The 72089-nt window shown below is 37.8% G+C and overlaps 3 protein-coding genes across 5 annotated transcripts in view; 1 reads left to right on the forward strand and 2 right to left on the reverse strand.

Annotated features, from left to right (window-relative positions):
• The window catches only part of SELENOT (selenoprotein T), a 25726-nt gene extending 24579 nt beyond the window's left edge, over positions 1–1147 (reverse strand). Inside the window, exon 1 of the mRNA XM_082654671.1 lies at positions 883–1147. Coding sequence (XP_082510797.1) covers positions 883–1019 — 137 coding nt within the window. The 5' untranslated portion in view covers positions 1020–1147. The remainder of the gene's footprint in view (positions 1–882) is intronic.
• Positions 1148–14391: 13244 nt separating this feature from the next.
• On the reverse strand, positions 14392–52132 carry EIF2A (eukaryotic translation initiation factor 2A). 3 transcript variants are annotated; one of them, XM_082654667.1, is made up of 15 exons: positions 52058–52087; positions 42766–42876; positions 42355–42424; positions 37382–37456; positions 34252–34370; positions 33036–33135; positions 32594–32676; positions 29494–29567; positions 29206–29350; positions 28905–29021; positions 25379–25950; positions 21464–21577; positions 16288–16416; positions 15418–15483; positions 14392–14794 (listed from the first exon to the last, which is right to left on the reverse strand). In XM_082654667.1, the coding sequence occupies exons 3-15, from the start codon at positions 42399–42401 to the stop codon at positions 14729–14731; spliced, it is 1707 nt and encodes a 568-aa protein (XP_082510793.1). In that variant the 5' UTR covers positions 42402–42424; positions 42766–42876; positions 52058–52087; the 3' UTR covers positions 14392–14728. The 3 variants fall into 3 exon arrangements, with proteins under 3 accessions (XP_082510793.1, XP_082510792.1, XP_082510794.1); XM_082654666.1 differs by lacking the exon at positions 42766–42876 and having other exon boundaries at positions 52058–52132; XM_082654668.1 differs by lacking the exons at positions 16288–16416; positions 42766–42876 and having other exon boundaries at positions 52058–52132.
• A 274-nt stretch (positions 52133–52406) lies between these two features.
• SERP1 (stress associated endoplasmic reticulum protein 1) lies at positions 52407–56952 on the forward strand. The gene is made up of 3 exons (XM_082655637.1): positions 52407–52884; positions 53175–53250; positions 54430–56952. The coding sequence occupies exons 1-3, from the start codon at positions 52801–52803 to the stop codon at positions 54468–54470; spliced, it is 201 nt and encodes a 66-aa protein (XP_082511763.1). The 5' UTR covers positions 52407–52800; the 3' UTR covers positions 54471–56952.
• Positions 56953–72089: the final 15137 nt, after the last annotated feature.

The raw sequence follows: 72089 nt of genomic DNA on the forward strand, positions 1-72089 counted from the left end.
CCTTCCCCGACACCACTTACCTTATCACATGCATTACTGCTCTGCTTCTAATACTTAACTAGGTAACAACAAAATCACTTACAGAACATTGTCGAAAAATGCCGGGTGTGGGGGGAAAAGGGTTGTTTTTTTCTATTTCTCTGAATGCCCAAGAGATTTAAAAGGCAGAACTCACGGGAGTAAGGGGAGTGGGGGAGAAGATGCAGTTGTCTGGGAGCGAAAGGTTGTCAGAAGAGCAACGTGCTCCTTTACAAAAACACTTAAGAAATTGCAAACGGAGAATCAGCCTCCCCGTCCAAGCTTATCAGCTGTCAGAATCCCTACGCTCTCACCCAACAGTCAGCCCGGCGGATCCTGGAGAAAAAGGCGTCTGTCCCTCGCGGGTCTCCTTCAACGACCCGAGGTGACCTTCGCCTAGCGGGGCAGCGAGGCCGCCTGGCGTACCCCGCGAAAGCCGAGAGGAAGTTAACCGGAAAACAAACGCTGGAGCTCCTCCGCCGACCCTGCGCCGACTCATGCCCACCTCCGCAGGCAGCCGGGTGGCCATGGCGTGACGCCGCCGACCCGTCCTCCGTACTGACAAGTGTCCCCGCGTCTTCGCCTTTCAGTATTTAACCTTCTCGTGCCCTCCTTCCCCATTCCCTACATTATAGGAACCAAAAAAGAAGTGAGCGGTTGTGTTTGGAGGCAAAGAAGGCGGACTGGCCATCCCAGGGAAGAGCCCCGGAGAAGGTAGGCAGCGGAAGGCTGCTGGCACCGTTCTTCCGGGACAGGGAAGGTTCAGCTCTCTAGGCCGCGAAGCCGCGGCCTCGCGTAGTGAGAGGCGCCGAGCGAAGGCGCGGCGGGGCGGCGGGGCGGCGGGGCGCCGGCGCACATACTCACCAAATCTGGAACTTGAGCAGCGGCCCCGTGGCGTACTGCATCTTTAATCTCTTGCCAGGCACGCCACCCAGGTTGGCCGAGGCATCGCTCCGGACCACCGCTGACGCCGCCACCAGGAGAAGTAGCAGAAGCCTCATCTTAAACGAGCAAACCACTTCGGCCGCCCTCAGACTCAGACTGCAGCCGGCCCAAGGTAGAGCCGGAGCCGCGAGCTGCTCCCCACCGCGCAGGCGCGATCCGCCAAGGTCGTGAGGGAAGCTGGAATGCGCCTGCGTATCCCGGTCCCTGCGCGCGCTCTGGGAGGGAGAGCTGACCTGTTTCACGGTCCTGACCCACCATCTTGGATGTGCGCGGAGACTCTTGGGATGAAGTGAGATAGGTAGAGAACAAACAGCAGCTGATGGGATAGTAGAGGAGCCTGCTAATTAAAGCTTCTGGCACACCTGGGTTCTACATACAATTTCATGTAGTTCAGACTTTTATCTCCCCGAGACACTTAGGAACACCTGTTTAACAGCCTTGATTCAGGTGTGGGAGATAAAAGAGAAAGCCCCCGCCTTCCAAACCGGAATGCTTCACTCTTTCTGGGTGCATGCTATGGCCTTTCTTTGAACTTGGAATATTGCGCTCTCCTAAAGGAGTCTTTTTTAAAAAGACCTTTGGAAAACTTCGACATATACAAGAACAGAATAATTACCTAACTCATTAACGACCTTTAACAATTACTGGTATTTTGGCAATCTTAATTGTCTATAGTACAGCTCTAACCACTTCTCCCCCAAGGAAGCAAATACCAGACATATCACTTCATCTATGGATTTTTAAGCATGTATCTCTAAAACATAACTTTTCTTTGGGGAGAAGAAAACTGACCACAATACCATTATCCCACCTTGAAAAATAAATTATTGCTTAATACCAAAATATCCAGTGTTCAAATTTCTCCTATCTTAAAGAATATTTATTTATTTTTATTGTTAATTTGTTCAAATTGTTACGGAACCAAACTCGGGTCTGCTCACCTGTGGGCAGTAAACCAATTTACTGACACTGGACTGTAGTGAAGGAAAATGCAGCATTTACTGTAAAGGCGCCAATACAAGGAGGATGGGTGGCTTGTGCTCTAAAACCCTGAAACCCCTGGTGGTTTTGCCTATAAAAGTCTTTATAGGCAAAATTTGGCGTGAGGGATGCAGGGTGTGCAGCTTTCTTCTGGTTGGTTGGTGGTGAGGTGCTCAGCTTGAAGTTACCATCCTCCACCAGGGTAGGGGCCTTAGTTCCTGCAGAAGAACTCAAAGATATTGTTATGTATATTCCCAGGGCTGCACTATTGTTTCCTGACTGCTCCTCCCTTGTTTCTGTCCCTTCCCTGATTAGCAACTGTTTGAATCTGCCCTTTGGAATTCAGGGAAGGTCAAGGAGTCTGAATGAAGCCTATTTGCTACAAACAAGAAACCAGAGACACAGAAAGGATTTGTACCCAGGAGAGCCCCACAGGGGCCCCACAGTTCCATTTCAAAATCAGGACCAAAATAAAAAGTAATCCTTTGCCATTGGTTGATACGTCTTTTAGATCCCACCAAACAAAGCCTTTAAGGTCAAGATTACACCAGGAATTGAAAAAGTTTCATGTATTATTCATTACAGCAAAGGGAACACACACCACAGGGAATCAAGGGGAGTCTCAGTAAGAGGGTGTTAGGAAGATTATTATAGCATCTGGGCTTTGGATGATTTGGGAAGAGTATTGGGAGTGCCAATGGAAAATTTGGTCATATTTTTTAAATAAAGCCTCAGAATGAATAAACATCAATCATTTTGGATTATTTAGCCCAGGTATTGCAGTTATGAAATACATCAGGTATGAATTCAAGAAATAGTTGAATAGGAAGTTCTCAATAAATGTGTATGCCCATAATTTCTCATATCCAATAGTTTGAATGAAGCACATGATCAAAAATTGTTTCCTAATTTAAGGATGCAGTGAAAGTCTGAAAACATTTCACAATATTTGATTTCAACTCAAAGTGACTAAAACAAGTCTTATATATCTTAGTGAGATAGGAAGGGGGCAGGGCACAACCTTTAAAAGAATGACATAGCTGTTGAGGACATGACATAAACTGGTTAGAACCAACTAGGTCCAAGATCGTGGACGAGTAGACTTCCACTAGACCTTGAGCCTCAGTATATGCCCATCTACTGACAAACTCTGAGTACAGCAAGGTTGCTGGATATAAGCTCATTTTACAAAAATCAATAATTATCTTTCACCAACAATTTAAAAATGTATTTAAAAAAAAATGTATCCTTTACCAGTACTTCCTAGAATAAATCTAAAATGAAATGTGCAAAACTTTTATAAAGAAAAATATAAACCTTTCTACTTACTCTTCAAGGCCAATTCACTGTTTGTTCAGTGAAGTCTATCTTCAGCCCTTCGTGCACTATGCCCCTGAGGCACTCAGCACTGACCTCCTACCTAGTCATTATATAACACTGTAATCGGTTATTACTATGTCAGACTCTCCTGCTTTTAGCTGAGACTGGCAAGGTTAAGGACTGTCATTCTTCCTTGTAGTCCAGGTGACCATGGACTTCTTGAAATAACAATGAGAATGAGAACAAATAATTATCAGCTACTATCTATCGAGTGCCTACTATATACAAGGTGCTATTAAGGGCTTTACCTATATTATTTTTATTTATTAATTACTGACACAGAGCAAATAATGTTTGAATGTGTGCATGTCATGGATGGTTAAGATTTTAAACAGTGAAGAAGAAAAGAGAACGTAAGCAAAAGCCAGGAGAGGGGTCGTTGCAGGACTGCTGTGCTAGAGGGGGGTTCCACTAGGGGATGAATGGGAAACCAGATGGGGAATGTAGGTGGGGCAGATTGTGGAAGTCCTTGAATGCCAGGGTAAGCAGTTTAAATTTTTTTCCTATAGAAAATGGGAGCTATTGAAGATTGGCAGCATTATCAAAGCACTGTCTTAGGAAGACTGATGTAGTAACTGTGTGCATAGTGATTGAAGTAAGAAGTGTCTCAAGGTAGGAACTCAGATACAACAGGGAGTAGTTAATGCAGAACAATCATTATAAACAACTTTGACATAGCACAAAACCAGGGCACAAGGAATAACTAGACTTGCTGGGTTCTTGAGGAACGACTTCTTAAAGAAGATCACTATAGGGTAAGAAAATATTTCAACTGGGAACAATAAGATGTGCAAAAGTAGACAAGTGGAAAAATCTCATTAAGCCTATAAGGTTTCCACTGCTGGGGCCCAGACATGTGTGGTGTGGCTGGCAGGTAGACACATGTGTATGTGGGTTAGGGTGGGGGGACATGGAATGAATCCTTCTGGGAAACAATGCATTTTATGAGAAGGAACCAAACAACAAGAGCCCAGGCAGCGACAGAGCACAGGTCTTTGGGGGAGAGATGATTCCAAATCCAGCATAAGGACTGTTGCTCAGATTGTATCCCCATCCCAGCCCAACTCAATTCAAAAAAAAGTGACAAGTCTAAAGCCTAAAAATGCAGCACAACATTGGAACCCCAGAAGCACAACTTTTAACAACTCTCCCCCAAAAGAATATAATGTAAAGGGAAGAGAGACATTCTCCATCTTATCTAGGGACACAAGCTATGGCATGATGAAGCTCTAGCATATCAGGCTTATGATATGCTAAATATGCCCAGATGTTGAAAGAGACCCCAGGGCCCAGTGGAGCAACCTCAGGTGCCAGCAGAGGGTGGGGTATGCAGCAGTGCAGATGTAGCAGTTATCAGAAAGAAGTATGGTGCAATTAGGGGCAGTGGCAACACCTGATAAGAGTGAATTCATTTACTGACTATAAATCAGACATCCCCTGGAGCCTCCCAGACATACTTGGAAGTGGGGCAGGGGTGACAGGCATTAAATGGATTTGCATGTAGGACCAATGAGTCTGTGACATGTGAGCTGGTATTATTATTATTTTTTAAAATAAATTTATTTAATTTATTTTTGACTGCGTTGGGTGTTCGTTGCTGCGTGCAGGCTTTCTCTACTTGGGGCCAGCGGAGGCTGCTCTTCGTTGCAGTGCGCAGGCTTCTCACTGCAGTGGCTTCTCTTGTTGCAGAGCACGGGCTCTAGGTGCGTGGGCTTCAGTAGTTGTAGCACGCGGGCTCAGTAGTTGTGGCTCACAGACTCTAGAGCGCAGGCTCAGTAGTTGTGGCTCACGGGCTTAGTTGCTCCGCAGCATGTGGGATCTTCCCTGACCAGGGCTCAAACCTGTGTCCCCTGCACTGGCAGCCGTCTTCCAGCCAGGAAGAGGGCCCTCACCAAGAACCAAGCTGGCCAGCACCTTGATATTGCACTGCCCAGCCCCCAGACCTGTGCAAAATAAATGTCTCTTGTTCAAGCCACACAGTCTATGGTATTTTATTATAACAGCCTGAGTTAAGACAGTGAAGAAGCAATAATCATGTCTCTAGCTCAGGTGTTCTTCTGATTTAATTGGTCTAGGATGAGGCCTGGGCACCGATGTATTTAAGTTTCCCCGGACTATGAAGCCAAGTTTAGTGTACTAGACTTGAGGTCTCTTAGGGTATAGACTCAGGTCTTATTTGTCTTCAAATCTCCAGAGAACCCAGCAAATTACTATGAACATGGAAGTTACTTGAACTTTGATTGCAGTGAATGGTAATGGAAAATTTGGCAAGTGGTAAAAGAAGATAATTTGTCAACGTGTTAAATTTCAACTTTTGACTAGATAGTCAAGTAAACTTATGATGGAGATAACTAGTAATATGGTACTAGAAAGAGACAGAATGTACACATATGTATTTGGGGATAATTTAAGTGCACGTGGTAGCTAAAATTATGAAAGAACATCCATATGTAGTAAACACATAATAGTTTTGAGGCCTCAATTAAAAGCATTTGATACAAAGTAAATTAATATAATCATCTAGAATTGAACTTAAAAACAGTATCTAGAGAACATAGGCTGTATGGGAAAATATTATTTGAACCAAATGTATCCATTTCAAGATCGAAAGTAAGAAAGAAATAAAGAACGCTGTACAAAATTTAAGCAGCAAGTTACCTTGTGGGGGATTCTTCATAATATTAATAAGGTGCATATTGTAGGAAGGCTCCCCAGCATTGACTCCCCCTCTTCTGGTAATGGCACTTCAGTTTCTCTTTAGAGGACTGGCCGGAACCCATTGCACACAATCTTGTTGGGACTGTCAATTAAGATGCCCAGGGCTTCCCTGGTGGCGCAGTGGTTGAGAGTCCGCCTGCCGATGCAGGGGACACGGGTTCGTGCCCCGGTCCGGGAAGATCCCACATGCCGCGGAGCAGCTGGGCCCATGAGCCATGGCCGCTGAGCCTGCGCGTCCGGAGCCTGTGCTCCGCAACGGGAGAGACCGCAACAGTGAGAGGCCCGCGTACCGCCAAAAAAAAAAAAAAAAAAAAGATTCGCAGCTTTCCCAGCCAGAGCTGTGACCATGTCCCAAGCCAAAAACTATTGAAGCCAGTTAATTCTGGTAGGAGAACCCTGAGGAGCATTCTAGACCCCAAACTACTCTGGTTCCTGTCATCTCCTGGGCCTCATTGTTTTTCTTTTCACTTGAATCTGTGAGCTGTAACATATTCTGTTACTACTCTTTTCCTCTTAAGTTAGAGAGAGACCATTTCTGTTGCTTGCAAACTAAGAACCCTAGCCTAGAGCCATGTTAAGCTCTTTCTTTCCTTAAGCCTGGTTTCGGGTTTTAAACTCTTGCCACTCCCATCTCCAACTCTTAAACATAGAATTGTTGGCAGACAATACTTAGAAGTTCAGACAGTAGACTATCAGTGTCTAGGAGGCCATTACACAGATGGGATAACCTGGGCCCAGCAAGCTGTTCAGGCCAGCAAGCTCAGAATCAAGGCCAGACCTCAGTACCCGGAAGGGGCTGGAGCAAGAGGCCTAAGATTAAAGGCGTACAATAAAAACTATGTTCACACAAAAACCTGCACGTGGATGTTTATAGCAGTTGTATTCACATTGTCAAAACCTGGAAGCAACCAAGATGTCCTTCAGTAGGTGAATGGTTGAATGGTTAAATAAACTATGGTCCATCCAGACAATGGAACACTATTCAGCGCTGAAAAGAAATGAGCTATCAAGTCACGAAAATACATGGCGAAACATTAAATGCATTATTATTAAGTGTAAGAAGCCAATCTGAAAAGGCTGCATATTGTATGATTCCAACTACGTGACATTCTGGAAAAGGCAAAACTACAGAGACAGTAAGATCAGTGGTTGCCAGGGAGAGAGTAGGGAGATGAATAGGTGGAGAACAGAGGATTTTCCCATCAGTGAAATGACTCTGGACGCTACTATAATGGTGGATACACGTCATTGCACCTGAGACCAAACCCATAGAATGTGCAACACCAAGAGTGAAACTTAATGTAAACTATGGACTTTGGATGATTATGATGCATCAAGATAGGCTCACCAGTTGTAACCAATGCGGGAGGCTGTGCATAAGTGGAAGAAGGGGGTATACAGGTAATCTCTGTACCTTCACCTCAATTTTGCTGAGAACCTAAAAACTCATCTAAAAAAAAAAATCTGAAAAAAAACCCCACCACCTTCCCTTCCTCTGCAGCAGTCTTGCTAGGGTCAGCCACTACCTCTTTCTCCTCCAGGGAACAGGGGGATGTTCAGAAACAGTCAAGTCTCTTCATTTAGATTGGAGGGAGTTCAGATTCTCACAGCTTCTGTGTGACCTGTGTGGTTACACAGGGCCCAGGACTTAAAAACGCCCTGCACTTGGTTTAATGCTTTGCTGTCACTGCCATGAAATTCTTAGTTTTTGAACAGGAACTCCACATTTTCATTTTGCACTGGGCCCCTGCTACTTCTGTGCCCAAGGCTGATCACTTCTCTGTTCCGGTCAACATTACCAAACTCTCTAACTAAATTCCCAAGTCTTTCATTGCCAGTGTTTAAATGCAAATGCCTGCTTGAGTTTTGTGGTCCAGATGTATTATTTCAATCAGTAAGTATGCATGAATTGTCTCTATTATATGACTGGGGGCCTGGGAGAGGAAGCACAAGCCAAGGACTTTAGACTCCTCAAGAGGGTACCATGGGCACTTGCTGGGAAGAAGAGGGGGAGAGAACACAAAAGCAAAGCAGGCTGGGCGCAATAAAAGGTTCTCTCTGTTTAGCTTCAACTGAACATAGACAAATAAACAAAACTGTGCTCAGAAGTAATTTTGCCCAAGGATGTGAATGCAAGCAGCTCTGCTTTGCCATGTCTTTTAAGACTTTAAAAACATAGCTGGGGGCTTCCCTGGTGGCACAGTGGTTGAGAGTCTGCCTGCTAGTGCAGGGGACACGGGTTCGAGCCCTGGTCTGGGAGGATCCCACATGCCGCAGAGCGGCTGGGCCCGTGAGCCATGGCCGTTGAGCCTGCGCGTCCGGAACCTGCGCGTCTGGACCCTGTGCTCTGCAACGGGAGAGGCCACAACAGAGAGGCCCGCCACCGGAAAACAAAAACAACAACAACAACAACAAAAAAAACACAGCTGACTTTTGTTTGTTTTTTGACTTTTCTTTTGAAAGGAGCTTAATTCCTAAGAGATTTGTGGAGGTATTCCCAAGTCACACAGTTCCTGATTCGCAGCTATACCTGGGTTACACAGCACCTATTTCCTCTTCCAAGGGTGCTCACCATCACTCCCAGCTCAGAAAAGAACCAGAGATGGTGTCCTGGGTGTGATGGCTCTGACCCAATTCCAGGGTCTCTTCGCTTCACTTCTCCCTTGCTTTCTGTCTTTCTCTGTCCATCTCATGTATATCTTTTTCTCTGTAATGTCTTTTTCACTTTCCCTCCTGCTTCCATTTTTTGCTTAGTGATCTTGGGAAAAATCTCAATTGTGGTTGAATTTGGAAATAGTGAAAATTTAAATGAAGGAAAAGAGAACATAAATTTATATGTATGTAGCAAAGAACCAGTATCTAAAGCACACAAAAATGACCAAAAGCATCTATAGGAATCTCCTAAAAATTATTTTCTTCTTCTTTTTCCATTTAAATCTGCTTAAAAAAACAGTTAGCATTCAAACTTTCAAAAAGAATTCTCAATGGGCTTCCCTGGTGGCGCGGTGGTTGAGAGTCTGCCTGCTAGTGCAGGGGACACGGATTCGAGCCCTGGTCTGGGAGGATCCCACATGCCGCGGAGCAACTGGGCCCGTGAGCCACAACTACTGAGCCTGCGCGTCTGGAGCCTGTGCTCCGCAACGAGAGAGGCCACAACAGTGAGAGGCCCGCGCACCACGATGAAGAGTGGTCCCCGCTTGCCGCAACTGGAGGAAGCCCTCGCACAGAAACTAAGACCCAACGCAGCAAAAATAAATTAATAAACTCCTACCCCCAACATCTTCTTAAAAAAAAAAAAAGAATTCTCATTCTATTTTCTATTATTGGCCTTACATTTTAAAAATTTGTAAACAGCTTTTTTGTTTTAATGAATCTATACTCAGTTCTTCCATGTAAAGTTTTCATGAACTCACCTCAGCACCAATAACCACTTATATTATTATCCTCTATGGGAAAACATATGCAAATTCCATTTGCAAACATTTGACCTACAAACAAACTCTTGAGACACGATTCATTTGCAGCCAATAGGAGATTACTGACAGAACTCAGGGGAAGGTAGGAGTTAAGTCTGACGGCAAGGGGCTAAAGAGGGTTAATTCAAGGAGTTTGTCAATATAAAAAGAGCAGGGACTTCCCTGGTGGCCCAGTGGTTAAGACTCCATGCCTCTAATGCAGGAGGCATGGATTCAATCCCTGGTGGTCGGGGAACTAAGATACCACATGCTGCGCAGCCAAAAAAAAAAAAAAAAAAAAAAGGAGCAGCACCCCATGCTATTACGTTTTCATTTGCATATTTCTAGTACGGAACATATTTCCATAAATTCTAATTCCTTAATTCCTCAATTCTCTGATCTTTGAAACCCTCTAGTGAACATAACAGGAATTGTGTTTTGGGTGAAATGAAAAAAATGCTTTTGATTTTCAAATTCACTTAAAATATAAAGATATTATAAAATATTTTTTTAAAAAACCTTTAGAAGTATGCTTTTCTGACTTCCGCTTTAAGATAGCGAAATAAGCACATGCATTTGCCTCTCTCCTTTCTCAGGATCTTAGAGAAATGACAGTAAAGAGGTACAGCAATAAATCCATGGCAACGCTGGAAAGAAGGCAGTGGTCTAGAACCTGTAAAAACTCTAGACAGGGAAGTGTAATTCTCCCACACGACCAGAAGATGAGAACAAGAAATACCGGTAAACCACAGTAGTATCTCCCATCTCTTTATATCGATATACAATGTATGCTTGTTTTATGTATTTTTGCCTAGGTGCTATATAGACTGAATGCGTGTGTCCCTTCAAAATTCCTACGTTGAACCTAGTCCCCAGCATGATGGTGTTTGGAGGTGAGGCCTCTGGGAAGTGGTTAGGTCATGAGGGCAGGGCCCTCATAAATGGGACTAGTGCCTTTATAAAAGTGGCCCCAAGAGCTTCCTCACACCTGCCACCACGTGAGGAGATGGTAAGAAGACAGAACCGGGAAGCAGATTTGTCAGAAATAAATGTCTCTTATTTATAAGCAACCCAGTCTATGGTATTTTGTTACAGCAGTCCTGACGGATTAAGACACCTGGCTACATCTTTTGGTACCAGGTCTTGAATCTTCAAGTGTCTTTCACTTCATTTCAATGTCAATCTTAACATTTCTAAATACATTGTATTTCCTTTGTAACCTGCACTTTACACAGTAAACACTTGATGAATTGACCTATGCACCTCTCTAAAAAGCACGAAGTTTATTCCTCCTCAATCTGGTTTGATTTTATGGTCTTGGGGGCAAAGATGACCCAGAGAAGTAGGCACCTGGTGTGGCTTATTCCACTATTCCTCCTTCCTTCCAGGAATAAAGAAAACACTTAACTTTGGCAAGATTGGAACAGCAACGCTGTCACTGTAATTTCTGTCATTTTACTACTTATAAATTCATATCACTTTGCCTTGCTCTGGACATTAATATATTTACATAGGTGGATGAATCCAAGAACTGCTTTGAAACCTCACTTGAATAAAGATTTTTAATAGTCCTAGCTGTCCGTTCTAATATCTCACTAACTCAAAGAAATATACTGCAAAAATGACCACCAGTTAAACTGAGCATCCACAGAACAAATTTAATTTCTCAAAACATCCAGCTTAATCCCAGAATACAGATAAACATCGATACTTGTTATTTTAAAGCATGTGTATATGTGTGTTTAACTGACATTTTATAACCTAAATGTACATCAGTATGAGCTGGTTAAATTATCTTACCTCCACACAATGTGGTCATTATAAAGATACATGTATAAATTTTAAAAGAGCTATGTACTGATATGGAATGATTTCCAAAATATGTTAAGGGAAAAAAGGAATAAAGAACAGTGTATATGCTTTTTTTTTTAATGGAAGTGTATGTATACTTGAATATAAATATGCAATGTATCTTTAGAAAGATACATAAGGAAGTGGAAATTGCTTTATCTAGAACAGAGGTACTTTTCACTGTGTGCCTTTTGTACTGCTTGAATTAAAAAAAAAATCCTGTTCACATATTTCCTATTTAAAATTTAAAAAAAGAGGATTTTATGTGTTACTATATACAATATTCTTACAGATCAGTAAGATGAAAGCCAAACAGAGAAATGGGCCAAGGAAAAGAAAAAAACAATTCACTAAAAAAATATAAACAACCATCAAATGTGGAAAAGTACATAACCCATTACTAATAAAAAGAAATAACAAAACCAAAAAGTATTATTTCCCTTCCCTCGATTTGGTAAAAATTCAAAAGCCTTATAGATTTGAAAAGAATATGGGAAAATTTCACTGGTAGAAGTATAAATCTTTAAAGAAGGAAGGACTTCCCTGGTGGTCCAGTGGTTAAGAATCCGCCTTCCAACGCAGGGGACTCGGGTTCGATCCCTGGTCAGGGAACTAAGATCCCACACGCTGTGAGGCAATTAAACCCGCATGCCACAACTAGAGAGCCCGCATGCTGCAACTACAGAGCCCACGTGCTGGAGCCCGAGCACCCCAACTAGAGGAAGCCTGCGCGCGGCAATGAAGAGTAGCTCCTGCTCGCCACAACTACAGACAGCCCATGCGCAGCGATGAAGACCCAACGCAGCCAAAATAAATAAATAGATAGAAAAAAGTTAAACATTACAAATAAGGTTAAAGTTCCTTTTGACTACCGCCCATCCTAGTAGTCAATGTTATCAGTCCAGTGCATACCCTGTCCAAAGTTTTGTCTGTAAGTTTACATACTTAAATGTAGCCATAAAAAACATAGTATTGTTTCAAAAATATTCTGTATTATTTGGCAACATATATGTTTTGACGTAAATTGTATCTCTATTCCTTTTCTAAGAGAATTCCTTTTTTCCAGCTACAAAAGTTGGGTTTTGCCCCTTTTTCTCTTCTCTCACTGGGAAGCTTGTGTAACGCATGCACGAGCCTTTGTGTCTACTGCAGTTATCTCCCCTCAAGCTTACAATGGTATTCACAGATGCTTATGGTAAATGCCAAATACATTTCAGAGATGATTAAGGAAAGGAGATTTTTATGAGAATACAGGATTTATAGATTTTTCTTTATAATGAATACACAGCAGTGTATTTAAAATTTCATTTTCAAGCACACGTTTATCACCTTACACTCTTCTATCACCTTACTCTTACTCCCTGAGGACAATGTATTTAAAATAAAAATCAAACAAAATATGTAGTCAAAGAACACGTCAGTGATTTTTATATTGATATGTGCTCAGAAATAAAACATTTCTTTGGAAAAAATTAAATGGATTAAATTACACAAATAAAGACAATTCTAAAGAATGAGTCCAAGCAATCTAATTTTGGTCAGAACAGTCACCTTGGAGCAATTAAAAAGCATCTGACTAAAACAAAACGTTCAATGATACTACCTCTAAAATAAACATTTTATTTTATTTTTCTTAATTTTTTTTGGCCACGTGGCATATGGGATCTTAGTTCCCAGACCAGGGATCCAATCCATGCCCCTGCAGTGGAAGTGTGGAGTCCTAACCACTAGGCCGCCAGGGAATTCGCTTAACATTTTAAAAATGATGAATATATTTGCTGTAAACTGTGTAAACTGGTAATTCATTTTAAAAATTTAAAATTAAAAAAAATTATTAGGCTGCCAGGCCAAAAAACATTATACTGTCTCAGGATGAATTATTTAACATTTTATTAGAAAAACAATTTTTAAATATATTATAAAAGCAATATATTACTTTAAAAAAGCTTAAGTTTCTATTAACAGAAATAAATTAATGTTGAAAGTAATTATATGTACATGAGTGTGTGTATGTTCACACTCACTTCACACACAAAACATTTAAAATAGCACTCAAATTTTAATGCATTAGGTCTTTACCAAATCTTATTTGCAGCTTTGGGGCATCAGAGAACTCAGTTATCTGTTTGTGTATATCTCTCAAAGTATTCCTAGATTCTTTTCTTTTACTTAAATACTGGCTCTAGATAATGAAAACCTGTATCAATGCAAATGAAATAAAAATAACTTCAAATGTAAATCAGATGAAAAAAATTAACAGTAATAGATTCTAAAACCAAATAGAAATTAGTTTTGATAGCTATCTTGGATTATCAGTACATCTTTTATTCTTCATATGAGTGAACAATCAAAACAATCAAGACGACTATAGCAAAATGATCACAGTTCATGTTTAGAAAATATTTACCTCATCATTAAATGATCAGATTTATTATTTGAAATATCAAAATAAAATGTTTTGCTATTTTCTATTTTTATTCTATACTTACTTTTTAGAACTAGTCAGAAAAACTTTACTTCAAATACTACAAATAATATAAACAATTTAATATATTTATCTTATTATTTTTTAAAAATTTATTTATTTATTTATTTTTGGCTGCATTGGGCCTTCATTGCTATGCGTGGGCTTTCTCTAGTTGCAGCGAACAGGGGCTACTCTTTGTTGCGGTGTGCTTCTCTTGATGAGCAACACGGGCTCCAGGCGCGTGGGCTTCTGGAGTTGTGGCGCTCGGGCTCTAGAGTGCAGGCTCAGTAGTTGTGGTACACGGGCTTAGTTGCTCCACAGCATGTGGTATCTTCTGGACCAGGGATCAAACCTGTGTCCCCTGCATTGGCAGGCAGATTCTTAACCACTGCGTCACCAGGGAAGTCCCAACAATTTAATATATTCAGTACAACCTGATTTTAAGGTGTTTCTTTAACGTTTGATAATACAGTGTTTAGGATCAAGATAGCCACGTTATATATTCAAAGGAAATATTTCCCAAACTTGCCTTGTAAATTAATAAAGAATCCGTTAATTGACGAAAGTCAACAATGATCAAATTTAAAACGTCTTTATTCATTTATATGGTAAATACTGTCCCCTACTAAAAAACAATGACATTGGTCTTTCAATCTGTCAAGCTTAGCTTAAAAGAAAAATCTTATGTCTCTTTTCTATATCATGTGTTGACAAGATATAGGATGCAGGAGGTAAAAATCAATTTAACAGACATTATTAAATAATTCCACACATATGCAGAATCTTGGATAAATGGTTAAAATTATAAGTGAACATTAAATGTGGGCACATGAATATTCCATGTACACCAAAGGGTTTAACAGAAAATATGTTTGCATTGATTTCTGGTAACCAACTTGCTTTCTTTGAATCTTTAAATACCCAGTTCCAAATCTTCCAGCTCCTGGAGAAGGGCTTTCTCTTTCTGAATTTTCTCCAACTAGAAAAGTTTAAAACAATAAAGTTATTAAATAGGAAATAAAATAATTATTGGATCTATAGCCATATAGCAAAAGAGAAAAAATTTAGAGAAAGAATATTTCTGAGACTTTACCAGATCTACTGGTAAACATAGATTTAAAAATACAGATTAGAAACAAGTTCTAATTTGTTATTTGGTATGAATTAAGGTAGCAAAAAACGGAGCTGTCTTACTGCATGCATCTTTAGGTCTAATAAATCTTCCATTCTACACTTGGGCTTCAAAGTGTTGAGGAAAGGAGGAGGGAGAGGGGCAAACGGGACAGTGTGACCTGAGACACAGGAAAGAAGAGAATCTTCCATTTGTCTAACATAATATAAACTGCCTTGATTTTCAGCAGCAATGGCATTAGTATGCCTCAGAGGAAATAGGGACTTCCTCATTCACCACGATCCACATCATGTCTTCCCCTACCCTTGCCTATTTAAGACTAAAAATGTTAAAAAAAAAAAAAAATGGCACATGGTTTTCAAAAGAAGTTTTAAAATCTATACGCTCTTTTACCTGATTAAATAATTGCTTATAATAAAAAGGGAAGGGTGGTAGTGACTGTGAGCCCAAATGAAAAATGCAGAAAAGACCTGATTTTTTTCTAGCTGTTTTCCAGTTGCTGCTTGTTCTTTCAGTTGTTCAATTGCTTTCAGTTTCTGCAAACATCAAATATATTATGAGTCAAAAGGAAGAATAAGTAATTTTAGAATGCAAATTTTCTTATTAACAATTCAATCATATAAATGTGAAGCCTGAATAAGGAAAATCAATTATCTTACATTTGTATCAGGAACAGACTGCTAAAATGCTAAGGTAAACTACTTTTTAAAATTAAATGTAAAATTCGGTATGTTAAGAACATGGAATTTAGCGAAGTATTTTTCAAGATTTTAATTAATATTATCATATATGTACATCTATGTGTATACATGTACATGTATATGTATTTAAATACATCACCATTTTCACCATTTATTTCAGAACCTCATTGTACCTGGACGATGTCTTTGGCTTTAAGAGAAACTCCATAATGTAGCCTGGGAAGGGCTCTAGAAACCTGGATTTTACCTCCAAGGCCGCCATCACAGACTGGTTGCAATTTGACAAGTTAATAAACTTCTTTTTGTTTCTCTTTCTTCATCTTTAAAAATGGGATAAATATCTGCTCTTACCTGTCTCACAAGTGTCTAATGAAAAAGTGAGTATAAAAGTGTTCAAATGTACATTATTTCTTATTACTCCAAAAATCAATAATAAAGACTAATATCCTTTAGACAACTGTGAACAGAACTAAACTAGGTGCCATTCCTAAGTTACAGTATTTCATGGTGAAAAAGCAACAATGAGGACTGTACAAACCTCTCGGATGCCTGTCTTTAGGCATCTAAGCATTACTTTCTTTGTATAATTCTCATGTATTCTTTCAATAAACACATGTGCTTTTCACTTAAGCCTCCCACCTTCTTCAGGTTCTTGATTTTTTTGTCTATCTCAGGGTCTCCGGAAGTTGACTGAGAGATAGTATTTCGTGGTGCGCTCTGTGGGGCAGGGGTAGGCGCCATATCTGGACTCTTATCACTTCTTGCTTCCTACAGGAAATAGTTTCAAAAATTCTATTTTCTAAAATGAAATCATTAAAGTATTTCAACAAACATAGCCTTGGTACATGAAATTCACAAACCAATATATGATTTTATCTTTTGCACATTTTATATAAAGAAAGCATCTGAATTGCTGGTCTCATGAAGTATGCTATATTGTCCCATAACAGATAATTACAATGAAGCGTTCAAAAAAGTCACAGTATAATAAACTACCCAAAAGGTTTTCACTATATAATTGTCATAGGGAACACTTTGCTAGATCTAGGATTTAAAGTTAGGGAATTCCCTGGCAGTCCCATGCTTAAGACTCTGTGCTTCCAATGCAGGGGGTACGGGTTTGATCCCTGGTCAGGAAACTAAGATCCCACATGCTGTGACGTGTGGGCCGCCCCCCCCCCAAAATTAAGGTAACATAATAATAAAATAAAAAATAATAGTATATTAGTAATATAATATTATATTAGTAATATGATAAAATATTATGTTAGTAATATAAAATATATAATTAGTAATATAATAACAAATGGAAATAAATGAAATAACCTTAGCAGAGTAAACTAGGAGGTTTCTGTATCAGCAAATAAGCATTCCAAATTTTTGGATATTTTGGTAAGTGCCACTATGTGGATGGTTGGAAATGTGAGAGGGCTTTTCTAATTAAGGTGTTTGAAGTTTCACTCTTGGAATATCCTCAAAAACTATTACACATATATCAAGTACATGTAATAGATGATGCTACAGGATAAGTTCCATAGAGATTTATTTATAATCAGATCAATTCAGCTCTGCAAGAAAGTGCCACGGAAAACTTTGTTCCCTGAAAGGGACAGTATATTGCTCCCAATGTGATCAGATCTCTGATGACCTTTCTAGCTTCATCCCTTCTCACCGAGTAACCACTGATTTTGAACCATTTTTATTTCCCCTAAGGTGCCATATATTCTTATTTCCTGGCCTTCATGTGTACTGTTCCTTGTGCCTAGAACACCTTCAGGTCACCTGGCTAACCCTACTTATCCTTTAGGCCTCTGGAAAATTCCCCCACCCCCCAAGAGACCAGATTAGTTGCACAACACATGGTATGTTTCCTTACTGTAACTGCACTGTACTATCCCCCATGAGACTGTACCTGAGGTTTCTTTGTTCACTTGTGCCCTCAGCATAATGTGAGCTCGACTGTACATGCTAAATAAATGAAAGAGCAGAAGACCGACTCTCCTTTGTAATTATGACAAGACATACGTTTTGACAAGAGGAGGGAAAGGTTATGAAAGTCTTTCTTTATTGGACCAAAGGTAGGGTTTCTACTTCTTCCTTATAGAGTTCCCAGTGGAACACACAGACCCTGCAAGACTCTAAAACCTCTTAAGAGTTCTGGATGGAATACTCCGAACTACCAAAGCATCCCAGGGGAATATGGGACAGGCTATCACTCCTAGATCTCCAAATTTAAAAATGTCTGCCTGAGAGTTTTTAGAGAGTGCAGAACTGGAGTATTTTTTTTCTCTTTAGAGTCATGTTGGTTGTATTTTGTACATTACAATCAACAAACATTAATTCCTAACCTTCTATGTGAGAACATTACTGAGCACTTTAACAGAGTATTCAGAAAGAAATTATTTACTTTCCACTCTTAAGGAGCCTATAAGTTCTGATAATATACAGTTTGGTATTTTTCATAATATAAAATTAAAGAAGAGTGGATAAAAGGAGAAGAGACACACTTTGCCTGTCAAAATTCATTTTTGACATCAGATAAAAAAATTTTTAATTTAGTTGTTTGTAATCAGCTGAGAATATTAATTTTCTAGGAAGATAAATGTTATAAATATGAAAAACTATTAAAGCTAAGTGAGGGACTTCCCTGGTGGCGCAGTGGTTAAGAATCCGCCTGCCAATAGAGGGGACACAGGTTCGATCCCTGGTCTGGGAAGATCCCATGTGCCGTGGAACAAGCCCGTGCGCCACAACTACTGAAGCCTGCGCGCCTAGATCCTGTGCTCCGCGACAAGAGAAGCCACGGCAATGAGAAGCCTGTGCACCACAACGAAGAGTAGCCCCTGCTCGCCAAAACTAGAGAAAGCCTGCGCACAGCAACAAAGACCCAACGCAGCCAAAAAAATAAAAATAAAAATATATTTAAAATAAATAAGTAAAGTTAAGTGAAATGACGATTTTCCTCCATATTTTAAAAAACCAAGAATAAGTTAAAATGTTTGTGTTAATATACCTGAATTCTGGTCATTCTCTAAAAAAGGTTATGTACATGGTAAGATTAAACTCTTTGTTTCAATTATTTTTGGTAAAGCTGATAAGCTTACAAAGTCATCACCAGTTTATAAAAGTACTTGGTTAGATTATGTACATCTGACTCCTTTATCTTTGGTTCCTTAATTCAGTCAGGGATGAGATCCTGTCATAGATCATTTACCTTTGTTCTATCACAGTCATAACTTTTACTAACTCCAGCCAGTTGTCTCAAAAATACATACTGAAAGGATTACCTTGCAAGTAGAAAACTTTGTCATCACTGAGAAAACACGCAGAATAACTCCAAAATGACGGATTAGTAGTGTCATCTTTAGTAAATAACATGTGTGGGTGATTATATGGTTGTATGAGGTGGGGTGTGTGTGGGGGGTTGTTTTTGTAATTATTATGTTTTACATTCATAGCACTGATTGTTTTTTCAAAAGAACCACAGAGTTATCTTTAAGAAAGTCACATTGGGACTTCTCTGGTGATCCAGTGGTTAGGACTCCGCGCTTCCATGACAGAGGGTGTGGGTTCCCTGGTTGGGGAACTAAGATCCCACATGCCGTGCGGTGTACGCAAAAAGAAAAAGAAGTCAGACTATTTTAATATTAATTTTTCTAAACAAGACATACTGATTCTATGACCCTCCTCCCCAAATTTTATGTGCTCAAATACCAGAATAACACACAAAAATAAACAACTAATGGGACTTCCCTGGTGGTCCAGTGGGTAAGACTCCATGCTCCCAATTCATGGGGCCTGGGTTCGATCCCTGGTCGGGAACTAGATCTCACATGCATGCCACAACTAAGAAGTCTGCATGCCACAACTAAGAGTCCGCATGCCTCAACTAAGACCCAGCACAGCCAAAATAAATAGTAAATAAATATTTTTAAAAAATAAACTAATATTTTATTACAAAGGGACCTTAGCTCAGTACCAGCAACGGTCATATTAAAAATATCTTCTGATAAAGAGGAAGAAACATCACTTATAAAAGTGGGATTCTACGTTGAGGGGGTTTCTGAAGGCCCTTAAATCTCAGTTAGAAGGAATCTTATACAGTCATTATAAAAAACAGTATGGCGGTTCCTCAAGAAATTAAAAATATGTGATCCAGCAATCTCACTTCTGGGTATATATCCAAAGGAAACAAAACCCATTATCCCCAAGAGACAGCTGTACTCCCATGTTCACTGCAACATTATTTATAATAGCCAAGGTATGGAAACAATCTATGTGCCCTTCAACGAAAGAATGGATATAGAAAATGTGATATATAAACATACCTACATATTTACACAGAGTAGAACATTATCCAGTCATAAAAAAAGGAAATCCTACCATCTGCAACAACATGCATGAAACTGGAGGGCATTATGCTATGTGAAATAAGCCAGAAAGAGAAAGAGAAATACTGCATGGTACCACTTATATGTGGAATCTAAAAAAAAAAGAAAAGTCAAACTCATAGAAACAGAGAGTAGAATGTGGTGGTTGCCAGGAGCTGGGGGGTAGTGGGAGAAATGGCGAGAGGTTGGTAAAAGGGTACAAATCGTCAGTTATATGAATAAGGTCTGAGGATCTCATGTATAACATGGTGACTGTAGCTGATAATACTATATTGTACTGAATACAGTAAATGAAATTTGCTAAGAAAGTAGAATTTAAGTGCTTCATCCCCCAGAAGTAAATATGTAAGGTGATGAATGTGTTAATTAACTTGATTGTAGGAATCCTTTCACAATGTATACCTATATCATATCATCACATTGAACACTTTAAAATTTTTATTTGTCAATTATACCTGTAATTATTAGCTGGAAAACCAACAACAACAAAAAAGGAATCTTAGCTACCAGTTTGTAATATTCGGGGCCAGCAGAGGTGTCTACCCACTCTGATGAAAGGCCAAGTCCTCCTTTTTACACAAGTCTAATACATGGACTAGATCATTTTACTTGGAAGGACCTAAGCCTGAGTTATTTAAAGACATTTCTGGAGATGAAATATATTAACTACAAAAGAGCACACCGATTTTTTTAGGCCCAGATTTTAACAGAATGTGGCTGCATAATGAAATTCTATACCTTAAAATAGTAACTGCCTGTCAAAACACACAAGTAACCCAGAACTGTCAAAATTCAAGCATTAATAGGCAAGATGGAATTGTCTCAATCTCAAAAATGTGGTTACCATGACTTTACTAACCACAAATTTCCAGCCCAGCAGATCTCACTATCACCGTAAGCCACACACCATCACAATTTACTTGTCAATTATTATGCTGGTGTGGTTTTTCAACTACCAAATCATATAAAAAATTATTTTAGAACAATTCCATTGTTTGGGTACTCTAGTGTTTAGATTCCCAGCTGAACAATTCCTATAGTAATATACTGAGTGACAAAATGGCCTTATAGTCATGTAATTTCTGGTTTCTCTTAAACATATGCTTTCAAAAAAGCAAACTATACCACTTCACACAGGCTCCTCCAAAAGGGTCTGTTGCAAGTAACACACTACATAATCCCATGAGGGTTTCAGGTTTTAAGGTCAGTTCCAGTTTCCTAGGTCCCACATTATATATAAAGGACTACTGAGAAATTCATAGGCAAACACAAAAGAGACATTCTGGCTACTTAAGTCTAACTCCAACTACATTTTATAACCTGTCAAGTTTTTAGGACTACAGTTCTTTAAACTTTAAGGCACATAGCTAATTTAACTGGTTTTAGTTGTTTGTTTTGTTTGAAAAGATAAGCGCCCCAAGTACCTGCTTTGCAGCTTTCTTAGCCTCATGCTTCCTTTGATTTTTAAGAGCTGTTTTTGATAACGGCTTCTCATTTCCTGGTTGTGGTTTCATATTCTGAGGTGGTTCCTCCTCATGCTATAGAAAATGTAAAATAAATGACTTTGAAATGGAGTCCACGTATTTACAAACATATACAACAAATTATACAATTTGGCTAGTACAGGACAAACTTACTTTACCAAATTTATCATAAGTTCACTGGCAAAGAATATTTCAAAACTCTTGTTGTAGGCACACTTCAACCGTCAAGATGGATTTAATAAGGATCTTCCTACTAGTTGATATACGATATCTTTCAGTTATATAAGAGTCAGCAAAATTCACTTTATTTTTGTTTAAACAATGGAATTTTTCTTAGTACTACCACTGACACATGATTTTTATGAAATTAGATACTAACAATAGTTTCTTCTGGGGTCCTTTTGGATCTGACTACTGCCAACAGAAACAGTTGCCTCATTTGTTTTCTCTGCACAAACAGTCACTTGCTAGATCTTGCAAAATCAGAGATTAGAAGATTAAAAATAAAAGCAAATGGAAAAACTAAAACAGACAATAAAAAATTAAATCAAATATGAAGGGGGTAACTACATACTTATAAATCCAGAATTAACATAATGAAGAGGTTTTAAAACACTAAATGACTTGTCAGACTATACTGTGAAAACAGGCAATCATTTTCATCATCAGATATTTATATAACTATCAACCACATTCAACAACAACAGAATTACATACAGGATCAAGAAGGATCTAATGTAAAACACAGTGACTATACTTGATAGCACTGTATTGTATAATTGTATAACTGAAATTTCCTGAGGGTAGAATTCAAATGTTCTCACCAAAAAAAAAAAAACAAAAAACAAAAAAAGAAGATAAATATGTGAGGTGATGGATATGTTAATTAACCACATGAGGGGAAACCTTTCACAATGTGTATTAAATCACCATGATGTACACTTTTGAAGTTTCTTGAGTACTAGATCTCAGAGCTGTATTGTACTTATAAGTGCTATAATCAAATGTGCAGGGCTCAAACATTTAAGATATAGAGGAATAAGTAAAAAACCATAAAGTGATTTTTATCTTAGCAGCTGCATTAACTATTGCAGGCATCGAAGTTCTGTGTGTGAACATACCCTACTTGAAGCAACTGAATATATGAGAACCCACATTTGGAGAACAGACACATTTGCATGGCAAGCCTCTTGCACTTCTTTGATCCCCACTGCACATAATGTTAGTTAAGATATACTAATCCTTGAACATTTGTTTTATATTCTTTCAATAGTGAGTTCTTCTATAGTATCTTGCTTTGGCTGAAAAAGTTTCTACTCATGAGAACTTTAAAAAAAAAGAGAAAGCAATTAAGAATGATGCAAGAAGAAAGGATGAGTTACAAGTCTCTTCCACACTATGAGCATCATGTAGCCACTGACAGACTTTCATTTTATTTATTTACTTTTAGCTGTGTTGGGTCTTTGTTGCTGCACGTGGGCTTCTCACTGGGGTGGCTTCTCTTGCTGCGGAGCACGGGCTCTAGGTGCGCGGGCTTCAGTAGTTGCGGTGTGTGGGCTTAGTTGCTCCGCGACATGTGGGATCTTCCCGTATCAGGGATTGAAACCATGTCCTCTGCACCGGCAGGCGGATTCTTAACTACTGCACCACCGGGGAAGTCCCCTGACAGACTTTTATTTTAGATGAAAAAAATCCACACAGCTACTATGGCTCATGAGCTTTTCTGGCTTTAGCAATATGTGTCTACTGTACACACTTTCATCCTCATTGATAAAGTTTGTTTCTTCAATTACATCAATTATAAGACTGTCTTGATAAACACATTATAAAAGTGAAGGGTTTTTTTGAAAGCCAAGAAATACTTCTTTAAGTATAATTTATATATGAATTTTTACTTATAAAAAAAGTTATTTTTTCCTTCAGGGGGAAGAATCCAAACACCTTTTTTCCCCTCTGCTATGTAACCTTCTTCCTTTGTGAAGTTATTGACCAGACTACCTTTGTTTCTAGTAATTTCTTGACAACGTTTTCTTTGCCATTTAGTTTTCTGGAATTAGATACAAACAATAATTTCTCATTCATAGGCATATAGTTCCTTCAAATAAAATGATGTGATAGGATCACATAATCACCAGGTTATATACAAAAGCAAGAATTTAGTAGAAATCTTAAATGTCAAAAAAGTTTGGTTTGGGGACTTCCCTGGTGGTCCAGTGGTTAAGAACCTCCTTCCAATGCAGGGGGCGCACGTGCGATCCCTGGTCGGGGAACAAAGATCCCATATGCCGCAGGACAACTAAGCCTGCGTGCCACAACTACTGAGCCTGAGCGCCACAATTAGAGAGAAGCCTGCATGACACAATGAAAGACCCCACATGCTGCAACAAAGATCCTGCGTGCTGCTACTAAGACCCGGCACAACCAAAAAAAAAAGTAAAACAAAAAGTTTGGTTTTAAGAAGTTCTTACCTAGTTTTTTTTTTCACTGTTTTCAAAATATATTCTTTCTATATTAATTTTTCTCCCTCCACCAACCAAATCAGTTTTATGAGTCAGAGAATAAAAATATACACTAATTCAGAAGTTCTTCCTCTTGTGCTATCTTACACAGATTTAGAAAGCAGGATGTGTTAACGTCACTTCTTTTTTTTTAATCTCAGGTAAGGAAAATTTCAATAAAGAGACAAAACAAATCCTAAGACTATTATATCTTTTTTTAAAAAATCTAAATACAAAAATAATAAACAGGGCTTAATTTGTTGTATGTTTCTATATATTTTTACTAAATAATTTAATGCAAGAAAAATGTTTCAACAACATTTCATTGAAGTCAAAATGCTACATTTTGTGGAGGAAGAAGGCTTGTTCTTTTGTTTTTCAGAGGGTTAGGAGCACAATGGAGGCACAGAAATATTTATCCTTTGAAAAAGTGTCTACTTCCCTGAGTGCCTTAATAATTAAGTGACTATATATTCCCATTTACTTGGAACAGTCCCAGTTTATACCTATTGTATGGTCATCATTCTATTAATATGAATAATATTGTTCATTCTTATAGAACAACTTTATTCCTTAACGTCATCACAGAAACTCAGGATATTAATAAATGCTTTCCCCTGAGCTCTGAAATGCTAACATTTTAAAGCAGATCAGAATCTGACCAATACTCCAGTCATAACTTTACAACAGAGGTCTGGAACTGATGGCCTAAGGACAACAAGTGTGTTTTGTTTGAATAGCAGTGTTTTAAAAATTGAGAAATTTCATACAAGCATCCAGACTTGTCTTGAAAAATCAAACTTTTGGCAAACTGGGCCTAAAATCTCCTGTGGAAACAATGGGCTACTGCTGTGTAGTTGCTATGGCCTTGAAAGAGGGCATGCTCTCTCCCTTTCACCATTCTCTCCCACTCACCATTGCCTTACGCTAGCAGCCTAGCCTGACAGGCATTTGAATTTGAGCCCACAATCTACACCCAGTAAGTCACACCCAGTTATCTTTCCCAGAGATTTTACATTAATTACTTTGTCAACTTAACAATAATTCACCGGAACTTCCGTGTCAGTGCAGTGGTTAGGACTCCTCGCTTCCACTACAGGGGGCCCAGGTTCAATCCCTGGTCAGGGAACTAATCCCGTAAACCGCAGTGCACGGCCAAAAAAACAAACAAACAAAAAAACAAAACCCAAAACAACCATTCACCATCTTCAGCAGCAGGTCCTCCACAATTTCTACCCTAGAGTTTATATCTTCTAATCAGATACTAAGTAACACAAGAACATGCATAAGAGAAGGATCTAGGGAACGCTACACACTGAAAAACCTTTTCCTACCAAAGTAGCAAAACTTTACTTACCAGTTTGGAATTGGTGACTGGTTTATTTCTTAAAGCTGGGGGTCTATAAGCTGTTGCAACTTTAGGTTCTTCACTAGGTACATCACTTGGAACTGCTTGGTAAGTTATCGCTTTTTCTGGAAATATTCCATCTAAGAATGGCTGCCAAGAAACCTGCCATAATTCTGCATTTGATGGTACATCATACTTGTGTAGGACAGAGCCGGTATAATGCCAAATCTTGTACCCATTATTAACACGTAACCTGGGAGCACATGTGGCTGTTAAAATATGCTCACCATCTGGGCACCAAGCAAAATATGTAGAATCAGAGGCCACCGGTTTAGAAATAAGTTTGTAGTTTTTAACATCCCACACTTCCATTTGCCCCCTCAGATTTCCAAATCCAGCTAGTACTAATATATGTCCATGAGGGCTGTAGTAGGCTGCATTACGAGGGCCAGTTCCAAAGTCAAACACAGGATCACACTTCAAGTTGAAAATTGTTGCTTTGGCAGGCATGAAACCATAAACAGCACAAAACTCAGTAGAACTAGAATTCCAAACTACATCATAAATGGGGCCATTTTTTGCTAGAAAAAGAATATAAAATCCAAGTTAGTGATAAAGAAATACGTATAGTATTATAATATTTAATAGCACAAATTACAATCATAACACACATAAACACATCAAACACTAAAAAAAAAAAATCCAAAAATTTCATGGTATGTTAAAATATTTTTACATGACATACTATGGGGATTAATGTATGATTATAAATTTATTTAAGAACCCTTAATGAATCTTAATTTCTTTTTTTTTTATAATTGTTTTACAATTTTGTATATTATTATTTGTCTTTAGTACTTTTATTTAAATTTTTTTTTTTTGGCCATGCCGTGTAGCATATGGGATCTTAGTTCCCTGACCAGGGATCAAATCCGTGCTCCCCTGCAGTGGAAGCACGGAGTCTTAACCACTGGATCACCAGGGAAGTCCCTTAATCTCTTGTAAACGTTCTGGCAATGTGGGCTCATAGAAGCATAGGTTATTATTACAATTAAAAAACTAGTTTTTCTTGAAAGAGGTAATATATGCATACAGTAATAAAGATACAAACTATATAAAAAGACATGCCACAAAAATAAGTCCCTCTACGCAAAGACAGCCCTCTGTTATACTTCTTGCATATCCTTTCAGAATATTTTTGTTGAAATTAAGCATCTCTCTCTTAAGCACTTACACACACACAAAAAGTTCTAAACCTTTGTTGTTTTCATTTAATACTCTTGGAAATTCTTCCATGTAAGCACACTGAGCTCTGCCTCATTCAGTTGCACTGTATTCCATTACAAATCTCGCTGTTTATACTCCACTGTAAATGTACACAAATACATCTGTAGGAGAGAAACTGCCTGGTCAAAGGGCACATACATTTACTTCATAATGTACCACCACAATGCCCTTCAAAGAACTTGTACCCGTTTACACTACCAGTAGTGTGTTGTTTTTTTTTTTAATTAAATTTATTTATTTTTGGCTGCGTTGGATCTTTGTTGCTGTGCATGGGCTTTGTCTAGTTGCGGCGAGTGGGGGCCACTCTTCGTTGTGATGGCTTTTCTTGTTGCGGAGCACGGGCTGTAGAGCACAGGCTCAGTAGTTGTGACGCACGGGCTTAGCTGCTCCGCGACATGTGGGATCTTCCCGGACCAGGGCTCGAACCCGTGTCCCCTGAATTGACAGGCAGATTCCCAACCACTGCGCCACCAGGGAAGCCCTACCAGTAGTTTTTGATAGCAAAGATTCTCCCCTCACTCTCACTCATACTGTTTCATATTTTTATCTTTGCCAACCTACTAAGTGAAAAATTGAATCTTGTTTTCCTTTATTATAAATGAAGCACCTTTTAGTATACTTATACATAATTTTATTTCTTTTTTGTGGACTATATTTTACTGTCCTATACCTATTTTTCTCTCTTGTTATTGGTCTTTTATTGTTACACTTGAGATATTAACAAAATTCACCTTTTCTCATATTTATCCCTTGTCTAAAACTTTTTTCCCTAATTTTTTGTTTGTTTTGCTTAATTTATGGACTCTTTTCTTCCCCCAGTGTAGAAATCTGTAATTTCATATACTAAAATTGATCACTTTCCCCATACGACTTCTACCTTGTTTAAAGTCTTTTTCTACTTTAAGATTAGAAACATATATATATAGCTGATTCACTTTGCTGTAGCTGTATAGCAGAAACTAACAACATTGTAAAGTAACTATACTCCAATAAAAATTTTAAAAAAATTAGAAAAAAATTCTCCCACATTTTCTTCTAGTTCTGTAGTTTTAGATACAATTTTTTGGCCCAATTGGAACTTATTTTGGTAAAGAATTAGCAATAGTAACTTTCTGTTCCAAATAGCTAGCCAACTGTCCCCAAACCATATATTAAATGATCAATATTTTCCTGCATTGATTCAAATGCTGACTTTATTGTATGTCAATGGCTTTGGAAGTATGGATCTATTTGTGGATCCTATTGTGTTCCACTGATTTATCTGCTTATCCGTAAGCCAGAACCAAATTGTCTTAATTACAATTGCTTTACATTTTAATATCTAATAGTATCAGAATCCCTCCTTCGCTACTCTTTTTTTTTGCGAAGTTTTCAAAACATTCTTGCATGTTTATTTTTCAATATCAACTTTAGAACCAGCTTATCTAGTTGTAAAAAAGAACATCTACTGGCATTTTAGTTTAATTTTTAGATCAATTTGGAGAGAAATGACATCTTGTAAAGTTATTAAAGGTTATAGTTTGCCCCTCAGAAGTTTTAAAGTTTTCTTCCCATCAGCCCTATATATTTCTTTTTTGTTGCTGTATATGGAATCTTTCCTTCCATTTTGCTTTTTAAGAGGCTGTTGTTTATGCTGTAACTTCATCTGATGAGCAGAGATGATTCGATTTTCACCTTTCAAAACTGTATACTTAGTCTCTTGATCAGGTTCACTGACTAGGTCTTTCAGAATGTTAAATAATAAATGGAAGGGGGGCGGGTCATCCTTGTTTTGTTCCTGATTTGAATGGGAATACACAGTTTTTGAAAGAAAGGTTACCTTACCCTTACATGTTCAATTCAAAATAAAAAAGATTAGGGAGTTGCCAGAATTTTAAAACTAGTTTTTCACAGTTAACTCATCAAAACAAAATATGAAGTGGTTAAAACTCTTCAGTTCTGAAGATGGTGCTAAACACACTACACCAACTTGCTGTCATAATTAATTAAACAAGTCCCCAAAGAGCTATTACAATGGAATTATCTCACTCAGCAAGTTCCCTACTAAACTGCTGGCATAACTAAATTAACTAATTGGATTCTGTCAAAATAAGGTATGTTTGGGGATGATAAGAGGAATTTTATCTTAAAGGTTATTAAAATATGCGAGTTCTATCACTTGATCAAGAACTTAGATGATATCATCTTTATGGCACTGTATTTTTTACTATCATTTATTCTATTAAAGGAAGACTGCTGGAACACTCACGTAATTGCACCACAGCACTTTCTCCATTTGTGGCAATGTAATGCAGCGTCTGTTCCCCATAGTAGGAAGCTCCTGTCTTGTCAACATCAGTACTAGCTATTACCAACACAGCAGTAGCTGTAAGGGTAAAAACTTTAATTAGATTTAAAACACAAATTAAACTAATGGTGATTGTAACAAAGCACATGTAAATTTTCACTGAATAAGCACTGATACTCTTTTCTTTTTCTATATACATAGGAATATAAGTCTAAATTAATGCTTGATAAACAAAATGGGAGATAAAATATATTTATCATACCTTTTTTATTCCATAGCATTGTAACCTTATCAGCCTTAAAGAAACTTTTATTGGCTAAAGCTGCATGAGGTCCATCAAAGTTGGGGTACTGATATAATCTAACAAATGAAGGTGCACCCTTACTTCCTGGAACATAGACAGCCACCTAAGATACACAGACATAAATAATGATTTAAAGTTTTTGAAGCATATAAACTAAGATGGACATGTTTTTAAAGTCACTAAAAACTAGGAAAAGGTTTAATCTCATAATATTCTACATGAACAAACAAAAACATTAGCAGTTACCTTGTACGGCTGGGGTCCAGGTGATAACACAAAATCATTAATTTTTTTCAAATGCAACTTATTTGCAAATGTATCTAAAAAAAAAGTAAATGGTATTAGATTAATGAGAGAAGCTAATAGAAATATCTCAAATTCTGAATGAATTATAAAAGCTTAACGTAACTATACACAAAACAGCTCACTGTAGTCTCATGTTGGTGAGGCAGAGTAACAGAGTGGAAAAAGCATGGGTGAGTGAGACAGACCTATGCTTGAATTCCTACTCAGTCACTGTGTGACCTTGGGCAAGTAATGGGATTACATACCTAATTCCTAGTGTACAGTGCCAGGCACACAGTAGGTATTAAATAAATATCAGTTCTCTTCTCTTAAATCTCTGAACTAAAGTAGTCTTAGAGCCCATTTGATGGGACAGATGACCCTAGCTTGCTACTGTAGAACGTGGAAATGAAAATTCTGTAACTAATGTGATAAACAGATCCACAACAATGATAATCAACAATAGTAACTATAACAATGGCCGATATTTGTTGAGTGCTTACTCTGTGCCAGGCAGTAAGAAACCACGTTATGAACACTACACTCTCCTAGTTAACGGGATCAAGAGCTATTACTCTTTCTTTGTTCAAATATAGAGACCAACAGCTATTCAAAAGTAGCATACCAAACTGCTAAACTGGCAGCCCCCTTCTTCTGGCATGCTCATAAAGAGGCAAGGAAGATAAGCGAGCAAGCTAACCCCAAATTAGTGGGGAAAGGATTAAGCCTCAAAAGCAGGAAATTGAAGGGTAATGCTAAATGACTGTGTAGATGGTGTCAAAATCAGCCTGCATGCCATCTTCTGTACATGTGAACATTTGCCAATTCCCATTCTACTTTCTCGACTTATGATGGGGTTATGTCCTGATAAACCCATGGTAAGTTGAAAATATCATAAGTTGAAAATGCATTTAATAAACCTTATGTACTGAACATCATAGCTTAACTTAGACTACCTTAAATATTAAGTGCTCAGAACACTTAATATTAGTCTACAGTTGAGCAAAATCATTAAACACAAAGGCTATTTTATAATAAAGTGTTGAATATCTCATGTAATCTATTGAATAATCAACTGAAAGTGAAAAACATAATGTCTGTACAGGTCCAAAAGAGTTCTAAGTGTATCAATTGTTGACCCTTGTGATCATGTGGCTGACTGGGAGCTGTGGCTCACTGCTGCTGCCCAGCATCACGAGAGGGTACCATTCCACATGGCGCTAGCCCAGGAAGAGATTGAAATTCAAAGTACAATTTCTACTGAATACATAGCACTTGCACACCATCATGAAGTTGAAAAATCTTAACTCAAACTATTGTAAGTCAGTGACTGTACTAAAAAGTGTCCAGTCACCAATGGAATATTCTAAGGACAAAAGGAACTGCAAAACTTTCTTCTTTAAATTATTTTTCAGTAATCATGTTATAGGTGTTACTATTGGTATTGCTATTCTAAGAATGCTATGTGGTCAATGAAGAATAAAGCAAATGAATAATTATGTGGATGTGATATTCTCAAACTATCACCCCTGTTATCCCAGAGAAACACATTCTTGGTGTTGGCAAAAGGCAATACAGATATAAGATTAAAAAAAAAAAAAAAAAAGGCCTAGAAACAATGATCTATCAACACAGTAGCAATGAGAATCCTCTACACCCAGACTGTGGTCTCTAAATACCATTTTCCACTAAAAGGGAGCAGAGTATATTGGAGAATTGGCTGATTCTAGGTGTATAGCAAGAAATATACCAGATAATCCTAGAATGATTTGTCCTACCATGTAGCAAAAAAGTCATTAAAGACTAATTGACCAATGATGTGACAATTTGAGAATCAGTAAGAATAGTAATTAAAATGGATTGAAACACATCATGTTTAAATCCATAGTTCATTAGGTTGGGGGTGGGGACTAATCGGTTGCAATGGAGATTGCTAGAGAAAGAACTCATTTTATTAAAAGTGATAAAGGAGAAGAATACTTATTTTGCCTTTCCCATATAAATGGTCCACTAGGTAACCAAACAGTAGAAAGGGGAATTTCTCCTTATAGAGGTAGTACAGCTAATAAATGATAGGGGAAGGAGGGAAACTATAGTATCACCAATTTTTAACCACGCATTGAACATTAACGCCAATTAACCATACAAAATTAAAGACAATGAGACATTATGTGCTTCTTGATAAAAGAATTGAACATGGCCTTATGATGTAGTCTTGCCCTCAGCTCCCCAAAAAAGAACTTGAAGCTGATCAACTCTGGATCCAAATAGTTATTTACAGGAAACAGATGAACATGTTAAATTACAGAATGGGATACAAGAGCAAAACTCAAATATGGGAGTATATATAAGACAAGTAACTTTGTTTCTTAAATAATAAATTGCAAGGGGGAAAAAAGAATGAAGAGGGAACTTATAGCTTAAAGAAACTTAAAAGATATATAAATCAATTGCAATGTGAAGGACCTTATTTGGATCCTGAGTTTTAAAAAAATTATCACATTTTCAATTATTAGAAATTTGAACACTGACCAGATATTCTATAATCTGTGATAATGGTATTATGACTAAGTTTGAAAAAAATATTAAGAGCCCTAATCTTCAGAATACATACTGAAATAGTTATAGGTAAAATTATACGATGTCTACAATTTTCTTTAGCAGAGTAGAAGAGATGGTAGGTGGACAGATGCATGGATGAAGAAGGTTTGGCAATGGGCTGATGGCTATGGGACTAGGTGTCTACTTTTGTATTTGAAATTCTACACAACAAAATATTTTAAAAATTTGTATCACAGAATTTCAATAGCAACTAAACTCAGAAAGAGGTACTCAAATGTCTTAATAGTAATTATTAGATAGTAAAAGTTTATTATAAAAGAATGTTTGCGTTATAAAGTTTTACTAGCAATTACACTTGGAGTTATTCAAATGAATTACTATAACAGCAACTGTTAATATATTAACAGTATTTAGGAGAACCCTATGATACCATATAAGGCAATAAAAACTGTACATATTTATAGCAAATAATAAAATTATTTCATAAATCTTTCCATACTAAAATTGTTGTTTTCAAAGAAGTGAACTTCATTGTTAACATTTCGGGCACAAAGAGTTTCATCTTCTGACCAGGATGGACACCTACGTTGAAAAGAAAGAATATTAAAAAATTTTAAATAGAATGTAACATCATATGTTAACATGTTAAAGTTTATGATATTGTTTACTATTTAAGGAAAAATACTTATAAATATGATGTCAAGTCAGTTACTAATAGTTTTAGTCAGCATATATAATAGAAAAATATTATTCCTTTTGATTCAAATACTAAATAAAAGATCAAGTTTTTACTCTATTACATTCTCACATACAAAATCCTTAAAGATCTAGATTTTGATCTGAGAAGTTATTTTCTAAATCAATACCAGAGAAAAAAATAACATACAACAAAGATATTTAAAATATTTAAAAATAATTAGTATTTTAAAGCATTTATTTACCAATTTTGCATCTTTTTCTGGATGAAAGACTTCAAACACGTCCCAGTTTTCACATCATAAAGTTGTAGGTTAGGTATCCCAGCTGTATCATCTTTAGAAGCTGCCATAAAAACAAAAATTTTTGCAGTAATTGTCTCCTAACACTAGTAAAAAGATTTCATTCTTAGAAAAAATTTGAACAAGATTATAAAGATCGGGTAAGAGCTGCTTTAAATCAACTTTCCCCTTTAGCTTTAATTATAGATTTAATCATCCATTCCTAAAGCTATGACAATATGACGGCTGTCTGAGCAGAATTTTGTTATTTCTGAAATGAGTTAATTACTACAGTTTTTAAGAATACTTAAGAGATTAAGTGTGACATAGCTTGCTGTTAAACAGATTAAACTGTCTTATCACGAAAGCTGTGTCTGTAAGTCACACACATGAAAAAAAGTTATATAAAACCACTCACAGTCTTCAACTGATTCTCAATTTCCCTTTTACTTACTTGGAAAAATAATATTCATTAGAGTCCATGCCTCTTGGAAGAACGAACTCAGGAAGTTCATAACCCAACAATGAGCTACTATCATATATTTATTCAACAATATCCACATTATTACAAAATGCTTCTTAAAATAAGCCCTATACCGGGACCCAATATTTTATCACTGATCTATGAAGCACAGCTATATATTGGGTTGGCTAAAAAGTTCATTTGGATTTTTCTGTAAGATGTTATGGAAAAACCCAACGAACTGTTGGCCAAGCCAATAAAATGTTCATATAATGTATATTAGATCTTTAAATGCGTTAGAAAATGACACATCATTTCCTACCTTTGTCACACCATAAACATTTCTTAGATGTTGTGTCTACTGTACTTCCTCTTTCATTTATAATTATATAAAACGATTTTTATTTTAAAGGTCATTATTCTTCTTAATTTTTGCGATCTTCTCTATCCATTGGTTATTTACTTTACAAATTTTCCCTTGAGCTTTTTTCTTTTCCTCTATCTCATGATGGATCTTCTCACTAACTTACTATACCTTGAAATTACTTAAAGTACATTCTATTTGGGGAATACAAGATTCATTGTCAATTAAAAATATTCTCAAACACTATTTACTATCATAAATATTAATTACTTTCCTATAAGGTTATAAACCTCCTTTTTTTTCCCCACTGAGTTGGTCCTGTCAGAATATTTTTACAATTGGAAAATACTTACTAGTGTAAGGCTGCCACGTTGCCAGGACAGTGTTTTTTGGCGAGAACTCAAGGCAAACTGTCTTTGGAAGGTCGAAGGAGTGCAGTTGTCCCTTGTTAGTGACATTGATAACATTTATTCTGGTTTCAAAAGAAATTACTTCAGCAATGAAACACTGTTTCACAATAGCCAGCACTATCCAAAACATTCATACTTCTTTTTAAGTACAGATCACTCTAAAGTGTTCATTCCTCATAAAAATCAATTTTCAGTCAGTTCTAGAAAATATCCAATAAACACTTTAACGTAAAAGAGTGTACATTTTACCAAAAGGCCCCTATTTAAGGCTGGTGTTGGGAAGTAGTATAGAATTTGCACAAAGATACAACAGATACCACCTTCAACCAAAAAGGAAAAAACAGGCCTTTAAGCGAACACAGAACAAATCTACAGACAAGCTGACGAATTTCAAATCCAAGAGAAAATGAAAAGTATCTATTTTTTAATTTGAGTAAATGGAAACTGCAGCGGCTAGGGAAATCAGGAAGGATACTTTTGATGTCTATAAAAATCTCAGAAGCAGTCTACAAAAGATATTACTGTAAGAATTATCGTGGTACAATGACAAAAAAGACAATAATTGTAAAAAAAAAAAAAGCAGTTTCCACTTTTGGGGACACTTTCTATGAACCATGTTCTGGTTTAACCACTTTATGTACATTTTCTCATTTAATCCTCACAACAATCTCATAAAACAGGTATTATCATCTCCATTTTACAAATGGTAAAACTGAAGGTTAGAAAAATGAAATGATCTGATGATTTGCCCAAGAGCATACTCCTAATAAATGCCAGAGCAATGCTCTGAAAACTGTTTGGCCTGACTTGCTCTTACGTAGTCCTTGTGGTGAAGGAAAGAAAGAAAAAATAAAAGATACTCCATCTCATTGCAGAAGTTCCTTAAAGTTACTTTGTTCAACTCACGTTTGAGGACGCTGGGTTAGGATAAGTGGCAACTGGTAAGAATAAACAATTACCATATATTATTTAAACACAGAAACATACACACAAACACACACACCTATGACTGTAGATTCTTTACAACTTACTGTAAATTACATATTTTAGAATTACATGAAGCTTTCTTTTTTGTTGTTGTTAATAAACTTTAAAGTTATTCTTAGTTTAATGAAGGGTGTTTATTTTAATTTAATAAGCACACATTTAAGGAAAAATCACAGTTACAGCTTCTGACTTAGTTAACCGTGAACCCAGCAAAGACCACAATCAATACACTATATCTGTTTCTCTTGCCCCAGGAACAATATGTATTGTTATGGCTGCAGCACCTTAAGGAAATAAATGCTAGAACCAGGTATAAAAAAATCTATTAAAAAGATGGACACAACACGTAGGGACATATTAAGAGGATTGAGTTGAATCCAACAGAAAACAAAGTGGAGATATGACATATAAAAAATTAATAATAATTGCCAAAGTGAAAATAGACTTACTCAATAAACTGTAAGCTAGTAGAATAACGGATTCCTCAAAAAGATAACAGGCAATGAAAAGATGTATGATACGTTCCATCAGATAGTAAATTTCTATCAACTCATTACTCAAATAGTGTAAACTAAAATATGGATTTAGGGACTTCCCTGGCGCAGTGGTTAAGACTGCACTCCCAATGCAGGGGGCCTGGGCTCGATCCCTGGTGGGGAACTAGATCCCACATGCATGTTGCAACTAAGAGTTCCCATGCCACAGTTAAGACTCAGCGCAACCAAATAAAAAAATATATATATAAATATTAGAAAAATAATAAAATATGGATTGGAAAAAAAACCCCAAATACCCACAATAGGTTACACCTAAAGAAATAAGAAAAGTTGAGAGTACGTCCTTTCTTTGAGGCTGAGAGTAAGACTGTCTGTTAACACTGTGAATAGGACCCAATATAATTATATTCTTAACAATTTGAGAGTAGTAGTTTGTTGGTTGGATTCAATAACTTAAAAAAAAAATAAAATACTGATGAACATTTTTAATTATAAAAGCTAATTCTGCCAGCTACTTATAGTCATAGAAATGAATCAACTAATTCAACGCAATCATTTTAGCATTTTTAAAAATCATGTGTTAATCCAATCTGACCTGATAGCTGAAAGACCTCAGAATATAGTACCACTGTGTAAGAAACATTTAAAATATACTTTTCAAAAGGATGCAATCATTTTTCCCCCTTTAAAAAACCTAAGATATTATATCTGGCTAAAAACAACAAAAATAACTTTAAACCAAGCAACAAATATTCAGGCATTTTCCTGCTGTGAACTGAAATACAGTGACTATGGAAAACTGAAAAGAATTGGTTTTCTAAGTGAAATTATGAACACTGAACCAAAATACTTTTTTTTTGGCAAGACCAATTTTGTAATCTGATTATTTTATGTAATACAGACTATACCAAACATACTTTTGAATAACTTATATTTAGATGACATGCTGTTATACACAATAAAACTAACAGTAATAAATATAGACAGTTGTTAATAAGTTAACAGCAAAGATATAAGGTATCTACCATAAACAAGCAAAGAGAGTTATTCTCTAAATGTTAGTGCAGAACTTAAGAAACCCTAACCAATCACTTAGAGCACTATTTAAAACAACCTCTCAGCTTCTTCTGCATTAAATTAATTGCCCTTTTTTTTTTTTGCTGTACGCCGGCCTCTCACTGTTGTGGCCTCTCCTGTTGCGGAGCACAGGCTCCGGACGCACAGGCTCAGCGGCCATGGCTCACGGGCCCAGATGCTCCGCGGCATGTGGGATCTTCCCGGACCGGGGCACAAACCTGTGTCCCCTGCATCGGCAGGCGGACTCTCAACCACTGTGCCACCAGGGAAGCCCCATATGTTACTTTTTCATTCTAAGTAACTAGAGAACTCAAAGAAGTCCTGGCACATAAATAGAAACTAACAACTTTGTAGATGTTCTATGGATGTTATATTGGAGATAATACCTAACAGCACCAACACATTAAAAGATGGACTTTATAAATGACATCCAAATACATGTTATTCACATAAAACAATTATGTTTTATATTCACAACACACACATAACATGTTATATAAATGAACACTCACTTTTCTCCGTTGCCCCAGGCAAACAAGGTTCCATCCTTACTAAAGGTACAGGTTTTGCAATTTTTCCCAGATTCTCTGAAAATAATAAGAAAAAAAGCTTAAATTCATAAGCATTAATACTTTAAAAAATCTGATTAAAAATCCACAATCTTACCACAAATTTAATGACTAAGAACTTACATAAATTTTAGAAAATAATTCCAAAATGCTTTAGTCTACCAAAAATACTTTCTCGCTTAAAATGCAGTGCCAACTACCACTGTAAGGCTGGAAATTGATTTTATACCAACAGACCAATGTTAAGTAAGAAATAGAGCCCTTTTGGGTAAATAACTAGTTGGTATGAAAACCCAAAAATGTAGGTGTATGTGGAAGCTACCAGCTGTCAGCCCTTATCTTGAGAGAGCTGAAGGATTTCAACACGGAGGTTTTGTGAAGAATTTCCCAAACTACCTGCATAACAAAACAATGGTGGATAAAATATCCTCAAGCGGCCAAGAGGTGACCCTGGATTTCAAGGACAAAGACCTTCCACCAATTTCTCATGTGCAGAGACAGAAAGTATAACAACGATACGAGGATCTTCACATTAAAAAAATATGGATGCAGGATTCTGTACAAAAACTAACCTGTGGAACTAGAACTTCTTGGCAACCTTCTATCAAACGATCAAAACTTTAAGTACTGTATTTCTCAACTGGAGATGGCTACTGTGAGTACACCTCCCAGTGATAATGAAGACCCAAACAGAAATGTGTGCATGTGTGTACAGTAGATGTCCATATGTGTAGTCACAACATTAGATCAGAACTTTGTGGCTAACAAATATCTGAATTGTCAAATAACGACACACACAGAACTGACCAGTACACCCCTTCTAAACTGGACAATGTCTTTGTTTCTGTTGTTGTTGTTTTAAATAAATTTATTTATTTTATTTATTTTATACTTTTGGCTGCGTTGGGTGTTCGTTGATGTGTGCGGGCTTTCTCTAGTTGCCGCAAGTAGGGGCTACTCTTGGTTGCGGTGCGCGGGCTTCTCATGGCAGTGGCTTCTCTTACTGTGGAGCACGGGCTCTAGGCACACGGGCTTCAGTAGTTGTGGCTCGCGGGCTCTAGAGTGCAGGCTCAGTAGTTGTGGCGCACGGGCTTAGTTGCTCCGTGGCATGTGGGATCTTCCTGGACCAGGGCTTGAACCCGTGTCCCCTGCATTGGCAGGCGGATTCTTAACCACTGCGCCACCAGGGAAGTCCTGGACACTGTCTTTGCATTAATTCATCTGAAGATGACATTTGTGTTTCTGCAATCATACAATAATGGTAGCTTATCCTCAGTGTATAGTTACTAAAACATTTTTTTCTCACTCCCTTACATAAATAGCTATGACCAAGATGTCCTCCATTCTATACTTGTGCAACTTATTTCTGAACCTTAAGGCAGAATTTTACAATTATTCTTTTTAAATCTTACCCAACTTTTGGTCTATTATTCCAGCCTACTGATATCTACTTATATCTTCATTTTCCCTTTTAAAAGCATTAGTCATTCCTCACAGATTTAAGTAAAATATAAGTTATAAAACATAATTCTAAGCTATCATCTAAATTAATTATGAGAATATTGGATGACCTTTTAACAAGCTCCTGTGGCTCACCAATAGTCCTTCCCTCAAACTAAATCAACTTATTAGTCAGCTGACTTCACAGCTCTTAACCAATGACAACTCTGTCACTAACATCATTCAACCAAAAGACTTTCTCATTTCTCACATACTTTGCTAAAATCATGTTTATAGTTCTATTCTGATGTGTCTGGAAATTCTACTCAGAAAGGAAATGAGATAAACGTGAAACAATTTATTCTTAGCAAGCTCATTTTGACTCCAATGATTACCTCCTTATTGTAATGATTATAAATTGTCTTTTTAATAACTCATTCTAGAATTCTGTTTAAGAATGAAGGCAAGCTTCCTAGACTATAGTATCCAGACTTCAAATCTTTTCTTAATTTTGGCATTTGGAAAATTTTGTCTATTTCCTTCTGGAACAACCTTTTAAATGAAAAATTTCAAATATACACAAAAATAGAGCAAAAGTATGATAACCCCCCTACACACTTATCACCAAGCTTAAATAATTATTAACTCATGGTCAGTTTTCTTTAATCTACTCCCTACTTTCATATTTAATGCCAGAATATTTTAAAGCAAAACCAGATGTCATATCATTTTACTCTATACTTCAGTATGCATCTCTAACTGACGAGGGCATTTTTAAAAAAGAGAACCACCACCATGCCACTTTAACTCATGAAATAAACAATAATTCCTTACTATCATTTAATAGCCAGTATTTGGATATCCGGTTTTTTAAAAGCTCCCCAAGTCATTCTAATGTGCAGCCAAATTCAAGGACCATTCATCTAAAAGCCTGATTAGAAGCAGATTTTAAAAAATCTTCATAGAAGGTAAGTACCGCATAGTTCCTATTGCAACTTACCAGGAGACACATAATGTCTCCTTGTTCTGCTCTTAGTGATGCTGAGATTGTACTGGACTCATTATGCGCCTGCTCAGACTCACCTAATCCTTCCTGCTCCCAGGCACCAGCTATTCAACGAAGAGACCTGGCCACCTCATCTCCTAATACCACTGGTTGTCTCAGACTCTCCAAGAATGAAGGCCCCATTTCAGCACGGCTTCCATTATGCCTATTGCAGTAGCAGGAAGAGAAGCACGGGCACTCAGATTCAACCAGAACAGATCAAAAGAAGATTCTGGCTGCAGACCAATTTCGTACCCATCCTCTTCAAAACAGATTGTTCTAAGGCACAGTGGTTCTATACAACCTCTCTGGAGAAATTCTGCATGACCAAGCAACTTGGATGGATTTTGTGAATCTGTGGTCAGTTCAGTGCACCTCACTCTGTATTTGCTTTCACTTCTTCCTTGTCTCATTTCCTTTCCCCCTCACTCCTGCTGCCTTGGGATTGCACACCCCAATGAAGCGCAGCACAAAAGCTTTAACACAGACTCTTATTTTCTAAAGTGGTGCTTTTCAAATATTAATGTGCATACAAATCACTGAGGAGCTGGTTAAAATACAGATTTTGATTCAGTAAGCTGCGAAGGGCCTGAGATGTTCTGATGTTTGATTTCTGCACTGGCTCAAGGTGATGCCAGTATGGCTGATCTTGGGCCCATACTTCCTGTAACAAGGTTCTAGAGAACTGAGTCTAGTAAAAAACAATGGTCAATAGAGTCAGATGATGGCAGCCTGATTATAAAGTTCCCTATCAACAGTTCATCTAACAGCATCTTTTAATGATCATTTGTGTAGATCTGTCCTTCTCAAAGTGTGGACCCGAGACTTGCAGTGTCAGCATTACCTAGGAACTTGTTAAAAATTCTAATTCTTGGGCCCCTGCCCCAGATCTAATGAATCAGAAAATCTGAAGAGGGAACAGTATCCTGTGTTTTAACAAGCTCTTCAGATGACTGTGATGCATGCAAAAGTTTGAGAACCACTGATACATGACTTCTTTAGGATAATGAAATGGTGATTATCTAATCCCATCATTCTTTTTAAATTTATTACTGTTCTATAAAGAAGTTTTCCTCATCAACGATTTGGTTACTGAAAAATAGTTTGTACAGGAAAGGCAACATAAATGCTTGATTTTTTTCTTTCTTTATCAATTTTCAAAGTAATGAACAAGGATCCCATCAATTTCTCATGCTGACCAATAAGATTTGGAGGGAGGAGGATTTTTTTACAGACTACTTATATACTTAACACATCTTAATTCTTAGAGTCATTATTCTTCTTAATGCTCAAATTGTCCCATCTAAGGTTGGTATAAACCCCTTCATGTTGACTCCTGTGACAGTTTAGCAAAACCCCATTAGCCTTTTATAACTTCCTTGCTTTCTGGCACAAGATATGTATGGCTCAACTCATACATTTTTTGTCCTATACCTGGAGTTGACCACTCCCCCAAGGAACTGGTTCCTTTTAGTGAAGAATGGCATTTAGAAATCATAATCTGTGACGTATTTACTGCTACCAGGTTATCACTGGCTCTAGCCCTTTAGAGTGGACAGAACTACGAAATACAAATGTTTTTATGAAAAGAAATCATGAATTCATATTGATACATGCAAGTCTATCTCCCCACTTCACTCTTATGCTGAAACTTTGGTTCCTAATGACATTAATATAATTATTTATTTGTTTTACCCTACAATAGATTTAAAAGGATAACATCAATTTTCTATTAATAATAAAACTATTGAATGCATTTAAGAATATTGTACATCATCATATGGTTATGTCACCAACTTAATATAAAGCTAGGTTCACTTGTTCCCATTTTCCATTTAAATATTTTTTTAAATTTAAAACAATTACGTGGTCCAAAGTCGAAACTATATATACCAAAGTTCATTTACAGACATGTCCCCTGGATCTTGCAATTCTCTCTCCTCCTATAGATAATGACTTTTGTTAGTTTTTGGTTTACCTTTCTATTATTTCTTTTTGGGAAAAATGTCTCTCTATTTATCTAGCTATATATTTATATGTATATATTTTTTGTATATTTCATTTCTTATACTTTTTCATTCTATAATTTATCGAAGATTATAGGCAGTGGTTTGGCTACCACATTTACTGGTTTTTCCTCAGTCCCTAAGATAAAATTCTTCTAAGCTAGAGGCATGAACTGAATTACACTATTGCCTACACCTTTTCTTTTAAACATGCTTAAGCTATTATTTTCAAATCTAAAGATCATTTTTCTTGATAGAGAATATGTATTCTTTCATTCTTTCCATCTTCTGTTAATATTATATAATATGTCCCAAGAAACTAGCTTATCTGTTCTTTTTCTTTTTTGTTCAGAATATAACAACAAAAATACTTTAGAGTGCATTGTATAGTTCTCTGTAACATTACTCGACAAAATAAACCATACCTTGGAAACACTGTGCTTTCTGTAAAATGTGGTGGTCCATTCACCATGTATAGTCCTTCTGACCCTCGGACTAAAGAAAAAAAAGGGAAAGAACCACCATTACTTTGTTAATAAATACTCAGTTATCACAAATGTTTAAAAAAAAAAAAGCTTTCAGTCAAAATACTAATGAAATCATTAAACATTTCATAGAACTATCAAACATCAGCATTAAAAGGGCACACTTTTCTTCCTCTTGCATAAAAATCATATAATCGCTGAGAAATAAATAGGTAATGCAATGGACTGAATGTGTCTCCACAAAAATCCTCATGTTGAAACCCTAATCCCAATGTGATGGGATTGGAAGGTGGAGCCTTTTAGGGGGTTATTAGATCACAAAGGTGGAGTCCTCATGAATGGGTTTAGTACCTTTACAAGAAAAACACAGAGGATACAATAAGTTGGCAGTCAACGAACAAGAGGGTCCTCACCAGACCTGACCATGCTGGCACCCTGGTCTCAGACTTCCAGCCTCTAGAACTGTAAGAAATAAATTTCTGTTGTTTATAAGCTACCCAGTATGTGGTACTTTGTTATAGCAGCCTGAACTGACTAAGACAGGTAATATCCCTCTTACTTCTTTTCCTATAGAGCAAATTCATTTAGTCTCTAAGGAGACTACTTCAATAAATCCACTTTTATCTATCTTACAAGAAATCTATGCATTTGCATTGAGATACAGCATTCATACTTATATTCCTTCATTCAAATGGAAAAAAGTGATCTTAGTATTATGTTTTCACATTATTTTCTAATCTCATTTTCAAAATGTATGGATGTTGGAAACAGAATTAGGAGCTGAGTCTAAGTTAAATCTTCTTTGTATCAGCTTACTCTCTCAAGTAATTTTTATCATTAAAAACTCAAAATTGTAACTGTCACCAGTGAAAGGCAGTTGTACTATAGTAGAAAGGACATGAACTCAAAGGTAGACCTCAGTTCCTATCTGATTGTGGAATCTTAGATCCTTCCCACCTCTGAATCTGTGCCCCAATCAGCAAAATATAAACTTTAAAATACTGTGTGCTTTATGTAAAATAATAACATAAAAATATAGTATAAATTCATTCAAAGTTCTTAAAAAATGACATTATTAATATATTTACAATTTCTCAAGCTAAGAGAACAAGCAGGATGAGATACATTCATTTACTAAACTCCCAATGATAGTAATATTCTAAAAAATTAAGTGGGAACAAAGTTTAAGATTAAATAAGCAGAAACATCTACAGAACTAGATTATACTTTTTTAAAATGACTGAATTAGAAGCTTCTAAAGCTGAACCAAATAAAATGATTCATTCATTCAGCAAATGCTTACTGGAGGAAAAAAAAACTACCACCAAAACCTTATGTTGAGTACTGCAGATACAATAGGGAGGAAAATCAGCTTGTCCCTGACCTCACTAATCAGATAATTAGTCAAATATATGGAAATCTATAACTGCATTTAGTGCTACAAAGGAAAGATATAAGAGGCTACTACAGTGAATAATATGGAGTTTTAATCTAAAAATGGAAGGTTAGGGAAAGCATCCTTGAGTAAGTGATTTGTGTGCTGAGATCTGAAAGATGAACAGCAGTTAACAAGCAAGGAGAACAGTAACAGTCACAGAAACTCCGTGACAAGAGAGATGACAGCGTCACAGGAATGGAAAGGAGGCCTGCGTGGCTGGAAGGAGGTGGATCTGGAGAAGAAAACAGGGCTCAGACCAAGCAGGATCCTGTGGCTTAAGTTAGGCAACGTTGGACTGCAGCCTAAGAATGTTGGGAAACTTCAAAAAAGTTTTAGGCAGATTTTTAAAACTAGACTTGCAATTTGAAAAGCTCAACTTGGTACAGTGTAGACAGTGAACCAGAAGGCAGTAAGATGTGAAGAAACTACTCAAGATGGTCTGCAGTAGTCCTACAGAAGAGATAATAGAAACTTTGGGAATTCCCTGGTGGTCCAGTGGTTAGGACTCCAAGCGTCCACTGTCAGGGGCCTGGGATCCATCCCTGGTGGAGGGAACTAAGATCCTGCAAGCCGAACAGCACGGCCACAAAAAAAACAAAACAATACAAAACTTGGACTAGGGTAGGGCAGTGGAAATGGAAAGTGGAGAATAAGTGTTCAATATTCAAGAGAGAAAACTGACAGGACTTGGTGATGAGTAACTATTTTATCAGCTAGAACTCCTGCTAGCAGCAACAGTATAAGAGCTGAAGAAAGGAATAAGTTTTACTGAAGTCCATGGCTACAATTTCACTTCTTTCCTTTTCTGCCAGCTATTCACAAATCTCCCACTCTTCAGCAGCAAAGTTGGTAGCGAGGGGCCACTCTTGGCTCCAACTCTGATCCCTATATCCTTTCCCTTCTCAAGGGACAGTTCTCATAACATCAATTTTCTACCTGTAAATTAACTAGCTCAATCTTCAGATATTGAAAATAATATAATCTACCTTCCCAAAGTAAATAATTTAAAGTTAGACTGAGGGAATTCCCTGGTGGTCCAGTGGGTAAGACTCCACACTCCCAATGCAAGGGGCCCGGGTTCAATCCCTGGTCAGGGAACTAGATCCTGCACGCATGCCACAACTGAGTTCGCACGCCACAACTAAGATCCCGCGTGCCGCAACTAAGACCTGGCGCAGCCAAAATGAATGAATAAATAAATAAATAAATAATTTTTTTGTTTTTAAGTTAGAATGAAAGTAAAAGGACCACTGACAAACAAGATAAAAATCTATGTACTCACAGAGCTTCCATTCTAGTGGAAATGATGAAAAATAAGGGAGTAAACACGTAATTGAATAATGAGTTTCTGGTCAGATATCCACAAGTATACAACTGGATACCATGTTTCCTCATATACTAAACTGAGTTGCCAAACTGCTGTGGGTAGTTTGCCCTTGAATAGAATGGAGTCTAGCAAAGTGTTGTACATATATCAAAATCTAAACTCCTCACACTACTGCCTACAAGACTCTATACCTGGCCCCTGCACAGCTCCATGTGCTAGGCATTAGGGATCTTAAAAAATGAGTCCATCACTACACTCAAAATGATGATTTCAAAAGGAGCTCAGTCTACTGCTACACCTTGAATGAAACACTGACGATATCTATTCTAAAAATCTCTAATACATTTAGTAAACATTTTGTGCCAGGAAATGTTTTCCTAGAAGACTTGAAAACTACGAAGTTTAATTCTTTAGCATCAGAAATTCTCAACTGCTTCTTGGCGTTCTGGCTAAAATCAAGTATTGCATCAAAATTCTCTTACTACACAGGCAAAGCTGTGTTGTTTCTTGTCACCAAATCAATCGTCTGCTGCAATATAATGTATGATACATTATGATTTAGAAGAAAACAAGCCATTCTTTTCTTAATACTACAGTTAAGGTTTTAATAAACATTTATTTGAGGGATTAATAAAAAGTGAATTTCCCAAACTAGGGGGTTTGTAGTTGTCAGATTACATGTTATCGCTAGGTTGCATAAAATTCTGTCAGGCTAATGAAGTCCCTCCCACAAGCTGCAGTGACAATTTAACTCACTAATCGCTCTTTCAAAATTCTCATACTTATCTAGGAAAACAAAACAGTACATTATCAGTGTATACCCAATGAAGTCGCAATACTTTTAAAATGTACCATATGATGATGCAATCAAACCATGCTCTATTGCCTTAACACATGCCTGAAGTGATTGGCAAAAAAGAAAAAAAGCTTTCCCTAGCTCATCTCAGCTTCCTGTGTTCTCATGACACTTGTACCTAGTGACCTTGGTCCTCTGTATCTGTTGACTTTGCTGTTATTACCGACCACAATGTTCACTTGGTGAAAATCCAAAGTTTTCGTACGTTATATTAAAGTGGCAGCTGTACCTCAGAACCCATGAAGGTAGCCTTCTGGCCACAGCAGTGGGAACTTTCAGGGTATTCAGGGCAACCAGTATGGGTACAAGGTTTTCCTTTTCCAAAATTTCTATTTCATACTTATATCCCAAACTAAGACATGTAGAAGATCCCAAAAGAGTTGCTAAGACTGAATGTTTATGTACCCCTACCCCAAATCCATATGTTGAAACTTAATCCCTAATGATATTTGGAATGGCTTTGGGGAGGTAATTAGATCATGAAGGAAGAACCCTTATGAATGGGATTACTGCCCTCATGAAAGAGGCCCCAAAGAGGTCCCTTGTCTCTTCCACCATGTGAGGACACAGTGCAGAATGGCTGTCTATGAGCCAGGAAGCAGGTGATCACCAGACGCTGAATCTGCCAGTGCCCTGATCTTGGATTTGCCAGCCTCCGGAACTGTAAGAAATAAATTTCTGTTGTTTACCACCCAGTCTATGATATTTTTGTTACAGGAGCCAGAATGGACTAAGACAGGAGTGGGGGAGCAAAACTCCCACTTAACTTAATAATGCAGATTATTAACCCAAAATCTCAGAAGGCAACACCGACAGAAATGTCAGTGTGAAAAGTGCCATGTCTTTCTTGCTCAAGTAGCATTCAGTCTCATGTGGCTTTCAATTACTGGTTTTAGTATGTTTCTGGAGAAGCAAAATCTTGAGTCAAATCAATCAACTGCTTTTCAACATGCATATGTTCACATCCTAAATAAAGAACACTTTGAAAACAAAAATTAAAAGGTTACATAGTCTATGACTCCATTTAAAAAACTTTTTTTTTAAGAAAAATACATTTGTATTTTGCATAGAGATGGAGAAAAAAAGGCAAACTGTTGTTGTTTGAAATTTAGAAGTACATTTCAATTGTCCCTTGAATAATAATCAAGATAATTTCACTAGGTAGTCTCAATAATTTTGTATTATATTAAGGTTGCTATTCAATATTTATCACAAATCATTATGTTCGGCCATGCTATAAAAACTTACTAAAAAAAAAATGGTTGGCTTTTCACCAGGATATATAACACTCATGAAATGACAAAATTATCATGATACAGGACAGATCAGTGGTTGCCAACGGTTGGAGTTGGAAGGAGGGTCCAATGATAAACGGGTAACATCTTTGTGGTGACAGAGCATTTCTATATTCTGATAGTGGTGGCTACATGAATCTACACATGATAAAATATAGATATGCACAAACTAGTAAAATCCAAATAAGGAGAGCAGTTTAGTAAATACGACTGTACCAGTGTCAATTTCCTGGTTTGGCTAAGATACTATAAGATATTATCATTGGGGAAAGCTAGATGAAGGATATGCAGGAACTTTCTTTATTCTCTCTGCAACTTCTTTCAAGTCTTAATTTATATCAAAATAAAAAGGCTTTTAAAAAGCCCATCCCTTTTTGGTAATACTTTGTTCACAAAACGGCAAGAAATAAAACCAATCAAAAGTCTGTCAACATTTCTCAAGAACTGATTTGCCTGGGAATACAGAACAGAGGTGTTAAATTAAAATTAAAAATCGAATAGACCAAGATTTTTGTACTAAGATAAAAACATATTCTGCAAGACAAAAGTACATATCAAAGCTACTTCATACACTGATGATACTGTTGATTCCCATTAAATTAGACAACCTTTGTACATGATGCTTTACAACAGATATGTCTGTTATATGTGAACTAATTATCAATCAAATTCATCATTAAAGTCATATTGAGTCATTATAGTTTTCTTCGTACATGTAAACCACTATTTAAAACAAATATTTTCTTTCACACTTCCCTACATGGAAGCGTAACTATGAGAAAGTGCTGTAAGACATTTTGGAACCACTAAGATACTATACTGGATTTATTAGTTTGAGCAACTTCTTATACAAACTTGAATACGTGGATATACAAAGTTTATCAGAAGAAACACAAAATCAGGTTCATAACAGAACATAAACTGCATTATAAGTTAATAAAAGCAAAAATAAATATGGACTCAAACTCTTTTCAATAACTGAAACAATTTTTTTCTACATATGAATTTCTAATGAGGAATTCATTTTAATTAGAAGCGACTAAATGTAAAACACTGAGTAAAATGTGGGGATAGCTTAACATAGTGTATTGACACTTGATATGATTCCTTATTTTTAGTGATTTTCCCCTTAATCAAAAAGGATCAGCAATATGTTCTACTGGAAAGAAAAATCTGGAATGCTAACAGTTCTTTTCATTAAAGCAACAAATAAATGCCAGAGTTTCACACAGAATAACTGTTTAAAAACAACAATTACATTAAATACTGTACCTACATAGTATCTTTTTAAAACTTACTAGCCTTTCTAGATACTCACATACTATTTATTGCTCTAGGCCTGAGTTAATATGAGAAAACTACTGGACTTCAACAAACAAGGGTCCTATGCCAGGGATATGGTGATCATTATAGTATGATACTTTTTCCAATGCTTACATCCCCTGAAGTATATATCAATTTAAGAAAATGACTCAGTCTTGATTATCTCAATGGCTTCAACTAGGCAAGCTGATTGGACAATATGGGCTTCATGTAAAGGCTATTGTTTTACATACCTAGCATCCAGGCCCCCCTTTTAGGAGACTTTAGTTTTCCTTTGGGAAATATTCAGGGGTGAGAATATAATTTGGTCCTGGTGATCTGATTAAAAATTGACTGATTCAAAGATGAGCATGAGCCAAGCCAAAGACAGCCAGCCTTGAGACTGGCAAAGATGTGCACTTTCCTCTGGGGCCGTTGAGCTGCTTGACTGTAAACCTGGAGCTCCCGATTAGAACGTCAGCCTGACAATAAGTTTAATCGGAAAGAAAGCAAGAGCTGAAGGAGGAAGAAAAACAGATTTTTGGAGTCATGTGAATACCTGGATGTAACAGTAGAAGCTTTAAGGTTACATGAGCTTTTTCTTAAAAAAAAAAAATCCCCTTTTCGGGGCTTCTCTGGTGGTGCAGTGGTTAAGAATCCACCTGCCAAAGCAGGGGACACGGATTCAAAGCCCTGGTCTGGGAAGATCCCACATGCCATGGAGCCACAACTACTGAGCCTGCGCTCTAGAGCCTACAAACCACAACTACTGAGCCTGCGTGCAACAACTACTGAAGCCCACGCGCCTAGAGCCTGGGCTCCACAACAACAGAAGCCACTGCAATGAGAAGCCCACGCACCACAACGAAGAGTAAGCCCCGCTCACACAACTTGAGAAAGCCCACGTGCAGCAACGAAGACCCAACGCAGCCAAAAATAAATAATTTTTAAAATATCCCCTTTTTACCTGCTTTAGCTTTTTGTCATTTCCAATTGAAAGTCATAACTAATAAAATTTACTGGATAATCTTTAAATTATTCACAACTCCAAAGTCCCGTAAGTCTATATTTAAAAAAAGGTTCTGGAAGTAAAAGAATCTATTATTGACTGAAATACCTATACTAAGAATGTTTAAAAGATTAATCAGTGTGTTCCAGTGAAAGAAAAATGGGCCATGGAGTTGAATGACTGAATATAATCCTGACTCTGCCAATTTGCAATGTGAATTTCCCTGAGCTGCTATAAATATGAGAATATTTGGAGCACACAGACTAGATAACCCTTAAGCTCTTACGAAGTCCTTGACCTTAAGCACTGTAAGAAAACTGTCACTCTTGGTTAATCTGACTACAAATAAAGTGGTTATCATTCATTAATTTATTCTTCCATTAAACACTTAGTGTTGGGCTTCCCTGGTGGCGCAGTGGTTAAGAATCCGCCCGCCAATGCAGGAGACACGGGTTCGAGCCCTGGTCCGGGAAGATCCCACATGCCGCAGAGCAACTAAGCTTGTGCGCCACAACTACTGAGCCTGAGCTCTAGAGCCTGCGAGCCACAACTACTGAGCCCATGTGCCACAACTACTGAAGCCCGTGTGGCTAGAGCCCGTGCTCTGCAACGAGAAGCCACCGCAATGAGAAGCCTGTGCACCACAACGAAGAGTAGCCCCTGCTCGCCGCATCCAGAGAAAAGCCCGCGTGCAGCAATGAAGACACAACACAGCCAAAAATAAAAAAACAAAACAAAAACAAAAAAACCCACTTAGTGTCTATTGTTTACCAAGCATTGTACTTGGTACTGAGAAGACAGGGATGAATAAGGCTCTGCCCCTGCCATTAAGGAATTCACAGTCTAGCAAGGGAGAAGAGCATCTAAACAACTAGATATTTACCCTATGTGATAAGTGGGGAAAAAACCCCCAAAAACCTCAAGTATATATGAGGTACCAAAATAGGCTGGGGAAAGACTATCTGGGAAGAGTAAGGAAAGACTTCACAAAGTAATGATGTCTAAAATGAAATTTAAAAGACAAAAAGACATCAGCCAAATCAAGAGGAAGAGAGTAGTGTTAGACTGAGGAAATAGGTTGTTCAAGGGTTTTATGAGCAGTTCAGTATTGATGGAGAACAAAATAGGATAGGATGGCAAGGAGTAAAATGAATGACAAGAGCTATTCAAGGATTATAAAGGGTTCTATATGCTATGCTAAACAGGATGGAATTTACCCTGCAAGCAGTCACTGTAAGGATTTTAAAAGGGAAAAAATAATGATCAAATTTTAAAATGTACCAGTTTTTAAAGTTCAAAAAAAGCATTTAGTATTCCAAAATTATAAGTAAGATACAAGCTACCTTTATGAAGCTACAGAAATAAATTCATTTAGTTACTTTTTAAGCAGTATCTGCCTGGTATGTTATCTAACAAATTAGTTTTTGATAAATGTGTGGTGAATCAACTGTGGTAGCCAGATTGAATATGAATGGGCAGGGTGCTTAATAACAAAGATTTCAAAATGTAGAATGGTGAAAAGTGCAAAAGCTTATTTTCCCCCCAAGTCTCAGGGGGAAATAACCCCTTTCCTCAAAAGTAGACAACCTTTCTCTCAATGGTTTCTTTTTCCTTAATGTTATTAAGTTATTGGTAACTTATAGCCTTCTTTTCCCTCCCAACTCCCCTCTCCTTACTTGATGCTCATATATGAGACTCCAGCCATTAATCCAGAGTCATCGCCGACATTGTCCAAGACTAAGTTTATTATCTTCTCCAACATTATAAACTCTGCCTCAGCTTCGAAACCTCAGGAATCCTGTAATGTTCTAACGTTGCTACTTTATCTTTATAATGTTCATTATATGCTACCATCCCAGACCACACTCTCATCCCCTTAAAACCTACACTACTGCAGCTCCACTCGCCCTACTCAGTCCCACAAATTTCATTAAAGCAAGGAGTGCAGGATTCGGTATCACTTAAATTCAGGTGTATTTAATGTGCGTGGTTATTCTAGTAGACCGAGTCATACGTTTACGTTTTTTTCTTATTACAGAGCTAGCTAAATGACTTCACCCTGTCAACAGGGCTTGTCACCAAGTAAGCGTTAGTGTAACACCAGTATTGCAGACCCAGAGTAACAAATCCCACTAGCACTCTTCGTTTTTATGCCCCTTCCTCTATTCCTGTAGAACTTGAAGTGTCAGGAAAGAATGATGGACGAGCAAAAGGGAAGGGGAATGCTGGAGCTCCGAGGCTAGAGCCTAACTTCCGACTGCCACGCTACACCAAGAAATCCAAAAAGCCCTCCGGCTCTCCTACAATCCACAAGAAAAGGCGGATCAGACTCCAAGGCTTCTCGGGTGGTGCCCAAGATTAGAGACACAAAAATTACTGCTCTAAAGAAATAATCCCTTGCTCGTTCAGAGCTCACCTGTAAGGAGCGGCGTGGACGGCGCCATCTTGTTCCGGAAAGAGAAACTCATATGCTTGGGTCAGAGTTCACGAGAGCCGAACCCGGCCCCAACACGTCTCCTCCGGCGTGAGGCGGCGAACTGGTGTTTCCGGGGTCGCCAGCCTTGGGGCCAATTCACTTCCGGTCGGAGAGAGACATGAAAAAGGAGGCCGAACGCGCACGCGCAGCTCTGGGTCAACACTTTACGGAGCGTGGAGGGGCGGAGCTAAGGTTGGAGTGCCGGCCTTCGCCCTCCCTCTCCCTCTGCCTCAGCAGGCGGAGCGTGCACTTCCGCGGGGCGGAGTCGGCCCAATGCTGACGTTGGCAGCCGAACCCGAAGTAGTTCGAGGCGACGGCTTGTACCGTCCGGTTGTTGCGTTGTGTAGCGTCGCGTTCTCTTCCTCTCTCACTCCACGCTCCCGGCGGAGGCCCCAGCGGGGACGCGAAAATATCACGGCGGCCTGCTCTCCCCCTCCCGCTTGCCCGTCTCGCTCGGCCGGACGGTCCGGCGTCGTCAGTCAGCCGGCGGCCCGCGCCCAGCTAAGGGCTCAGCCCCCGCGCCCGCCGCGCCCAGGCCCAGCGGCCGGAGCTAGCGCCCCACCTGAGAGCCTCCTCGCTCCGGCGACGCGGGCACCGGGAGTGGAGAGTTGGTCGCAGAGGCCCGAGGAGAAGGGAGCGAGCGAGGCCCAGCGGTGGCCGGGGCAGGTGGTTGCGCTGCGAAGATGGTCGCCAAGCAGCGGATCCGTATGGCCAACGAGAAGCACAGCAAGAACATCACCCAGCGCGGCAACGTCGCCAAGACCTCGGTAAGGGAAAAGCGGGCGCCCCTGTTGGTTCCGCAGCCGGGTATGAGGCCCGGGCCCCGGGGCCGCGCCGAGCTCTCTTCCCCAGACCCGGGCGACTCAAGGGCCCGAGGTCGCGAGCCGGACGCTAAGTTGGGAGCTCAGGGAGGTGGGTGCCGGGGCCGGGCGGCTCGGGAACGCAGGGGAGACCAGTGAGGTGCAGGGACCCGGCGACCTGGCCCGGGGTGCAGGGTGAGAGCCCGGGGTCTGAGTGGTTTTTTTGCATTGGAGACCGTGCATTTTCCTTTTTGCAGAGAAATGCTCCCGAAGAGAAGGCGTCTGTAGGACCCTGGTTATTGGCTCTCTTCATTTTTGTTGTTTGTGGTTCTGGTAAGTGCTTTGGGGGCGATCATCGGGTAGGGTGTTGGATGACGGGTTGGGGATGACGTGGTGATCCATCAGTGGTGAATCCTGCCCGCATAGTTCTCAATCCACCTGCCGGGAGCTCCTCATAATTCTGTTTTATCTGAACCCAGTTACTTGTCCCACATATGCACAGAGGGTGGTGCTCTAGAAACTTCTCCCCGCTTGATTTGAGCTCACAGGAGAGCAGAAAAGGAGGTCAGGTCCTTAGTAATGATCGAGTTGACAAATATTAGACCAAAACAAAAAACAAAAGCACCTCCCAGAATGAGAATTTAGAATATTTTGAAACCTTTGCGAAAGTGAAGCTTATGAACAACATGTACATGCGGATGTTCGAACTTAATTTAACATGTTCCGAAATCTAATGTCTTTATGTCAAAATTGGATATATTTTATAAAGTAAAGCTAGTGCAAAGAATTGGCTCATTGTAGAGGAACTTGTACCTGATTGGCAATTTAACGTGCGAGACAAATGTTTTTAGTTTAATGAAAGAAATGTTTGACATATGGTAGGAAAAAATAGTTATCAGGGCAGACTGCTGTTAGAGTAGTAGACTCTTGCCCAAGGAGATGGATTACAGAATGCCTTCTTCTCTTCATCTTACTATGCAAGCTGTTAATATGGAAATACTTGTTTCTGTTTTACATGTTCTGACATCTTAAAGTTACTGAGGTTTCTTTTAAACATTTCACTTTGCCTGTCTCCTAAACATACCAATTGGAAGCTTTCCTGATAAATGGCCAAGAGCCAAGCAATTTATGTAACCTAAAGATTATTGAATTTCAGCCTTGTGAGAATGAGGAACTGTGCGTATGTTACAGGCCAAGTACACCTAATGTTTAGGGTTAAACCAAAATAATTGTATGCTAGAAAAACCTTTTTGCTTTGGTGCTTTAATTTCTTTCTAAAAATCACTGCTTATTTGGTAACTCTCTAGACATTTTGGCATAAAATTCAAGGAAGCTGAGGCATAAAATATTGTATTATTACGGTAGGCCTGTGTTCATATTACTATGAAGTTACATAGTACTTGCAAGTAATTGTAAGGGTATTCTTGGATTCTTGAACTACCTTAATGTTTGTCAGTTGTCAGGCCTGTTTTATTCCAAGCATGTTTTAATACTTGCTCTTTCTCTTTACAGCAATTTTCCAGATTATTCAAAGTATCAGGATGGGCATGTGAAGTGACTGACCTTAAGATGTTTCCATTCTCCTGTGAATTTTAACTTGAACTCATTCCTGATGTTTGATACCCTGGTTAAAAACAATTCAGTAAAGCATCCTGCCTCAGAATGACTTTTCATATCATCCTTCATGTGTCATTCCAAGGTTTCTTCACAAGTCATTCCAAGTTTTCTAGTCCATACCACAGTGCCTTGCAAAAGCACCACATGAATAAAGCAATAAAATTTGTTAAGCTACAGTAGTGGACCCTACTTATTCAGTCAGTAAAGAGTAAGTTTTTTTTTAATGTGGTTATTAGAACAATATACAATATAGGTAATTAGATTGAATCTGTGTAGACAGGGTCTAGATTTTGTTAGCCCTAATGTGTAAATGCAATTAGCTTAATTTAAAATTTGGAATCCTACGGTTTTTATATAGCTAGGCACTTTATTACTATTTCTTGAAAGCACACTCCCATAGAGGGTCATGTAACCGTCCTGTAATAAGGTGCTTATAAATGGAACAACTACACGGTTAGCCTAGTTTCCCTGAAATCTTTAGCACCTGAAAATTTTAAAAAGCTTCTAAATGCCTAATATAAAGGGAGATGCTTATAGCCACAACGTCTATTTTAACAATATTATTTCTATTACACTACCTTGGATTTTGCATGAGTGAATATACTAACGTAAGAGGCCATAAGAAAACAACTTGGTTGAGCATTTTATAACTTAGTCACTTCGGTTTCACTATAAGCAGCCATGGTGGAGTAAAGTCAGGGAAGGTTTTTTATATCACCATTGATTTCACCAGAATTACTTTAATATATGAAAGGGGCCTATTATGCTCACAACACTTTAGGGAAAAATAGTACTAAAAATGGATGCCTCATCAGGACATACTGTTGAGTCCAGTGTGCCGTAGGACAGCATGTTAATAGCACTTTTAATACCAAAAAGGCACATCAACTGCAAATTAGTTTGGAAATGCTTTTTCTTGATTTATGATTAAAATTCTGTTAGGGTACTAGATACATCAGACTAAAGTGTCATGTGAAATTAAATGGATTTACTGATACGGATCAGTCTTCAGTCTTCCCTTTGTTGTATGATTTTACAGGTTATGATTGATCAAACTTTCTTTTTACTAATGATAAGGGTGAGTGATAAGGCAGGTTTTGAGTTTTCTGGTACTGTTGAAAATTTCAAGTATTGGCTATTTAAATTCTTAGCCATAATGATGAAAAAAAGCCTGAGAGGTGTCTATGTGGTAGTGAATTGGAAAGAAAGCTGCTTGTTTGCTATGTTAATTGCCTCAGGATACCTCTTGAAAATAAGCTGTTTTAAGAGGAACAGAAGGGAAATCTACTACCTAGTCTATATACAGTGTGAACCTCAGAGCTTCCCATACCCCTAAGTATGGGGAGAATAAAGGAGAGGAGTGGTTAAGGACGTTTAGGAACTTGACTACAATAGGAAAGGAATCTGCTGACCTTAGGCCAGCAGGTTTTTATCTGCATTGTTACCTGCCTTTCTCACCCAGGAAATCAACCCCTGTACTTGTTTCCCTCTTGGAAACAAGTGTCTTGGTTAACTAATTCTATTTTGTTGTAACTTAAAAAATGAAAGTTATTGTTCTAAATTCATAGCAGGTGCCTTATTCTTTGCTTTGAGTCAAACTATTCCATATCAGAATTTCCCTTGGTTTCCTATAGATAACTGGCTTTAAGACATTGAGGAGTTTTGTTTTGTTTTTAATGTACAATGTCTGTTAATTTGACTGTTAACTTGCCATAGTGAGCAATCATTTTACATATGTAAAGTTGCATTCCCTTTGTATATCGTGTCATTACCAATTGGGTGCATTTTTAAGGGTGGATTATGCATGTTTGGGTCAATGAAAGCTATGTCATTTCATTAACCCTTTAAAAATAAAGATCCCTGAATATTTGATGCCTTCTAAAAGGAAATGATTTTATAGAGTTCTTATCTGAGTATACTTTTTATACTTAATAGAAAATGATTTTAAGGAACGCCTGGTATGTTGTCCTTGAGTTAAAAGAAATAGTACCCAGAGGCACAAATTTAAGGTTTTAACTGGGAATAGGTAGCAAGAAAAATATATAAAAGCACAATGAATTAAATACTTTCCCAACTGGGGTTTACCCTCATCTCATTATTTGAGTCTGGTTCAAGGAAAAGCACAATTTTTTTTCTTTTTTTTGATTTCCCTTTCCCAGTTGAATTTTATATGTCATCTAATATTGAGCACAATGTGAGAATAAATACTTTATCGGGGTTGTCTACATTATCCAATTACTCTTTGTAATTTAGCTATAACGTTTCAAGGAGTTGTCAGTGATTTCATTGTATCTGTTGGGTTGTATATAATGTTGCTCAAAATGATTGAGTGAGCTTCCAAAATAAGTGAAGATTTTCATTGTAACAGAATGCATTGTAATAGGCTTTGATTTACATTAAAGAAATGTATATACTCAACTGCAAGGCCATGGCTATTGTCACTGAGGTTCCTGGAGTTTCGTTGGCACAAAGGACTACCATGTAGTGCTGGATCATATTCTTGGGAGGTTCAGCAACAAAATTTTATTATGCTTTTAGCATCTGTAAAATTTAGGACATCATCAGATTTTCCATTTAGAAATTGTTCTGAAGTTTGATTCACATTTACCTATGTATTCGTTTTTTTAACTTGTCATTTTAGATGCAAACCACAACTTTAAGAGGTAGGAGTTGGGTTCAATAACAAATTCTATGACACTCCCACAGAGAATCCTTTCCTGTCTAAACACAGTCCCACTCTAGCTGCTTGTACCACTTTATCTTCAAGTTAGAACAAAAATGGCCAAATCTGGAAAGAGTGCTAACGAGCAATAAAATGCTAGAAATCAAGCTGAAGGGAAAAATTCAACTGTCTGGACTTAAATAATTCAAAGTAAATTCATATCAAAGAATCAAAGATAGAAATGCCATAGAGGGCTTCCCTGGTGGTGCAGTGGTTAAGAATACACCTGCCAATGCAGGGTACACGGGTTTGAGCCCTGGCCGGGGAAGATCCCACATGCTGCGGAGCAGCTAAGCCCATGTGCCACAACTACTGAGCCTGTGAGCTACAACTACTGAGCCCACATACCACAACTACTGAAGCCCACGTGCCTAGAGCCCATGCTCTGCAGCTATAGAAGCCCCTGCAATGAGAAGCCCGCGCACTGCACCCACCCGAAGAGTGGCCCCCACTCGCTGCAAGCAGAGAAAGCCGCGCACAGCAATGAAGAACCAAAGACAGCCAAAAATAAATTATTTTTTTAAATGACAGGAAATTTAGTACAACTGCCTCCATTTACAGATAAGTAAAAAATTCATTTATTCAGTGAATATTGAGTAAGTTGTGTGCCAGATCTGGAGATAGATAGGTGAATACGGAATCTCAACACTCAGGTATCTTTCAGTCCAGTAGTGAGGAAAAAGACAATACAATGAAAACGACCATAATTGTGATAAGTCTTTCAAAGGAAAAGTAAAACCAGATAAATGGTGGATTTGCCCTCACAGAACTAGTTGAGGTAGAGTAGAAACTAGAGCCAAGATTTCCTGACTCACTCAACCATCTAGAAACCATAAGAGTGACTGCAAAATACCCACACAGCACACTTCTGTTTTCATGAGCTCTTTGCTTCTGCTTTTAGAAAGCTAAAATTTTTTTCATGTTGCCAATTTAAAGAAGAAAGAAAAAAAGTTTGTCCTTTTATGGATGCAACTTTTTTTTGAAAATGAACTTGTGACAAATTTACTATTGGTGTTTCCTGTACAGCACAAAATTAACAAAGATCAAATCAGTAATGTTATTCACTTTCACATATTCCAGAGTACATTTTTAAAAGTAGTTTTGCTAAAGTTTTTTTTGTTTAATTTCTTTTTTATCTGTGATGTTGAAAAATAATTTTTGATAGCCCAGTAGTCAAAAAAATACACATATGTGCTCTCCACAGATACAAGTTTCAGTGAATAATGCATATGTAACTTCTTTTCCAGTGTAAAAAAATTAAAACCATGATTTCAATATCATTAAATGGGTTAGTAACAGGTTTTTCTTCTTTTCTCACTGTTACGGAGAAAGTCAAACAGGAGAATGAGAATAATTGAGTTTGGAGCTAAAAGGAACTTTTCAAATGATCTTGATTTACACTTGAGGAAATTATGGCCTGGAGAAGTTATCTTTCCCATCAGTGAACCAGTAGCAGAGCAAGCATTAGAAAACTGGATTTGGGATGACCAAATTGGCTCTTTAGTATGTTGAGTGCCAAGGAATTACAATTCTTTAGGAATGTTTCCTCTTACCTGAGAAGATTATATATGAATCGCATGAACCCCCTTGAGTGTTTGATAAAGGTAAAGTCTGAGGATTAATTAAACTTCAGTGGCTTCCTACTGCCATTGGGTTGCATTAACTCTTTAGCTTTGATTTTTAGGACATTTCACAACATGGCCCAACCTAGCCTTGTCCCAACATCTTCCTGTCATAAACTTGCTCTAGCCCAAAGACTCTACTTTCATTCTTCAGATGCCTCGTGCCTTGTGCTTTTTTTTTCAATGCTTACTTCCTTTATTTGTATAATTCACAATAAGTTTCTTGTACCTCAATTTTTTCAGATTCAGCATTCCAGACATGGTAACAAACACAGAATTGACCTTAAATAGAGACATAAAATGGTGATTTGCCTACACACTCTGACTTGAGGGAGGTTATAAAAGTGAAAACAACTAAAAAGTATTCCTTAACTCTTGGTTTTGGGCTCAAAATTTTACCATTTTGAGTACTGTCTTCTCCCTGGGGTTCTGTTAAAATCACAAATACATGAAAGGCTCATATTATCTAGGTTCAACGTACATGAGCTCTATTGCATTACTTTTATTTTGACTAGTGGAATTGGTTAGCATTAAAACCACTTTTCTTTCCTCTAGAAGGAAGAATGAACTTCAAGAGAAAACTGATCCCCATATACAGGCAAACCTCAGAGATAACGTGGGTTCAGTTCCAGACCACCACAATAAAGTGAATATCACAATAAAGCGAGTCACAGGAATTGTCCGATTTCCCAGTGCATATGAAAGTTATGTTTACACTACACTGTAGTCTATTAAGTGTGCAATAGCATTAGGTCTTCAAAAGATGAATATACCTTAATTAAAAAATACTTTATTGGGACTTCCCTGGTGGTCCAATGGCTAAGACTCTGAGCTCCCAATGCAGGTGGCCTGGGTTCAATCCCTGGTCAGGGAACTAGATCTCACATGCCTCAACTAAGAGTTCACATGCCACAACTAAAGATCCCACGTGCCGCAACTAACACCCGGTGTAGCAAAATAAATATTTTTAAAAATAACAATCATCTAACAATGCAGGGTTGCCACAAAAACTCAATCTGTCTAAAAAAAAAAAAAAAAAAAAAAGTGGGCTTCCCTAATGGTGCAGTGCTTAAGAATCCGCCTGCCAATGCAGGGGACACGAGTTTGAGCCCTGGTCTGGGAAGATCCCACATGCCACAGAGCAACTAAGCCCACGAGCCACAACTACTAAGCTGGCGCACCACAACTACTGAGCCTGCACTCTAAAGCCCGCGAGCCACAACTACTGAGCCCATGTGCCACTACTGAAGCCCACGCGCCTAGAGCCTGTGCTCCGCAACAAGAGAAGCCACTGCAACGAGAAGCCCGTGCACTGCAATGAAGAGTAAGCCCCGCTCGCACAACTAGAGAAAGCCCACGCGTAGCAACGAAGACCCAACACAGCCAAAAATAAATAAATAAATAAATTTATTTTTTTAAAAAATAAAGCAATATCTGCTTAGGCATATCTTACTTTATTGTTCTTCACAGATACTGCATTTTTTACAAATTAAAGGTTGCAGCAACCCAGTGTCAACCATAAGCACCATTTTTCCAACAGCATTTGTTCACTTTACTATTTTTTTCTAGTTTCATTAAGATATAATTGACATATAGCACTGTGTAAATTTAAGATGTAGAGCATAGTGATTTAACCTACATACTTCATGAAATGATCACAATAAGTTTAGTGATCATCCATCATCTCATATAGATACAAAATTAAAGAAATAGAAAAAAAATTTTTCCTTGTGATGAAAACTCTTAGGATTTCCTCTCTTAATAACGTTCATATATAACATACAGCAGTGTTCATTGTATTTATCAGGTTGTACATTACATCTAATACTTATTTTTCTTATAACTGGAAGTTGTACCTTTTGATTGCCTTCATCCAATTCCCCCTCCCCCCAGCTCCACCACTGCCTCAAATCTCATCTCTTTTTCTCTGAGTTAGTTGATTTGTTTTTGAAGTATAGTTGACCTACAACACTATGTCAGTTCCTGGTACCCAACATAGTGATTCAATATTTCTATACACTTCAAAATGATCATCATGATAAGTCTAGTTATGATCTGTCACCATACAAAGACATTACATAACCATTGACTATTTTCCCCACATTTCACCTCTGTGACTCATTTATTTTGCAGCTGGAATTTTGTACCGCCTCACCTGTCACCTACTTCTCTCCTCCCCCTAGTCCCTTCCCCTCTGGCAACCACCTGTTTGTTCTCTAGATAATCTGCACTTCAAATGTTTTTGCTCATTTTTCCTACGTTACAATACTACACAGCCTTCAAAGTCTAGCTTAAATTTTACCTCCTCTGTGAAGTTTTCCCTTGCTATGGGCGTCAGAAACACTCTCTTTGGAACTGATGACTCTGGACCAGTTAGTGTTTATTATGTTCCCATAATTCTTGGTTTTCTTTCTTAGTTTCTCAGCTAGTGTACGCAGTCCTTAAGAACAAATGCCAGGGGCTTCCCTGGTGGTGCAGTGGTTAAGAATCTGCCTGCCAATGCAGGGGACACGGGTTTGAGCCCTGGCCTGGGAAGATCCCACATGCTGTGGAGCAAACAAGCCCGTGCGCCACAACTACTGAGCCTGTGCTCTAGAGCCCGTGAGCCCGCGCACAGCAACGAAGACCCAATGCAGCCAAAAATAAATTTAAAAATTTATTAAAAAAAAAGAACAAATGCCATATTTTTCTTTTTCATTCTTTTTCATTTACTCTCACCACCACAAAAGCTAGTGTGAAACTTTACATACATAGGGGGAACTCAACATTTTATTTATTTTTAAATATTTATTTATCTTTGGCTGCATTGATTCTTAGTTGCGGCACGAGGGATTTTTGATGCGGTGCAGGAGCTTCTCTCTAGCTGTGGCGCATGGGCTTCAGAGCAGGCGGGCTCAGTAGTTGTGTCACTCGGGCTTAGTTGCCTGGCGGCATGTGGGATATTAAGCTCCCAGACCAGGGATCGAATCCACTTCCCCTGCATTGGAAGGTGGATCCTTAACCACTGGACCACCAGGGAAGTCCTGAGCCCAACATTTGAGTTGAGTGATAAAGTGAAGGAGAGCAATGAGAACGCTGTTATATCAGAATCATCTTTAAAGTAAGAACGTGTCTTGTAAGATCATCTAACTCCAAAATAACATGCATCCCAGATACTTCCAATCCTGGCCACCTCTGCTTAATGGCGGAGCTCAGCATTAGAATTCAGACTACCTTAGAAACAAACTCTCCCAAGAGAAGCTTGATATTTGGAAATATATCAATAGCCGTATTTGTCCTTTAGTCACATTTGAGAACCGTTCATAATAATAGTAATTGAGAAAACCAAAAAATGCTTCACAAAGAAAGCTGATACCTCACTATACCAGTCTGTCCAGTTATAAGGAATGAGTCAAACCACCGCACCTGCTGTTTAGGACAGGTGCCTATGGGCTGTCAGCTGCCCTCTGTCCCCAGCCCCATTCTAGGGCACAGGAAGGGGCAAGGATGCCACACTGGGGCGCCCTTCTCCACACCAGACTGGGAACCCAGAATGGCTCTGTACCCCCCAAACCAGATCCAGTCCCTGGGAGAATAGCTGCTTCTCTTCACAGAGGAATTCCCTACCGCAAGGCCGTACCACATTGTTAAGCATTTGGGGTGTGGTGTGGTTACCAAATCAGATCTCATACTCTGGGCAGAGGAGACTCACAGGGCCCCTCTGGGTAAATGCTGGTCGCGCTCCCACTCAGAGCTCCTGAACAGCACTTAGTTCCTGACACCCAGGAGTGCTGGGGAACCAGGGTGAACCACGAAGGTGCTGCAGGTTTGTTTTCTGTTTGACACACTGAGCGTCAGTTAATAAACAATTGTAGATTCTAAGGTGGAAAGGCATCCAGGACTGAGACAGACTATAATTTCTGACAAAGCCTGAATCATAAAGATAAATCAACACTGGAAGTACCCAAGCATGTTTCTGCCTAGCTCCAGTCTCGGTTACCCGTGCATGGCCCACCTATTAATTACAAATGGATTACACAAAGAAGGAAGGTACCAGAGAGAATGAAAACATGAAATCTTAAAGTCATTTCTGCTTGCTTGAGAACAACATCAGGATTTTTTCAAGGTGAGATCCCTTTCTTTTGCTAAACATTACGTTTAAATCCATCTGCACTGCGAAGGACAGACAGGGAAAGTGGATCAGTGGAGTTTAATATCCAGCCTGTGTCAATGGTCTAATCTCCCACTACTCAAGAGTGTGGCCAGGGGACCCACAGTAACCTGGAAACTTCTTAGGAATGCAGAATCTCGGGCCTCACCCAAGGCCCACTGAAAGGTAATTTGCATTTTCACAGGACCACCATCTGATTTGTATGAAAATTAAACTTTGAGAAGTTTTAAAGCAGGCTCTGAGTTCTCAATCTATGACCTTAAATCCCCTAAGTTTCTTGGCCTAAGGAAAAGGAAACACTTACCCTCTTGTCACACGCAACTGTTTTGAAACCTAATGATGGTAAAAGCACTTTGAAAACTTAAAAATACTCTATGCAAAAAACATTCCCCTGCTCCGTGAACTGCAAAAACAAAGAGATCTCTGATAGGGTAAGGGGCCTTCCTCATCGAAAACAAAAAGAAGGCAGCTTCCATATTTAACGTGGCAGGAAGTCACCAGCTTTCTTTTTCTCAATATTTGTAGGGCTGTAAAGAACGTGGATGTTTATACGTTGTTTCCTTGTACAGATGTATATAGAATTTCTCTAGTCCTGAAGTGGAACTTCTGGGTATGAGGTATGTACATCTTCAAATGTATTAAGTATGGTGAAATCATTATCCAAAATAGGTTCTAAAAAATTAAATTTACACCAGCAATGTGTAAGAGTTCCTATATCCTCAACTTTTGCCCTTCTAATAAGAAAATAGTCTCAGTGTTGTTGTAATATGCATTTGTCTGATTCCTAGCAAGGTTGAGCAACTTTTCAAATGCTGGCTCTGAAGCCTGGGTTTGTACCTATTTTTTATCGCTTTGTATCTGTGTAACCTTGGGCAATCTATTTAAAGTCTCAGTTTCGCAACTATAAAATGAAATTAAATGAGCTAATGCATGTTGCATGATCAGGCCACCCAAGATGGATATTCTCTTGCTCTCTGTACATCCCCTGCCCAACCAGTGCCTGCTTTGCCTCTGCCCTACCCGTATGACTGACCTTCCTAGTACTTGCCCCTGGCCCCAGCTAGTGAAAGCTTATCAGAGTCCTAACCACTGGACCTCCAGGGAACTCCCAGTGATGGCTGATCAAAGGTGTGATGAAGGGTGTGCTCCTCTGCTCCTCTGTTCCCTGTGCTCCTCTGTTTCCCTAGTAACTAATGAGCCTACCTGATGTCAATTCCCCTATAACTGGTAATTTTGCCCCCACCCCCAACCCAGCAAAGACTGCCACCATGTCCTGCTCACTGTCTGCCACACATGGTGGGATGTCGTTCCAGGACCTTGCTTCAGACGTGTAAGCTCCCCCTTATCCATTAAACCATTGATGTCTCTGTTGCTGACTCCAGGCTCTAGGCCTGAGAGGTACAGCCCAACACATGTAGAGCACATAGAAAAGAGACTGGCATAACAAGATGCCCAAGATTCACCTGATATATTTCCTGCCCTAGATATGGAATCGGTCATTTTCTCAGAGTTCTTTGTACCAGGATATGGTATTTAGAGATCACAACCTAAAGTCTATGGATGCTAATTGCCCATGTGTTTTCATTGCTTCAAAGACTTTTAGTGAACAAAGATAGAAAATATGATAAAACAAAGATAACAAAAGATAGAAAACAAAAGAGAAAATACAACATGAATTTATATCAATAATTCCAACTAAAATTTAAGATGACAGGTTTTCACATATTTCTTAAATTTTATATTTGATCCTTTTTTTCTTAAATTGAAAACCTTGGCTCCTGAGAACATTAATATAATTATTTAGTTACTTTATCCCACTAAATCTACACTAGCTTCAAGATACAGTAATAATTTTATTAACACTATGATTACTGAAAACAATGTTTTAAAAAATTTCTTTGCAAAAAAAAATTTTAAAAAGAAAAAACAAACAAACAAAAAGAATAAAAAATTTCTTTGCAGTTCTTTTTGTCCTTGGGCAATATTTCATGAGGGAGATAGAGTCAATTGGGTTTTCAACAAGGACACCAAGGCGATTCAATAGGAGAACAATAGTCTTTTCAACAAATGGTGCTGGGACAACAATAGCCACAAACAAACGGATAAAATTGGACCCTTGCCTTATATCATATATAAAAATAAACTCAAAATTGATAAAGACCTAAATGCAAGAGCCAAAACTATAAAACCCTTTGAAGAAAACATGGGCATAAATCTCCATGACCTTAGATTTGGCAATGAATTCTTAGATATGACACCAAAAGCACAAGCAACAAAAGAAGTAGATTAATCGTACTTCGTCTAAATTTAAAACTTTTGTGCTTCAAAAGGCGCTATCAAGAAAGTTAAAAACACAATTCATAGACTGGGAGAAAATATTTGCAAATCATATATCTGATAAAGGACTTGTATCTAGAATTATATCAAGATCTCTTACAAATAATCATAAGAAATAACTATTTTTTTAAATGGGCGAAAAGAGATCTCATATTAAATGTTCTTTGACGGATGGTTACCGGAGGCAGGGGGTGGTGGGTGGGGTGCGTGAAATGGGTGAACAGAGTCAAAAGGTACAAAATTCCGGTTATAAAATAAATTAGTCATGGGGATGTAATGCAGAGCATGGCCACTATAATTAATAACACTGTATTACATATTTGAAAGTTGCTAAGAAAGTAAATCTTAAAAGTTTCCATCGCAAAGAAAAAAAAGTCTGTAACTATGTATGGGGATGGATGTTAACTAGAATTATTGTGGTGATCATTTTGCAGCATATATACAAGTATTGAATCATTATGTTGCACACCTGAACTAATATAGTGTTGTATGTCAATTATACCTCAATTTTAAAAATGTTCTTACTAAAATAAAATAAAATAAAAATAAGCACAGGATCTGCATAGATATTTCACCAAAGTAGATACACGCTCAGCGAATAAGCACATGAAAATCATTCGCCATCAGGGAAATTCAAACTTAAACCACAGTGAGATACCGCTTCACACCCACTAGGATGGCTGGAATCAAAAAGACAATAATAACAAATGTTGACAAGGATTTAGAGAAATTGGAACCCCCATACACTGGTGGGGATGTAAAGCTGCTTTGGAAAACAATCTGGCAGTCCTCAAAAAAGTTAAACAAAGACTTAACAATTTGACCAAGCAATTCTACTCTTAGGTATATATCCAAGAGAAATGGAAATGTACGTCCACTCAAAAACTTGTACACAAATGTTTATAGCAGCGTCATCCACAATAGTCAAAGGTAGAAACAACCCAAATCTCCATCAGTTCATGAGTGGATTCACAAAACATGGTATATCCATATAATGGAATATTGTTCAGCTGTAAGAAGGAATGAAGTGTTTATAACTGCCACAACATGGATGAAGCCAGTCACAAAATACCACTATCAAATGATTCCATTTATATGCAATGTCCACAATGGGCAAATACATAGAAACAGAAAGTATATTAGTGATTGCTTTAGGCTATAAAGCGAGGGGGGATAATTGAGTGATAATTGCCAAAGGGTGCTAGATTTCTTTTTGAGGTGATAAAAATGTTGTGATTGTGGTGATGGTTGTACAGCTCTGAATATCCTCAAAACTGCTTAATTTTTCACTTTAATAAAATGGGTGAGTTGTATGGTATGTGAATTATATCTTAATAAAGCTGTTAGGAAAAAAAAGAAAGAAAAGGCTGAAAATCAAAATCAAATGGAACAAATGAACCTAACTGTGTAACAAATTAGTGGCATAATCACAGAGAGGAATTTCAGGTGATTGATTGATTATTTTTTTGGCCACACCGTGGGCATGGGGGATCTTGGTTCCTGACCAGGGATTGAACCCGTGTCCCCTGCATTGGGTTAGGGTTAAGGTTAACACTGGACTGCCAGGGAAGTCCCTCAGGTGGTTTATATATATATATGTTTATTTCTGAACTTTCAGTTCTCTTCCATTGATCTATATGACTAGCTTTACACCAGTCCCAGAATGTAGATTACTCGTTATGTAGTAAGTTTTGAAATCAGGAGGTGTGAGTCATTTAACCTTGTTCTTTTTCAAGATTATTTTGGGTATTCTGTGTTCCTTGAGTTTTTATATGAATTTTAGAATCTGGTTGTTAATTTCTACAAAGAAGTCAGCTGGCATTCTAGTAGGGATAGTGTTGAATCTGTAGCTTGGGAAGCATTGCCATTTTAACAATATTAAGTCTTCCAATCCATGAACATGAGATAACCTTTCATTTATTAGGTTTTCTTTCATTTCTTTCAACAATGTTTTGTAGTTTTCAAAGTATATGTTTTGCACTTATGTTAAATTTATTCCTAAGCACTTTATTCTCTTTGATTCCATTATAAATGAAATTGTTTTCTTTTCTTTTTTTTTTTTTATCACACCCCAGGGCTTGCAGGATCTTAGTTCCCCGACCAGGGATTGAACCTGCACCCTTGGCAGTGAAAGTGCAGAGTCCTAATCACTGGACTGCCAGGGAATTCCCGAAATTGTTTCCTTAATTTCAATTTTTTGTTTGCTCAGTGCTACTATATAGAAAAATGATTTGTTTCTGTATATTGCCTTGTGTCCTGCAAACTTACTAAACTCTAATATTATTAGTTCTAACAGTTTTTTTGGGCGGGGTGATTCCTTAGGATTTTCCACATACAAGATTGTTTTCTGCAAATAAAAATAATCTTAGTTCTTTCCTTTCCAATATGAATGTCTTTTCTTTTTTTGTCTAATTACTCTGGTTAGAACCTCCAGTAGAGTATTGACTAGAAGTGGCAACAGTGGACATCATTATCTTGTTTCTGATCTTAGGAGAAAGGCATTCAGCCTTTTACCATTAAGTATGATGTTAGCTGTGGGTTTTTGTAATGCATTTGTTGAGGATTTCTGCATCTAAATTCGTAAGAGATCTGGGTGGAGTTTTCATTTCTTGAGATGTATTTGTCTTGTTTTGGTATAACCAGGATAGGATAATACTAGCTTTATAGAATGAAATGGGAAGAGTTCCTTCCTCTTCTATTTCCTGGAAGAGTTTATGAAGAACTGGTGTTAATTCTTTAAATGTTTGGTAGAATTCACCAGTGAATGGTAATCCTTTTGCAATTTATACATATATGAAATCATTACATTGTACACCTTAAACTTACACAATGTTATATGTCAATTACATCTCAATAAAGCTACAGGGAAGGGACATCCCTGGTGGTGTACTGGTTAAGAATCCGCCTGCCAATGCAGGGGACATGGGTTTGAGCCCTGGTCTGGGATGATCCCACATGCCACAGAGCAACTAAGCCTGTGAGCCACAACTACTGAGCCAGCATGCCACAACTACTGAAGCCCGAGCGCCGAGAGCCTGTGCTCCACAACAAGAGAAGCCACCGCAATGAGAAGCCTGCACACCACAACAAAGAGTAGCCCCCGCTCGCCGCAATGAGAGAAAGCCCGCATGCAAGGACCCAACGCAGCCAAAAATAAATAAATAAATAAATAAATATTTTTAAAAAGCTGCGGGGAGAAAAGAATTCACCCAGGCCATCTGGGTCTGGATTTTTCTTTATTGATAGTTTTTTAAAATTACAAATTCTATCTATTTACTTGTTAGCTTTTCTGTCTTCTTGACTCAGTTTATGTCTTTTAAGAAATGTGTCCATTTTATCTGTTACCTAATTTATTGGCATACAATTGTTCATAATATTCTTTCACAATCCTTTTTATTTCTGTAAGATGAGTAATAATGTCCCTCTTACATTTGAGCCTTCTCTCTTTTTCTTGATCAATCTAGCTAAAGGTTGGTCAACTTGATTGTTCTTTTCAAAGAAGCAACTTTAAAAAATATATATTTATTTATTTATTTATTTATGGCTGTGTTGGGTCTTCATTGCTTCTCTTGCTGCAGAGCATGGGCTCTAGGTGCGTGGGCTTCAGTAGTGGTGGCACGCAGACTCAGTAGTTGTGGCTTGCGGACTCTAGAGTGCAGGCTCAGTAGTTGTGGTGCACGGGCTTATTTGCTCTGCAGCATGTGGGATCTTCCTGGACCAGGGATCAAACCCATGTCCCCTGTATTGGCAGGCGGATTCTTAACGACTTTGCTTCCAGGGAAGTCCCCAACTTTCAAGTTTATTTTTGCTATTGTTTTTCTATTTTCTACTCCTTTAATTTCTGCTGTATAGCCATTGGTATTCTTGGCTTGCTTGTCTGAGCATGGAACCTTTGCTTTATGAATGAGCTAGAGCGAGGGGAATCAGACCTTAGTATTCTCAGTGTGCCAGCCCCAAGGTAGAGCCTCTGTCCCATGAGTGGGAGGTGGGTGGAAGATGGGAGCCTTATGTCTTGGCAGCATCCATCTGGAGTGAAGGTTCCATCACCCTGAGTTGGGAGAAGGGAGGGAGTGGGTTCAGAGGCCACAGATTCTCATTGCTCTTACCAAATTTTAGTAAGTTTTCCTGAATAAATGTTTTTGCATTTGCTACATGGCCTAAAGACGATCTCTAGAGAATTGAATATTTTAAGTGATTTTCACCAGTTTTACTGTGGAGTGAACCATGAAGATCCTCACATTACCATGCCAGAAATAGACCCCTGGGGGTTGCTTTCTAATTTTTTAGTTTGATTTTATAACTATATGGCACATTTACATGATTCTAAAGTCAAATCTATTGAACAATGTATATTCAGAGAAATCCAGTGTCTATTCTTATCCTTTCTACTTTGTTGCCTCTTCCTACTGATAAGACTAAAACATTTAAAAATATTAGATACAATTAATACACGATAACATTCACCCTTTAAAGTATACAATTCAGTGGTTTTTAGTATATTTACAAAGTTGACAACTATCATCACTATCTAATTTCAGAATATTTTATCTTCCCCCAAAGAAATCCCATAGCAGTTAGCAGCCACTCCCCATTTTCCCTTCCCCCTAACTCTGGCAAACACTAATCTACTTTCTTTCTCTCTGGACTTGCCTATTCTGGACTTTTCATATCAATGGAATAATATAATATATGGCCTTCTGTGACTGACTACTTTCACTCACACAATGTATTCAGGGTTCATTTATTTTGTAGTATGAATCAATATGTTTTCTTCTTCTTTTTTTATTCAAACAGAAAGTCACAAAAATTATAATCATCCTCATCAGTTCACTCAATATGTCTTCTTTTTTAACGACTAAATAATATTCCATTGTTTGTACATAACACAATTTGTTTACTCATTCATCAGTTGATGGGTTTTTTCCATTTTTTGGCTATTATGAATAGTGCTGCTATGAACATTCATGTTGAAGTTTCTGTGTGGACATACGTGTTTTCTTTTCTTTTGGGTATATGTCTAGGAGTGGAATTGCTCGGTTATAGATAACATTTCTGAAAAAGTTTTTGTTTTGTTCTTCCATAGACAGATAGAGGTAGAGATATAAATATTATACATATATCATCACTTTCTTAGGCAAGCACTTTCTTATGGTAGCACTGCATACATATTTTTTTCTTCTCTTTGCTTTTTTCACTTAAAATATATCCTGCAAAACAAAATAAAAATTTCATATGCTAGGCATCAGTCCATTTCAGTATACAGATATTCCTTGATTCTTTTTACCGTTGCATAATCAGGATGTGCCATGATTATTCAACCAGTAACATATTCACGGACATTTGGGTTGTTTCACAGTCTCTTGCTGTTTCAAAGTGAACTGGAATAAATTCCCTTATGTATATATCTTTAATTTTTTTAAAAAAATTTTTTGGCCACACTATGCAGCTTGTGGAATCTTAGTTCCCCGACCAGAGATCAAATCCATGCCCCAGCAGAGAAAGCACTGAGTCCTAACCACTGGACCACCAGGGAATTCCCTATCGTTTCATATTTTTGCACATGTATTTTTGAGATAAATTCTTGGAACTGAGATTTCGGGGTTAATGGATAAATGCAGTCTTCTCAAATTCCTTTCCACTGAGGTTTCCCTACATTATATTCCTAGCCAGTATCCCTATGTGGTTACTTTTTATAATGTACTATATATGATTAAAAAAAATAATGTGTATTTTTTAGTTTGTGGCGCCAGTTCTGTGTTTGTTACCTTGATCAAATTGTTAATTATGCTGTTTAAATCTAGATTCTTATTAATTTTCAAACTTCTTGATAGAAGTTTATGGGTTTGTAAGTTTCTAAGTTTCTTCTAATATTTCTACATGTTTTTGCTTTAAACATTTTGAGACTATGTTTAGGTATATTCAAATTATACCTTTTTTTTTTTACTTTTTTAAACTTTATTTATTTTTTACTTTTTTTTGCTTTTTTTTATTGGAGTATAGTTGCTTTACAATATTGTGTTAGTTTCTGCTGTACAGCAAAGTATATAAGTTATACATATACATGTTCAAATTATACCCTTTCTGATAGCTTTTTTCCGCTATGTAGTGTCTATTCTAATCTCTGATAATGCTTTCTGACTTTATTATATTTCATGTGGAATATATATTCATATATATATGTATTCACCTTTCTTTTGGGTGCTGTTTATGTGGTGTCTTTTTATAAAAAATTATTTATTTATTTATTTATTTATTTATGTCTCCGTTGGGTCTTTGTTGCTGTGCGCAGGCTTTCTCTAGTTGTGGCGAGCAGGGCTACTCTTCATTGCTGTATGCTGGCTTCTCATTGTGGTGGCTTCTCTTGTTGCAGAGCACAGGCTTTAGGCGCGCGGGCTTCAGTAGCTGTGGCACATGGGCTTAGTTGCTCTGAGGCATGTGGGATCTTCCCGTACCAGGGCTTGAACCCGTGTCCCCTGAAATGGCAGGTGGATTCTTAACCACTGCGCCACCAGGGAAGTCCTGGTATCTTTTTCTATCTCTTTATGTTCAATCTTTCTATGTTATTATGTTTCAAGTATCTATTTTAAACACCATATACTTGAAATTTGAATATGTTTTTATGTAGTTAAAAAACTATGCTTAGTACATTTATATATATTATTATTAGTGATGTTTTGGAATTTATTTCTACTATCATATTTATCGTTTTCTGTTTACCATGTAT

Source organism: Grampus griseus (genome assembly GCF_964374135.1).
Source record: "Grampus griseus genome assembly, chromosome: 5".
Classification (NCBI taxonomy): Eukaryota; Metazoa; Chordata; class Mammalia; order Artiodactyla; family Delphinidae; genus Grampus; species Grampus griseus.

Bases quoted from the DNA above. Each gene is read 5' to 3' on its own strand.
- SERP1 (XM_082655637.1), top strand. From the start codon at position 52,801: ATGGTCGCCAAGCAGCGGATCCGTATGGCCAACGAGAAGCACAGCAAG. The intron at 52,885-53,174 runs GTAAGGGAAAAG...TCCTTTTTGCAG, and splicing joins GCAACGTCGCCAAGACCTCG to AGAAATGCTCCCGAAGAGAA. The intron at 53,251-54,429 runs GTAAGTGCTTTG...TTCTCTTTACAG, and splicing joins TTTTGTTGTTTGTGGTTCTG to CAATTTTCCAGATTATTCAA.
- EIF2A (XM_082654666.1), bottom strand. From the start codon at position 52,109: ATGAGTTTCTCTTTCCGGAACAAGATGGCGCCGTCCACGCCGCTCCTT. The intron at 34,371-37,381 runs GTGAGTGTTCAT...TTTTGAAACCAG, and splicing joins GCCTGGGGCAACGGAGAAAA to AATAAATGTTATCAATGTCA. The intron at 33,136-34,251 runs GTAAGTATTTTC...TTTTTATGGCAG, and splicing joins AACGTGGCAGCCTTACACTA to CTTCTAAAGATGATACAGCT.